General features: G+C 36.5%; 3 protein-coding genes and 1 long non-coding RNA gene across 4 annotated transcripts; 1 reads left to right on the plus strand and 3 right to left on the minus strand.

The window, feature by feature from the left end:
- The first annotated feature begins 10,924 nt into the window (after positions 1 to 10,924).
- LOC125648460 (uncharacterized) lies at positions 10,925 to 11,739 on the plus strand. The gene is made up of 2 exons (XR_007360308.2): positions 10,925 to 11,042; positions 11,284 to 11,739. It is a non-coding gene; the product is annotated as an uncharacterized LOC125648460 (long non-coding RNA).
- Positions 11,740 to 32,091: 20,352 nt separating this feature from the next.
- On the minus strand, positions 32,092 to 34,833 carry LOC125656767 (E3 SUMO-protein ligase ZBED1-like). The gene is made up of 2 exons (XM_056139822.1): positions 34,520 to 34,833; positions 32,092 to 34,105 (listed from the first exon to the last, which is right to left on the minus strand). The coding sequence occupies exon 2, from the start codon at positions 33,649 to 33,651 to the stop codon at positions 32,347 to 32,349; it is 1,305 nt and encodes a 434-aa protein (XP_055995797.1). The 5' UTR covers positions 33,652 to 34,105; positions 34,520 to 34,833; the 3' UTR covers positions 32,092 to 32,346.
- Positions 34,834 to 34,976: 143 nt separating this feature from the next.
- LOC125648456 (uncharacterized) lies at positions 34,977 to 51,304 on the minus strand. The gene is made up of 2 exons (XM_048875567.2): positions 51,176 to 51,304; positions 34,977 to 36,036 (listed from the first exon to the last, which is right to left on the minus strand). Exons 1-2 carry the CDS (start codon positions 51,263 to 51,265, stop codon positions 35,068 to 35,070), a joined length of 1,059 nt encoding a protein of 352 aa, XP_048731524.2. The 5' UTR covers positions 51,266 to 51,304; the 3' UTR covers positions 34,977 to 35,067.
- On the minus strand, positions 38,393 to 44,288 carry LOC130046821 (uncharacterized). The gene is made up of 2 exons (XM_056139821.1): positions 43,186 to 44,288; positions 38,393 to 42,808 (listed from the first exon to the last, which is right to left on the minus strand). Exon 2 carries the CDS (start codon positions 42,639 to 42,641, stop codon positions 39,660 to 39,662), a length of 2,982 nt encoding a protein of 993 aa, XP_055995796.1. The 5' UTR covers positions 42,642 to 42,808; positions 43,186 to 44,288; the 3' UTR covers positions 38,393 to 39,659.
- Positions 51,305 to 72,089: the final 20,785 nt, after the last annotated feature.

The following is a 72,089-nucleotide window of genomic DNA, read 5'->3' on the forward strand; positions in this document are numbered from 1 at the left end:
ATATTTTGTAATTTTGAGCAAAGCATATTGTTTTAAAATGTGATTTTATTTGTTTCGCATTTCCCTGTATATTACTATCGGAGATGTGCACTGGTCGAGTCCACCTAGAAAAATCACTCAGGTGTGACAATCACATTTGGGGTATATACGGGTAGAGTAAATTAGGCTACCTGAGAGAAATATGGCGGATAAGATGAAAAAGGTGTACGTATTTATTAATTCATGTCAGCTTTAAGGTCCTCTAAATCCCACACCGAGAGGCTCATAGAACTTAACGCGAAAACACTACTAACTCAAATACCGAATGGAGAACAATTCCGTATCACTTCGAATGGACGGATAGTAAAGAAAGATTCTGACCGTCAACACAGCAATTTCTCCGCGGACAGCAACAACCGCGATCAGGATCATCAATAGCAACCTCCCCGGCCCATAGACACTATAAAACTAGGTCACATTAATGTCTGTGGATGGACCGACGAAAATGCAGAACTTAGAAGCCAAATTATCAATGCCATGAATTGTGACATCATTTCAATAAGTGAAACACACTTATATAAAGAAAAAGAAATACATATTAAAGGGTACAAGTGGATAGGATTCAATAGACAACAAATTCACGTAAATGCACCTAAAGCATCAGGGGGAGTTGGAATTCTTGTAAAAATCTGGTTAACTGAACTTTTTAGCATTTCTGTGATCGACAAATGTTATGATGGCATTTTAGGAATTAAGTTTACTAAACACAACTCTGATTTTGAATTCATTGTATTTACTTGTTACCTCCCACCAGAAAATTCAAACAGAGGACGGGATGCTCAGGGTTTTTTTGCACATCTGTTGTCCCAGATTTATTTGCACAATGAAAATAATGGTATTTTTTTATTGGGTGACATGAATTGTAGAATAGGCAACCTACAAGAGGTAATACAAGATGTTGATGAAATTACTACTCGTAAACCTATAGACAACACTATAAACCAGCATGGTCATGAATTTATTGAGTTTCTCAATGAAACAAACTTTCGTGTTCTGAATGGCAGATTTCCAGATGACAAGTTTACGTGTATTTCACGAAAAGGTAAATCTGTAGTTGACTATATATGTATACCTGTAGATATATTTAGATATGTTACAAATTTTAATGTGTTTACAGTACAGTCTATTGTAGATGATTTCAAGTTTCATGATTTCTTAGGTATGAAATCAAAACTCCCGGATCACTCGGCTATTACTTGTGATTTCAGTGTTACTGAATATGGCTTAATACATGAATCTGAAAAGGTCGAAAGCACTAAACCACGATTTAATCTGAATAGGATCCCACGGGATTTTATGTCCAATGAATTGACTAGAACTGGTTTATTAATAGCAATAGATCAAATTGAAAAAAGCAGAAAATCGCAGGAAAATATAGATGGCATTTATGACAATTTATGTAAAATAATTTTAAAAGAAATGGAAACTATCCCAAAGATTGTACACAAAAACTCAAGTAAACGTCTGAAAAATAAAAAGCCTTTTTGGAATAATGAATTACGTGATTTATGGAACAATACACGAGAAAAAGAAAATATGTTTGTGAAATATAAAGGTAAACAAGATGTTAAATCGGCCCTAAGACGAGAATACATTGAAGCACGGGATATTTTTGACAAGGCGCTTAGGCGCACCGAACGCTCTTACAAGAAAACTGTAGCTAGAGACATTGAAAATATGAGTTCATCAAACCCAAATGAATTTTGGAATAAAATCAAAAAGCTTGGACCAAGAAATACAATATATATTCCAATGGAGGTCATAGATACAGATGGAAATATCATTACTAATGAACGAGAAGTTTTAAATAGATGGCAAATTGATTTCCAAAATTTGTATAACGGTAGCGTGAATACTGATTTTTTTCAAGATCATTACGATAGTTCAAGGCTAGAAAAAACAAGGTTGGAAAATAATATGAAACTTCAATCATTCATCTGCAATGAAGAATTAAATTATGATATATCGCTGGAAGAAATTTCTGATATTGTACTGCACTCTAAATCTAAATCTGCTAGTGGGTATGATGAAATTCCATATAGTGTTCTAAAATTCCCAATGATAATTAAAACATTACGTAATCTCTTTCAACTTATATTTGATTCAAGTATCACCCCTTCCATCTGGAGGAAAGCTATCATACGTCCTATTCTTAAGGATTCCTCCTCGGACAAACGCCTGCCAATGAATTACCAAGGTATCAGTCTCCTATCCTGTATCAGTAAGCTTTATAGTGCATTTATTAATAAAAGGCTTGTTACTTACTTGGAGAATAATGATATTTTGGCAGATGAACAAAATGGTTTTAGAAGAGGGAGATCCTGTGAAGATCACGTATTTACTTTGAACAGTCTAATTCAGAATAATAAAAATCTGTATGTTGCATTTATTGATCTAAAGAAGTGTTTTGATTTTGTAGATAGAGACATGATGCTGTATAAACTTCTGTTGAATGATATAAATGGTAAAATGTATAACTCGATCAAGAATATTTACCAAAGTTCAGAGTCATGCGTTCGAGTAAATGGAAAACTTACAAACTGGTTTAGCTGTAAAACTGGTGTTAAACAGGGGGATAACTTCTCTCCAACTCTATTTTCGATTTTTGCAAATGACCTTGTTCATGAAATAAACTCTTTAGATGTGGGTGTAAATATCGCAGATGAAAAGCTGTCCGTTTTATTATATGCAGACGATATAGCCTTAATAGCTAAGACACCGGAAGAATTACAATGTATGTTACAAAAACTGCACAACTGGTGCAGGCGTTGGAGAGTCCTTATAAATACTGAAAAATCCAAATGTATGCACTTTCGTAAAACTAGAACAAAAGGAACAGAGTTTGAATTCACTATTGGAACAAATACATTAGAAATAGTAGATAGCTATAAATATCTTGGAATCATATTTACTTACACTGGAAATTTTACAAAAAATGCAGAAAATCTTGCTAAAGCTGGAGGACGGGCACTTGGAAAAATTATTTCTACAATACACAATAATAAAGAATTTGGATGCACTGCTTACGAAAAATTATTTTACTCTTACGTTTTACCTATATTAGACTATTCGTCCAGTGTTTGGGGGTTCAGAAAATTCCAGTCAATAGATAATGTTCAAAATCGAGCCATTAGATATTTTTTGGGAGTACATCGTTTTGCGCCTTTATTGGCAATCTATGGAGATACGGGGTGGATACCCAGTCAATATCGTCGATGGATTAATATGATAAGATTTTGGAATAGAGTATTGTTATTTGACAGTGAACGCATTACTAGAAAAGTGTTTGAAATGGATTATGATATATGTAGAAACAACTGGTGTAGTGCTCTGAAAGAAATTTTGCAAAATTTGGAACTGGAAAGTTATTTTGACTCAAAATTGTTAATAGACATGAATGTTCTTCAAACAAATATGCATTACTATTACTCAAATATCTGGAAAAATGAAATATTTAAAGTACCCAAATTGCGAACTTATGTGTCTATAAAATCAACCTTTGGTCGAGAAAATTATGTAACATTGGATATGCCAAAATACTTTAGGTCAATTATGTCGCAGTTTAGATGTGGTATTTTACCTTTAAGAATAGAGACGGGAAGATATTATGGGGAACCTGCTGTTGAAAGAATATGCTCATTGTGTTCATTAAATTGTGTGGAAGACGAAATTCATTTTTTACTCTATTGTCCACTTTATTCTAAACTCAGAACAACTTTGTTTGAAAACACGGGATTTGATCAAATGTCAATGTCAGATGTAGAGGTTCTTCGAATGTTAATAACAAACTACCCAAGACAATTAGCAAAATACTTGTACTCTTCCTTTTCTCTTAGACAATCTATTATATTTGGAAAAATCAACAACTGAGCTATTTATACATTATATACTTATTATACATGTATACACATGTATGTATATATAATTATAGAAAATGTTATTATGCGCAATTATTTGCATTATATATTATTATATCAATGTTTAAAGTGGCATATAGGCCCGACGGGCGGGGTGTTTATTGATTTGTGTATTGTGATAAAATTGGATATATGAATATATGTACACATGCCACTATAATAAATAAAATTACTTACTTACTTACTTACTTATTATTATAAAGATATATTTTACCATATTCCCAAAACATTCAATTTTATAGAGGTCTGATGTAATTCTGTCGAAAATCGGTGTTAATATTTCTACGCACTCTTTAATTGTTGGTATTCGATCTCCTCATATGATAAATAGTGTGACAGTTCAATAGTATGTACAGCGTATGTATACAGGTATTTCAATTTCGTTAGTAGGAATATGTTGTTTCAGGAAAGAGTTTTTCGTAATACGAAATCAAGGCGCTTATAGCATACATGTATCAATAATATTTGTTACATCATTTTCCACATTAGATATCTTACCTATACTGTTTCGTGACTGATATTCATTGTCTTACCATAAAAAAATATTCTTTCTCATTCATCAATCCATTATGGTATAGATCTAATCATAACTTTTTTTGAGATTTTAAGATTTTTATTCGTATAAATCGTTTAAGTTTTTTTTCTAACTTATGTTTATAAGTCATATCAATTTCTTGATTCTTTAAGATTTTATTTTTTAGAGAAGCTTATTTGTAACTTTGTCACTATAGTGATTTTTTTTACGGGGTATGAAATGAAATTTTAAAGTCCAAAGTAATATCTAAGGACACTTTATACAAAAGAGAAATGGATGTATGGGTCAATATATATTTTTGCCTTAGTTTGTAATAAATTCCCCAAAGCGACTAAAAAAAAAAAACCAAAAAAAAAAAAAAAAAAAAAAAACCCAGGGAAATAGGGGCTTATAAATTTTTTGTAATGTTCAAAACTTTAAATACATGACCCCTTCCTTATGTAACTTTATGGAAATTTTCCCCAAATGTTATGGACTTAATTAAGAAATTTAAGAAATCATGGAATGAATTATATTCTATACACTGCTGCATTCATTTTATTTTATAAAAACATAAACTTAGTTTTTATTTTCATCATATCATTTTAAAGTTTTTTGTAGCAAATGACGTAAATATGTAAAGGCCTCATTTATTTTGTGTTTTCGTGACCAAATAATATTTTGATATCGTTAAAATCCGAGGTTTTTAGACACATAATGTCGAGTCTGCTGTTGTTCAGAAAGACAATGCTCGCCTTTTATTACTGTGCAAAAATTCAACAGATATTCGTCATACGTTTATAAGACATCAACTACATATGTAAATATAAAGTTGATGTGCCACTAGGAAAAGAATATATCGGAAGCAGATAGAAAGATGATTGCTTTATATAAGCATTACAATTTATAAATTACATTACATAAATGTGAAAACTTACCAAAAAATATCTATATGTAATTAAACTCCCAAAAATAACAATAAAGAGAAAAGCCGCCAAAAAGTTAACTTTCCTCCTTCTCATTGTCCGCTATGAAATACTTCAGGTACAATGTACATTGTGTATAACTGTCGATCGATGTCATGCGCGCGACATTTCATATTCAAACATGGTACATGTACATCTATGGTGTCCGGATAGGGCCATTTGCAAAAGCGTGACTGCGCGTTAGTCACAACACGCCGTCACGCCAACAAGCAACGCGCCTTCGCGCTCTCACGCCAACAAGCAACGCGCCTTCGCGCAGACAAGCAACACGCCTTCGCGCTCTCACGCCAACAAGCAACGCGCCTTCGCGCAGACAAGCAACACGCCTTCGCGCTCTCACGACAACAATCAACGCGCCTTCGCGCTCTCACGCCAACAAGCATTACGCCTTCGCGCAGCGTTGCTTGTCTGCGCGAAGGCGCGTTGCTTGTTGTCGTGAGAGTGCGAAGTCGCGTTGCTTGTCTGCACGAAGGCGCGTTGCTTGTTAGCGTGAGAGCGCGAAGGCGCGTTGCTTGTTGTCGTGAGAGCGCGAAGGCGCGTTGCTTGTTGGCGTGACGGCGTGTTGTGACTAACGCGCAGTCACGCTTTCGCAAATGGCCCTATCCGGACACCATATACATCACATTCAACGCTAGCTGTCATTTAAGAATCACACACTTTTCGATGCGTCATATATTTGTTAGTAGATTGACAAGGCTGAACAGAAAGCTTTTTCTTTTTTAAATAAAACAATATACATTATGTACATGTACAATGACAATGTATTGAGAAATAGTTCTTTACACCATGTCAGTTACGATGATGAGAAATCAATGATTTTTCTACAGATGATTTCAGTGATAAATATGTTTCATACGAATGGATGCATCATAACATTTTAGATCTTGAAATTAACTAAATTGTCTTCTATACAAAATGCAGCATTATCCATTAATTGTAGGTTTGATGTTATTTGAAAATACATGTATTAGATTAATATGTTTTCAGTATAATGAATTCAATATCAACTTTTCACGGTTGAATTCATAATATAGTGATGTAAAACTTTTCCTTGTTTCATGCGAAAATTGAGTGTAAATCAATTTGTCTTTTTTCTTTGCTGATATAAAGAAACTCCATACCAATCTAATTTAGTTATATCAAATATTTACAGACTGGGTATACTTGTTAATATATATATATATAGTCACGTACTCAGAATCTCAGAATTAATTGGATGTTAATAATTATATAACGTGAGTAAGCTGTAGTTGAATACACACAGAAAGACATGTACGGCGGTGAATAGTTCGACATGCATTCCCATGTATCAATTGTAATGAGGAGAGTCATTTGTGATTTAACTAATCTAATACGTAATCTATATTTACAAGAAAACAGAATATGACTTTAAGGTCTACCGGGAATCATCATTAATCGCTTATGAAAACTTTCCAGATACACTGTAAACAGATGATGAGAAATGCCAGGTCGATGGTCAGCAAGTAGTATTTAGCGTACTCAAATAGTGATTGATGGACCACTTCTCTCATTTCGCTGAAATGTTTCCAATCCACTTCAGTTCATTAATGATACAGCGTTTGTGCAAATGTTTGGCTATATGCAAATTGAAGTTTAAATCACATTCTGTAGACATGATGGCATCTTACGTGAACAGCGCCATCCTCACCTTGTAATACACAGCATGTTAAAACAACACCGCGCCCCTTAAAACTCCTCTCACCATGTCAACAAGGTCCCGATTAAAGGGCGCTACTTCCGTTCTTTCAGAACAATGTAACGTAATGACTTTGATAATATACATGTATATCGAGATAACGTATTTACCATGGAGCTAGATTTGACCAATTTGACAGTGGTGATGTATATCACATGAATTTAACTTCAACCTATACTAGTATTTTTAGATATATACAGAGGATGTACACTGTACATGTATGTACTCGAGAAGGGAAATAGAATCCTCACAATTTGATGCTGATTTCTTTTGTAGTTGATTTACGTGACTACTATAATTGTGCATGTGATTTAATGAAAGAATCAAGATATGATTGATTTTACATCACAAATAGCATGGAGAATTAATTATTTTGTCTGAAATCATTTCACCACTGCAGTAAACTGGCTTGGTTGGTAAAATGCTTGCCTTGAAAAGCTTTATTTATCAAAAATGTCTCGCCGTGGTATTCGTCTTCAGTCTTATCTATATACATGTATAGCTTACTTACAGGCAGTGACGGAAGAAAAAGGTTAAGACTGTCAACACCACTTCAGTAAACTGAACATAATGATATTCTGCAATGTGACCTTATCAGGTGTTCAAATATTGAGATATACTCGCGAATAAGATTCTTGGGAAGAGGGGCCACTTCAAAATTGATGCGATACGTAGACTTGTTTTTTGCTCATAAAAATGACCGTTGGTGATTGAATGGCATAACTAACTTCAGCCTTTGTATAAAATGCACTTAAATCTAATGAATATAGATTTGTTTTTTTGTTGTTGTTTTTTTTTGACGAAGCAGGTAAAAGGTGGCCTAGAAGATTTGTACTCTTTGGTATTTCATAAAAGTTTAGTGATATATACATGTGAATTCCAAAATTAACAAACTCTAACCCCAAGCTTTAATATCGTGGTTGCAAAGTTTCGTATTTTCAGACTGTTTCTTTTATTTCTCCATTTCATTGGCGGGTGGATGTTTGTTTTTGCCTACAAATGACTGAACACTTGATTAGAAGGACAGTTTCATATACATGTATAATATCCTAAATTACAAAAGGATGCATGTTACTTCTCCAGCTCACTCAATACTATATGCATTGTTTAAGCTCTTATTTTACAAATATGGCAGCACAATTTTGCTGTAACTACCTGTATTTCCAGAAAGTTTGAATGATAATTCAAAGTAGCAAAACTTGTTCCTTGCCCCCATTGTTCATTTAGAGTTCATAAAATTATATTTGAACTAACATATGTTCTGTCAACAATTTAGTTTTACTTATTATACATTGTATATTATTTTGCTGAAAGGGAGAATATCACGAATTATATATCTTTAGCTTATTGACTGAAGATTGAGAAATATATTTGGCCGGGGTCGATAAGAAGTACCGCGGACATAACTTTTAATTACATTTTTTTTTTTAAAATTCTATGCATTCTAAGTCTAAAAGCGCTCATTTGTTTAGATTTTCGGTTGCAAGCAATGGAATTTGGACGATAATTTTTTTTATCTGATTTAAAACAAACATTATTTTTGGTAAAATGCAAATAGTTACAATGAGGGTATTAATCGAACATGCATTTATCGTCTGATACAACACTGAAAGATACACTGTAATTTGAATTACAAAAAACGAAAAAATAAAGACGTTCTCAAAATTTAGAAATCTAAAGGTCATTGGATCAAAACATGAATTAGCCAGAAGGGCATTTGAAGACCATCAGCTGAACCTAAGTCAAATTCTTACAATCGTTAAGGTGTCCGTTCAAGACACCAGCGATGAAACTGTAATACCGTCTATCACAGAATTGACAGAGGGCTGGTTCGGTGATTTTTCGGACATAATTAACCCACCCTTTACTAAACAATCTTGTTAAGAGTAGAAATTTAGAACATGTGACATTCAGAAAATGGCATGTTTTTGACTATATACAAGAACACAAGTTTTGTAAAGAAAAATGCATACACAAAATAATAGTCAATAAAATACCAGATGACCATCCGTGTGTTATCTGTATTCCCAATGGCATGCAGCCATGGAAAAAAATACGCACAGCGGGTCGTTCTGTCGAGGCAGGAATCATTGACGATCCACTCACCCAGCTGCACATGTCCTGCGGGGGATTCACAGGTACATAATATCGTTTCTCCAAGGGGCGGGCTCGGTACAAAAAATCTTGACAGTGGTATAAACAATTACCAAGTAAACAACAATCATTTCTCCCATCCACCCTTTCCCACCCTTGCCAGAAAAACGGGATCAGCCCCGTCCCTTGATACTATGTGCCTGATATAATAATCTACTAAATGAATACTGAATAGTTATATTTTTGTCATGCAGCTTGATATTTTTTATGTAAAATTATGAAAATATGCAAGACCGTAAAATTCAGAAGTTTATGACAAGAACGTATAAATTGACTTAAGGTTTTATTTATCAACGTAAATAAAACCGGATTTCCCATTCACAAAACTATTGTATTCGAGCCTCGGAGACACGCCCGCATCGCTGGTCTGTTGTTTTGTTTGGAAGAAATGGATGAAAGCCACAGTAATCAGCCATGCACATCAAAGCCACGTGTCTGGAATAGACTCTTTGATGGGTTGAGCACGCTGACAAACATTCGTTTATGTTGTATAAATAAATTTTTATTTACTGTTTACGAAGCAAAATTTAAAAATGTTTGCATCTTTTAGAGATGAAATTAAATTATAAGGAACGAATTCATTTTAAATTTTTTTTAATAAGATATAAATTGGTTTTGGGCAGTTTACGCTTTTTATAAACCGTTTCGTTATAAGCGTAAACTGCCCCAAACCAATTGATATCGTATACATTTTTAAAAAAAAAGTTAAATTCATTCCTTATGGCCACATCCAACCTCCGGGAGCCAAAAGTTGAACAAACTTGAGTCTGCACTACCTGAGGATGCTTGACTAATCATGGTCCGGTTGCTCTTCAGAAAAAATATTTTTTAAAGTTTCCCCATTACCGTATGATTTGAACTAACTTGAATCTGCACTACCTAAGGATACTTGCATAAATATGACTTATCAAGTCCCTGTTGTTCTTGAGATTTCAAAAGATATTTTTCCCTATTTACTAGTATCCCCATTTAAAACTGATTCGGTATCATGGCCCCATCCCATTCACAATTTCTTTAAGAAAATTCAAGTAAGTTTTGTCATTTTGTTTTGGTCCAGTAGTTCTCGAGAAGATTTAAAAAAAAAAAAAAGATCCACCATATTTCCACTATTTCTTAATCATCTTCCCTTTGAAACAGGTATGACCCTTTATGGAAAGAAATTTGGATTCTTTTCATTCAATGAAAGGCGAAGATAACGAACAGTGATCAATCTCATAACTCCTATAAGAAATACAAAATACAGAGTTGGGCAAACAAGGGCCCTTGGACACACCAGGGGTGGGATTAGGTGCCAAGAAGGAGTAAACATCAATGATGCTTGATGACAACTTTGGTGGAATTTGACCCAATGGTTCTGGAGAAGATTAAAAGTTTACGGACACATGGACAGCTAGCGCAGACACACAGGCGGACAACAGGTGATCACGAAAACTCACTTGAAATTACATCTTACGTGAGTTAATTCGAAAGATTCACATCCTACAAATAGGAAGTCCAGACATGTACTTGGACAAACTATTTTAGGTTTGTTTCAAACATCGATGAAGCAAACCATTTCACAATCTATCAAGTTTCTCAACTTTCACTATCTGACAATGATTTGACGCTAGAACAGAGAAGATAAGACTGCTAAAATGGAGTTGGCACATTGACCTTTGGTCACACTCAGACGGCTGGCATTGTTGTTCAGAAAGTGGATGAATTACACACGATAGGTAAGGTATATAGAGAAATTTAGCTATAAATCAATCATTTGTTTTCCAACCTTTCATATTTCACTATCATCTTAATAATCATTGTTATCTCAGTTGTAGAGATTCTAGTTTGAATTTACGGAAAACGGGTAATTTTTTCAATAATCAACAATAGCATACATAGGAAAATTGATAAAACATTGTACCTTGGATAAACCTTCCGTGAAGTTATATCATCAACATGGCAATATTTACACAACAGATATGAAGCTTCTGTTTCCTCTTGTGATGTTGATGATCATCCAGACAGCAGTGGGAAGTTCGATAAGTTTACAGATATGCCACTCCCACTGTAACATAGGCGAGGTGGACTGTATCCTTCAGTGTCCACATTTACTGTGCGAACAGGACTGTACGAGGGCTGAAGAACGCTGCGTCCACCTCTGTGATGCTAACTATACAACAACGCAAAGGGTGATTACAGCTGACCCCAATTTATGGATGACTAAACGTACAACTCCAGCCCCCACCACACAGGACACTCCGACACCATCAACAATAGCTATGGTCACAGAAGACATCAAACCAACACCAAAACCACATCACTCACCAACAACCCAAATCAGCTTCCCTTCACCAGAAACCTTCTTCACAACTGATGAACAGAATGGCGTTGTCGTAATAGGATAAATAAAACAATTTATTTGTTATTGTAAAACTTGTCTTTTTTCATCATTGGTTGACCATATACACGTAAATCTATGCATAATTTAAAGCATGTTCTAAGATTCTGACTCCCTTTACCGTTTACGTTTATAACTCCATTTACCTGATCAAGATATAGTGCTTACGGCGGGTGTGACCGATCGACAGGGGATATTTACACCTCTTAGGCACCTGATCCCACCTCTGGTATATCCAGGGGTCCGTGTTTACCCAACTCTCTATATTGTGATGCTTATAGGAGTTATGAGATTGATCACTGTTCGTTATCTTCACCTTTCATTCTGTTGGAGACCAATTTGCGGCATCTTTCTTAAAACTTCGTAAATGATTTAAGATGCACATATCGCACGGATTCTTGGATAATAGTAAGACTGTTGTCCCAAGGAAGGGGAGAAGATCTGGGAAACTGTTGGCAAAGGCCGAGGTCTTACTTGAGAATGTTTTACTCATATGGAAACGTCACCATTGCCGGTAAAGAGCTGCGAAATTTAGGTCTATGCTCGGCGCTTACAGCCTTTGATCAGGGAAAGATATTCATCGTCCAACATCTTCTGAGACATGGGCCCTCAGTTTTTGCGGTTCATCCGAAGGACCGCCCCATGTAGTCGCCTCTTATTAGTACGACAAGCGAGGGGTACTGGGGACCTATTCTAACCCGAATCCCCACGGGAAGACGTGCTTCGAATCCATCAAGTAGAGTTAATGAAGTGGTTCTCGGACAATGTTTAGTATAGCTTTGAAGACTCAGCAGACAATCTCTACCTGCCCAAAGGCCGTAATCGCCGAGCATACATGTAGGTCTAAATTTTGCAGCCCTTCATTGGCAATGGCGATGTCCCTATATGAGTGGAAAATTCTCGATGGGATGTAAAACAACATAACCAACCAACCAATCAATCCCATTTTCATCAACAGAAAAGTAAGTTTTCTTCAAATCCCTCGTATTTTCCCTGCTTTTGTTAGAGAAGTACATCATAAAGTCAACGAAGCCCAGTAGTTGATTCCATGTGGATGAAAGTGAATAATCTCTTGAGATCAGCTTTCAACAGCAGTTACTTGTGTACCACTCTAGATTTTTCGTTCCACTTAGCTTTACCAACATTGCAATGAAAATTGTTTGTAACTACATGTACTTATTGGAATCCGATGAATTTAATATATTAACATTCAATCTTTCTCAAAATGTTCTGCGATTTATAGGAAATTGATAAGTTTGTATACAACTCACTATTTTTTTTGCTGCTTTTTAGCTCACCTGGGCTATGCTGATCACCTTTTGCCTGTCTGTCTGTAAACTTTTCACATTTTTATCTTTTCCAGAACCACTGGACCAATTTCAACCAAACATAGTACAAATCATCCTTGGGTTAAGGGAATTCAAGTATGTTCACATGAAGGGCCATACCCCCTTCAATGGGGGAGATACTCATGAAAATGCAAAAATAGGGAGGGGTCATTTACATGTACAAATCTTCTCCTCAAGAACCAGGAAAGATAAAATTTACACGAAAGCCCCTGACATAATGCAGATTCAAGTTTGCTAAAATCATGACCCCTGTGGGTAGGATGGGGCCACAGTAGGGGGTCAAAGTTTTACATGGGAATATATAAGGGAAATCTTTTTATCTTTAAAAAAAAAACACTATAGGATTAAACATTCTTTTTGAAGAATTTATCGATGTGTAAACTCCGGACATTTTACTCACAAACTTTTTACATTTTTATCTTTTCCAAAAGCACTGGGCCAATTTCAACCAAACATAGTACAATAAGTTTGTGAGTAAAATGTCCGGAGTTTACACATCGATAAATTCTTCAAAAAGAATGTTTGATTCTTATAATTCCAATTCATTCACTTTATTAACAATTGCAAAAATTTGAATAGTTTCCCCGCACTATGTTATTTGTTTTCAGGTGTGTATGAATACATCGCGTTTTCGGATTTATTGATGTATAAACTCTTGTTCAGCTTTATTTTTGTCCAATCAAAACAATTGTAATAAATAACATTGGAATTATTGGACAATATACAGGGATAATCTTTAAATATTTTCTTCTCAAGAACCATTGGGCCAGAAAAGTTCAAATTTACATGACAACTCCCCCAAAGACGTGTAGATTCAAGTTTACTCAATCATGTTCTCCAGGCTTAGGTCTGAACTACAATATGGGATCAAAGTTTTTCATGGGAATATAATGGGGAAATCTTTAAAAAATATTCTACTCAAGAACCACTAGGCCAGAAAAATTTAAATTTGCATGAAGGTTTTCTGATATAATGCAAATTCAAGTTTGTAAAAATCATGGCCTTCGATGGTAGGGTGGGGTCACAATAGGGGATAGTTTTACAAACGAGTATGTACATGTAGGGGAAATCTTTACAAATCTTATTTTCAAAAGCCAGAAAAGTGGTTATGATATCGAGTATATCCAAGTTTGTGCAATTCATAGTCCCCGGAGGTAAAGGGGGGGGGGGGGGGGGGGGTAGGGAATCAAAGTGTTATGTGCTGATCTTTAGAAATGTTTCTAGAACTATTCGAGCTAGGGCTTTCATATTTCGTATATACGTTCTTTACAGAAAGACCTTTCATGTGATGCAATAGTGTGCGATCTTATGACCTTGATCTGGAAGTTTGACCTAATTCAATAAAGCTCTGACCTATTCAATATCTCCTCAACTATTCAATATAGAGCTTTGATATTTTGCAGATAGATTTCTTATGGCAGGCCTTTCGTATCATATCATGATCTATGACCTTGTGACCTTGGTCTTATCCAGAACAGCAAAATTATATTGGTCATATTGGTGTACATTTCTGTGTTACATGTATGTGAATTCATTTTCAATGATGTTGTAATCTTTTTGGGGGCTAAGTTTGGACCACAATATGGGATCACATTTTTCATGGGAAATCGAAATAAAGATTTATAAAAATGTCTTAATATAATCACAACAGCTGAACAATGGCAGGATCAACGTGATTCAGGTGAATGATGTGACCCATGGGCCTCTGTTTTTCCTCAGCAACTCGTTCAATTCCGTTTTGAGATTTATCTGTTCTCTGAAATTGACAACATTCACATTTACCCTATTTAATTAAAAATGCAGTTTTAGCAGAAGTCAATCAGAAAAATATAAAACCCCTGCTGGACTCGACCGAGAGATCAGCAGTCGACACGGTTTTTTAATCGTTGAGCAGTCCACACGTTTTACTCCTGAGCTATCCAGCTGGATAATTATATTTGATTTAGTTTGCCAGTACAACCTATCATTGGGTTAAATGCTGCCTGGCGTTTTCCATACTGAATTTTAGGCCGTTCTTGGCACGCTGATTTTGACTACTGATTACTCCGTTTTCCTGGTCGGAATGTGGGACTCACGATGGATGTGACCGGTCGACAGGAGTGCATAGTCCCCCTAGGCACTTGATTCCACCTCTGGTATATCCAGGGGCCCATGTTTGCCCAACTCTCTATGATATTGTATTCCTGAAAGGAGTTATGAAACTTATCACTGTTCGTTATATTATTCTTTCATTTAAAAAGAATACACTATTATTGCTGATATTTACAATTTCATTAACGTTTTAAAAGGAAGTCCGCCATAATGAAGATGTGTTATCCCTCCTTAAGTATATTCGCTGCTCTTTTAATCACGATTTTTGTACTTATTGGGTCTCCTTTCTTCTAATACTTTGAGCAATTCATCGTTAATGACATTACCGAACCTTACCATAATGAAAGTGTCATGTCATTTGATAAACTGTAGCTGTAGATCATAAAATATCGGGACAGACCAGAGAGCTACAGAGCCACCTCCATTAAATACTGTTTCAAAAAAGAGTATGAGTATGGAGATGAATTTAACGGGTTCGAATCGACTGGCTACCTATCATACATGTAGCTATGCAAATAAACCAAATCATCTGAAATTGCGACTTTCCAGATAGATGTCTGGACAAAATAAAGTGAGGAAATGTGTAAGGAATTTTTTGATATTAGATATGAGACAGCAACACAGTTTCCAATTCAGCGATATAAGGCCTCAAAAATGAGCAGATTTTTCTCCGCCGTAAATCGGAGGATTTAAAAGGGGTGGATCTGTAGCTCGACCTCTTGTCTGTTTCAATATTTTCGAAAACAGTTGCAAATCTGCAGCTATTGGTTAACCACATCTTGAACAAACCACGTGGCAGTTCATTATGTGACCAGGAAACAGTAAGAAAGGATTAATTACATTCTATATAATTATTAGTAGGTTTGGTGATAATCTTCACGTGTCCTTTTACACGCAAAACAGCGGGTTTCTAATACAAGTACTTCGTAATAGTGGTATCGTATTCAAAATTACACAATTCCCAAGTTACTCAATAGTTGTGTCCCTTTGTTGAACTCTTAGGACCGGTGAGACACAAAATACATTATTTATATCCACAACTATTTGAAAACTTAACTTATCTGACTTTGACGCAGCTTGTTTTTGCATCTTCCTATCAGATGAACTTCTATACAATAGACAAAATGAAATGTAGAGTGAGGTTTGGTCATTTATTCTTGAACAAATGACTTGAAAACAAAATAAAGACTGGGATAAGATTATTCAAGAATATGTAATATCACAAAATTTGCGTTACATAATTGCAAAATAGAGACGACTGGAAATGAAGTCTTTTCCCAGTCAATGACACAATTATTGTGTATATGTCATTATATTTACATAAATATGCAAAAGGTGCATAAACAGGCCACAAAACATGGCACTTACATGTACTTTGTATGTGTTGGCGCCGATATGATACTGTGTTTCATATCTTGTGGCCTTATTTGTTCTCCATCTTTTTGCTCTGGGTTTGTTTTGATGATTTTGTTTATTTGTAATCTTATAGCGTAGAATTATTTAAGTTATTTTGTCTTCTTTGTGGGAAATCAGACTTTGAGTAATTTAGCTTTGCAGGTACTTTGATGTAGAATGTATTAGCTGATTTCCCCCAGAATCTTCTATTGAAGATTTCTTTCATCATTTGGTATTGTAATAAATGACAATGTTGTATTCTCAATTACTCTTTTATTTTGTTTAGATTTTTAATGACAGCAAAAAACGAGCTACGGTGAGCAGAGAGTTTAGGTAATAGAAGCTGATAAACATAAAATACATTTTCGTACAAACGCATTGGATACAAATGTTTATCGCTTCACCTATATGTCTGCCAGTTGTCATGCAACCGTCCACTGCAGTAAAACACATATTTAGTAGGTTTGTCTGTATTTGAACATAAAATAGCTAAAACAAAAATGAAAATTATTCGCCAATCTTCTTTGTTGAAAGTGTCCGTTGTTTTGAAGAGATTATAATGACAAGAAGCCCAAGAGTTACATCGCTCAATTGAATAACCTCAACTCTGCTGTTGTTCAACAGTTGATTTTTAGGTTCCAACCTGACCCAAAGGTTCACAACATGAACAATATTGAATACACACCGTAAAAGAATGCTTCAATGCAAATATGACTGACATGACCTTGCTGTTCTGGAGAAGAATTTTTCCTATACATATGCATTAAGTTAAATATTATCCACTCTAACCCCAGCTGTAATGCTAAGGGTTCATAACTCAAATAAAACAGACTTGAATCCATACAACATAATTCATGAACTTTTGCACTTTCATATGATTTAACCAAGTACTCTTGAAAATAATTTGTTTGAATCAATTTCCTGTATATTCCCATATAAAACTCTCATCTCTTATTGTGGCCCCACCCTACCTTTGGGGAATTTACTTGCTGTGTATTAAAATCAATTTTTAATAAATGCATTTTGAGGAGGTCAAAGCATCAGGACTACCAGGAGCGGATCCAGAATTGCGGTTACGGGGGGCGCCACTTTATGAGGCAGGGGGTCTGGATTTTACATATTTTATAGGGCTTGAAATATGTCTCCTATTTAGTCATTTGTACTATTTTCTATCATTTTTATAAGGTGAAATTAATAAAATGACGCAAATTTTAAAGGGAAAGGCAACCCCAAATTTTTTTTTCAGGATGAATGATAGGATTAATTATATGATAAAGATTTGCCATACTATTCTGTTGATATACGGCCTAGATAAGCTTCAGTACTAAGGACAAGGTACGTTTGGGGCCAAATTTGGCCCCGCGTCCAAATTAAATGATATTCGTCAAAATTCTTTCATATGGTGTATACTTCCATAAAATGGTTATGATGTCTTCGTAAAAATCTTTACTTATGTATAATACATATGTAAGTATAGTATAGTTTACGATAACGTTGTGCCAAAAAAAAAAAAGATTTGCGCATGCGTTACTAGAGAGGTGGTGAAATTTCACTGTCCGACAATTTTCAGAATTATGTGAATTATAACAACATATAGTGTGAAGGTTTTGTGATCTGAATGTTCAGCAATAGAGGGTAAGTTTGTTTCTTGAAAATGAACTTGTAAATGTGTGCATAACTTTGTATTTTGTTGGTTTCGAACGGTGCTCCAATTCCTGGTGAGTTGTTTTCACTCTAGTCATTGTTCACTTTCATAACTTTGAAGATATACCGATAACGTATTGCACTTGTGAACTGTGTATTGTGATGTTTCTATCTGTGACTGTGTTATGCTAAAAAACAGTGAACTCTCTAAACGTAGACGTTCCCAAGAATCTACGGATACTGAACTCTCTCCTTCTTCAGTGCAACTATCCAAAAAAAATGGCTACGCAAAATTCAGTCGGTCCTTCAACTCCTAGTACGCACTCAACTCCGAGTCCAACACAGTACCATGTTCCTTATCCACCTATGGGATTTCCAGGATCATACCCTATGCCATCACCGGGGGCATGTACCGGGTCTCAACAGGCCTTCATCTCCGACGTAGACGTCCAACGCATTGCCGAGGCTGTCAGGGGCATCATAGTCAAGGACGTCCAAACCATCATATCACCACTACAGGAACAGATTTCTACTCTTCGGAAAGAGAATTCAAAACTCCGTAGGGAAGTAGACGAACTTGAAATGTATAGCCGCCGTGACTGCATTCGTGTAGCTGGGATTTCTGAGGATAGGACGGACACAGACGACGTCATATTGGATATTGCTGACAAACTTAATATTCCCATGAAAAGAGAGGAAATTGCTGTATCGCACAGAGTTGGTCCCAAAAGGAGGGATAAACCGAGGCAAATAATTGCCAGGATTACAAATTATGAACTGCGTTATCGAATGCTCAAATCCAGCAAACATCTGAGAAAAATCACGGGGATGAAAAATGTAGCTGTAAACCAGGATCTTACGAAAACCCGGAACAAACTTTCATACGATGCACGGAAGTTAGTAAAAATCAGGTAAAGCCAAATCTTCTTTAGTATGGGATGAGAAAATATTTGTGATCGATTACAGTGACAAAAAGCACAAAATCCTTTGTCCAGCTGACATCATTGAACTCCTCACTCAACTGGGTGTCCAACCTGAATCTGTGGGTTATTCGTCCGTAATGGGAATGTGAAATGTGTTTTCCAAATAAAGACACTCTTAACACTGCTTAATGAGCTCCAAAACAACATTTTTTCTACATGAACACTTATGAATTACTCATAAGTAACTGTCTTAAAATTCCAATAGTGTTATAATGTCAACACGTGTAAAAACAATCTACGTCAAACATATGCTTGACTATGATGTGTAAATGTTTGATCCCGATGTTTAATACCATTCTTCTTGTAAACGACCTATATTTCAAGAAGTCATTTTGTAAATTCAATAGATTTATTCATGAAATCTGAATGTTAGTTTATATATTTATTTAAGTCCCATACTTATAAACAATATACCTTTTCGAACATAAATTATTATAATTACTTTCTTCAATTTCAGGCCCTCTTAAAATCTATTTTTAGATATATTAGCGAGTGAAATAGATCACTTTCCTTTCACTATATAAAGACTGAATAATTTTCACAACGTATTTCATAACTGTATATATGTTTTTTCCCCTAACTATCATAATTATATTTGTTTTTCTGGGATACAACTCCCAATACAAAGCTGGAATTGAGTCCCTCCTAAAGTGAGGGGATGTTTTACTTATTTGTTTTTTGCATTTTACTTGTGTCCTTGAGCCTGATCCTTACTGTCTCTATTCTGCTTCTTATTTTCTTCCACAGACCCATCACATAATGCCAGTTAGTAGTACTATTCACAGGATCAGGACAGGTTTATACTATGATATGTCTCAAACCGTAAAACACAATTATACTCTTGATTTGTTGACAATATTGTTGGTTAATTTGCTTGTGTCATATGGAACAAATGCTTTATCCATTATTGTAATAATCTCTCTTAGCTATAATGCTACGAAGGTCAATACAACTTTTGTAAACGCAAATGACTGCTCAAATCCAACCCTGTGTAGAAATGATAGCGTATACCTTAAGCATGTACTAATCACGAATCTTAATGCATTCATCTGTATTTTTGTATATTTGATATGGATTTCATTAACCCTACTATTGTGTGGAGATATTGAAGAAAACCCTGGTCCATTCGAATATCAAACAGATTCAGAAGATTCGGTAGATAGCAATACTAATTCTCTTGATTTTTTAAATAGAAAATTCAACTTCATTAGTGCATCTTAATATCCAAAGTATAAATAATAAACTTGATATTATTCAAGCTGAGTTTGGTGGATTCGATATCATAACATTAAATGAAACCTGGTTAGATAAAAATATACTATCTCAGGATATACTGCTACAGGGCTTTCAGGAACCATTCAGGCGTGACAGAGTGGAAAACCGATACGGAGGGGTAATTGTTTATATTAAAAATCATATTCCATGCAAACGCAGACTGGATTTAGAAGTCGAACAAATAGAATGCATTTGGCTTGAATGTTGTATATACAAAATGAAATTCCTCATAGGAACGTTTTACCGACCACCTAATTCGGAGGTCAGTAAATGGGAATATATAGCTTATTCACTGGAAAAGGCCAAAGATGCACGCATTGATAAGATAATCATCACTGGGGACTTTAACTGTAATTTATTTAACACAACCAATTCCAAAATGGGTGATATTATAAGTGATCAGGGAATGTCACAACTTATTTCAGAATGTACACATTTTACCGAAAATTCCGCAACATTGTTGGACCTATTGATTGTTAATAATATAGATATTGTTGAATTTTCAGGTGTTGGGGATAATATTCTCCCGAACACAGTACGATACCGCTGTCTCATTTTTTGTGTATTAAAACTACCCAAATCACATACAAGAACTTATAAAAGAAAGATATGGTCTTTTTCTAAAACAGATTTCCGAGATTACCAAACTCACTTAAAGAATACAGATTGGGATGCTCTGATTTGTAAAGATATTGATCAAACATGCAATAACATATCAAACTGCATTATTGATTCAGCCACAAAAACAATTCCAAATAAAATCATTACATCACGCCCTAATGAACCTCCATGGATGCACAACGATATTCGGAAATTTATTAGAATTCGTAAACGTCACCATTCAACTGCTAAAAAAAACTGATTGTCTTTGTGATTGGGCACGGTAAAGAAAAACAAGAAATATATGTATCAACAAAATTAGAAATGCAAGACAAACTTATTACACAAAAGTAGCTGATACATTAAAATCAGGTATAGTAAATTCTAAACAATGGTGGACAAAACTAAAAAGAATCATTAGTACTAAAAACTCGAGTACTTATCCTCCAATTAAAATTGATGAACACAGCCCGCCGATAAGTGACACTAAAGGAAAATCAGATTTATTTAATATTTATTTTTGTTCCCAAGCAGTAGTAAACGATGAAAATATTGAGTTACCCTACGATGACAATCCTGGTGACATAAACACTCTTTCAAGCATAGTAATTTCTACTCAAGACGTTAAAGATGTCTTGGAAACACTCGATACAAACAAGGCCACTGGGCCGGATTGCATCAATCCTACTTTACTTAAACAAGCATCATCAACTATTGCTTTACCTTTAAGTAAGTTTTATAATTCATCGCTTCATAGGTCTAAAGTCCCAGACCAATGGAAAATAGCAAATGTTATCCCTGTATTTAAAAAAGGCGATAGTAGTATCGTCAGTAATTACAGGCCAATATCTCTATTAAGCATTCTTGGTAAATGCATGGAAAAGTGTGTCTTTAAATATTTATATAATTTTATTCATACCAATGCTATTCTTACGTCACATCAATCTGGCTTTAGGCCTAACGACTCTACAGTCAATCAATTATTAAGTATTACTAGTGACTTCTATAAGGCACTCGATCAGGGAAAAGAAGTTAGAGTTATATTTTTCGATATAAGTAAAGCCTTTGACAAAGTATGGCATAAGGGGTTATTATACAAGCTTGAAAAAATTGGAATTCGTGGTGAATTACTCGCTTGGTTTAGAAGTTACTTAAATGATAGGAAACAGTACGTCGTTATTAATGGTAGTAAATCAGACATAGGATACATTAGGTCTGGGGTGCCCCAAGGGAGTATACTTGGTCCTCTACTTTTTCTTATTTATATAAATGACTTGGTCATAGATATTGCATGTGTGGTCAAACTGTTTGTTGATGATACATCACTTTATATTGTTGTCAATAATACAGACACTTCAGCATCTTTGCTTAATGAAGATCTCGAAAAAATCAACAAATGGTCAAAACGATGGCTTGTATCTTTTAATCCCACTAAAACAGGATGTCTAACTATATCTAATAAGGTCAAGAAACCTTTCCATTCTTCATTGATATTTAACGATGTTCATCTAAAAGAAGTCGAATCTCATAAACATTTAGGGGTCATTTTCAGTAGTAATTTATCTTGGCAAGTCCATATAGACGAAATAGTGAAAAAAGCCTATTCACGCCTGAGTATATTACGAAGGGTCAAGTTTATCTTAGATAGAAAAACTCTGCAAAAAATATATTTTTCATTTGTAAGACCCGTCCTAGAATATGCTGACATTATATGGGACAATATACCAGAATATTTAGTTAATAAAATTGAAAACATACAGTTAGAAGCAGCCAGAATAGTTACGGGAGGTAATAGACTAGCATCCAGGCATCTTCTATATAAGGAAACGGGATGGGATCCATTGTCAAAGCGTAGAGAAAATCATCGACTTATTCAACTCCACAAGATTATACAATAACATGACTCCCAATTATCTAAACAATATAATTCAGTCTCTGAGAAATCAAGGTCACAACTACAACACAAGAGCAACTAATTCACTGCAAGAAATCAACTCTAGAACCAAGCTATACTTTTAATTCATTTTTTCCATCTACAATAAGGAAATGGAATGCACTTCCTCGAAATGTCCAATTAAATCCATCTCTAGCTAGCTTTAAGAAACATCTTAATATAAGTGTCATTAATATTCCAAACTATTTTTATTTAGGAACAAGAATCGGACAAACTCTTCATGCAAAATTGAGATTAGAATGCAGTGCTCTTAATCTTCATATGTTTCAAAGAAAATTATTTGATTCACCCCTTTACATTTGTGGAGAAGTAGAAAGTATTGATCATTTTCTTTTACGCTGTAATATGTACTCAAGAGTTAGGACCAATACAATTTTGACACTGCCATGTCCACTTAATGTAGAATTATTGTTATACGGTAATGAAAATTTATCTGAAAGTGAGAACAACAGCATTTTTTATTTAGCCCAAAAATTTCTTGTTGAAAGTAAAAGGTTCTGAAAGCTGTTCTACTACATCTACATGTAATACTGTCATATTGTATATAAAATATACTCATGTGCACCAAGGTTGTAATAAGTGAAAAACCTGTGTTTATTACTTATTGTTTATATGGCACAACTCTACAATTTATTATTTCAACTTTGTCTATAGTTTATATGCATTTGATCTGTATCGACACTTATCATACATATAAACGTGTGTTATTTTTTCTCCCAATACTCAATTCCAGCTTTTCTCTCTTATTCCTATTTCTTTTTGCATATATTGTAATAATTAGTATACGACTTATTTTACTTAGAATTTTCATTCACCTCTTACTTGTAAGATATTTAGAGCGAGATTAATATAAGCCTTTTGGCTTGTTTCTCAATTTATTTCATATATAAGACATTGTTTGTAAACATTATCGAATTATTTACGAATAAATATTGTTTAAACTAAACTAACGTTGTGCCATTTTGACGTTACTTTATGCGACGTCATGAACAAGAAAGCTATGTCATGAATTCAATATGAAAATAATCCAATTTATGTCGCCATATGCTCAAAGTTTTATTAAACAAATGTGCACTATGATTTTTATTTGAAAAGTTTAATTGATTTTTTCCGAAAGTTTTAATCAACTGTAGATTATTCGATGCGGCGGATGCTGTGATTTGAAGGACGATTAGTGTAATCGTATCTAAGAATTGTAGAGCAACCCATATATATTCATTCAATTTTAACATTGTACTTACATTTGCATCCAATTTGCATTGTTTTAATCTAAATTAAATGAATATCATATATGTACGTAGCGCGTGGTTACCTCAAGTTATTCTTGTGTGTATATGTACACTTTGTTCTTTTTTTTTTTTTTTTTTTTTTCACGCACTAAATGTTTTCAGCAAAGGAACACGCACTAACCGATGCTACATTGGACTGTACATGTAGTAAAAAGAACATGAAATTCATTCAGAATATATGTGAAAAGAAATATTATAAAACGAACTTTTTTTTAAATTCGAGAAGATCGTATATTTTTGACCCCCCCCCCCCCCCCCTCTACCTTTTGATACATGCCGATTTAGTCGGAGATATGAAAACAACTTTGGTTTCCCTATCTAATAAATCATTCAACAATTCCTTTTCAGCCAGTTTCTAATGATGAATGAAGCAGAGACTGTCTATTAACAGTACCAAAGTCAATCACTATGACAGTGCATCAGCATATATAATACCGTCGGTCAAAGATATTTATATTTTCCAGCAATTGTCAAAATGATGAAAGGTGTAAGATCTAATAAGTTTTTGACACTAAGTTTTTTCCACTATACTAGTGAAAAGGACTACTAGAATCTATAATTTACTAATCCTGCTGATTTGTGACTAGTCCGGCTGCTGAAAGTAGACGGCCGAGTCGCGATGCAACGAGGGGAAGAGTGCGCGAGGGGCTTGTCCCCTCTTAAAGAGGGTGGGGGTCCGGGGAAAAAATTCAAAATCTAGATGTAAATTGTTCATTTGAGACAAATAAATGAAAAATTTATGACCAAATCTCGCCTCTTTTTCCTGATTCTCCCACCAAACCATCATATTTATGCTTGAATATCATCGATGTGTAGCACAGTACTGTATTTTGTGGAATACGATATGCACTTTTTTTCAAGGATTTTTGGTGTGAGAAAGGGGTGCGCATTGTTTACCAAATAGTTTTTTTTTTTCAGGTGAAACTCGGCGGTTAAGTGATGTTTTACTCGGAGACATATCGTATGATTGTTCACGTTGTTCACCTAATCGATCTCAAGAAAATTACTACAAAACGTACAATTGTAGAAAATGTTATACTTAACAATATGTAAATAATTAAATTATTATAAAACAGCCAATTAAGTTTTCATTCGATCTTACATTCATATTAGATATTCATCATCGTGCAAAAGTGCCATAATATCATCAGATCGTGACCATGACCGGCACATGTTTTTCGAAGCCATTATTGTGTACAAGGACTTCGCCACTTGATTTTGTCTGACACCTATTCAGGGTACTTTCTCCATGCTGCACGATTTCCATGGATCTGGGATTATGCGATTTTCTTTTGTAGTAAATGACACGCGACTGACGTACTTCATCTATTTAAATGAGCGAAATTTCGGAGAGTTATGTTTGAATTCTTCATTTCACTACCTTCTCCATATAATGGTAGTGTACGATTACAACACATTGAACAATTGTTCAATATTTTTACTTTATTCCTATAACGTTTATTTGAATTATTTGAAGTTTGAACAAAGAAAATATCGAGTGTTCAAACTTTAATGCTACAAAATATTATGCTTTGCTAAAATTAATATATTATTACCGCGCTGTATCCAAATTACGGTGCTTTGTTGAGAACTTGCATTATTTCCACAAAGATTTCTAGTGAAGTTGAAATTGGAAAAAGCCAAGAATACTGCTTGGTTAGAATGTTTCCATTAATCATTGGTAATTATGTAAATTGGGAAAAGGGTATCAAACAATCGTTCCAGTTTTATACAAATGATAATATTATACTCTGGTTTGGTCCTCATCACTTTGCATACAAATTACATACAATTTTAATTCCAGAGGGGAGGGGGTGTCCGGACCTCCACCCTAGATCCACGGATGATTGGGATATAGGCATTAAGCGGTGTTTTGTGTACATGCCACTAAATGCTAAGTGACCGACGGTGAGTGCATGGGATGGTTAGAGTGTAAATATGTGAATATCGCGTTCTAATACTTCAACACCAGTTCCACGATTTAATGATGAAAATAGTAACCAATGACTAGCTATCATGTATTTTTAAATAAGACTACATGTATATCACAGAACACGTGCGCCAGTTATTGACAAATGTAAGGTGATTCTATAAACAAATAATTATTACAGCGACGTAGCAACATGGGAATTTGGCTTTGAGAATATAGTTTTTCCATAAATTTTACATGCGAATTTTGATTTACCCCCCCCCCCCCCTTTATGGTAGTACTGATTGCTTGCGAAAATTTCAGCATGAAACGATTAGAGTTGTAGATCTGTTGACATTGATTGCAAATGCAGTCAGAGTCGTTCGTTTCTGCTAATAATGTTTTCTTAAGAAATGTTTTTATCTATTTTTTACATGTAATGATGAGGTACACCGGGTTTTGTACTCTTGGAACACAATACAAGCGTATACTTTTTATCAAGCTTACAAATGAGTATTAATTTAGATATCTAGATACTACATCGTTCATCTATCAACTACCAACATTCACTCTTATAGCAGGGTATACATAGATGCGAATATTTCATTACCATATATATCATGGAGTAACATCTCCTAAATGAGTTCGACAACTTTGTAATATAAACGACAGATCGATGAAGTTGAATTGTTTTGATAGGAAACATGCATGCCATAAAACTACAGGTACTGTAGCATGTAAATAATGAATGATATATTGTAATGAATTGATTTTCAAGTGTATAAATTTAAAGCCTGTATGTTTGACTTGCTACTAATTCAATTTTTACGGGGGAAATATAACCGAATTTTGCATTCGAACTCTCGCACTATTATGCTCTGATATAAAGGTACCGATTAAGATATCGCGCTTTCATTTTAAATATTATTAAACTTTTTATTTCATAAACAAAGATTGCATTCGATTGCAGACGTGCACTTTTTTTTTTAAAAAAGCCACTTACTTAATAATATATATATTATGTATCATGAGTGGGTTTTTTATTCAGATGGACATTCATTAGATGTGTCTGACATATTGCTTAATACAATATTAAAATAACATTTGAAATTACACATGCAACATACCCAAAAGGTTATAATTAGTCTACATGTACGTTAGAATATTATGACTGGCAAGGCATATTTAGACATGTATTTAGATACGCATTGTAGCCGCCACAGTATATGCACACCAATTTAGAGGGATAATTCATATCATAAACTATCTATGATGAAAAAGAATATGTGATTGAACTTTGCCATGTGTTACATTAATTGCTTTGATATCATTGCGTATCTATATCAACCATAAAACGAGTAAAATTGAAATCGAAAATATCTATGTCGAAGATTCCAATTCTCTGATTACACACTATCTTCTTCAATGCAAACTACGTAGAGTCTTATAAAATTTAATATGCTGTACACATGCATATTGTTTATTCATTAAACTTGTATATATGAACACCATCAACGTTGAAATTTGTATTACAGATGAACGCGGGAAATGGTTAAACGTTCCATTTAATAGTCTGCCCATTTACCAACCAAGTTGAAATTTTGCTCAGTACTGACTTTCAACATGATTAAATTGTACACAAAACATCTTTGTGGTTGTTGCATGTGCTCAATCTTAAGAATGGTTTCAAAGACATAAAAAAAAAACACCGGCTAATTTCGGCGATTTCGGTAAATCATGTCAATCGGAGATAAGGAAAATGACGTCACAGAACATATTAAGTCACTAATTTGTGGCGAAATTTGGGCCTTAATGTACCTTGCTCTTTGGCATGCAAGTAGTTAAAACATTATTTTATGCAATGGAAACCGGCAAATTGCTCATAGCGCACCTACATGTAATTTAAGATTTTTAAGCATTTGAAGCGAGTGGTTAGATTTTTATCTGGATCAGAGTTAGACCCCTTTCTATATTTATGATATCACAGGGTTCGGGCCCAAAACGGGCTTAGCCCCTGTGCTCTATCACTGAACTACCGCGACCGCTCAATTCAATTGGAAATTGATCAGATACAAAGATCAGATGGAATTGTAGCCATCGCCCGAAAACTTCAAAATAAAATTTAAAAGGGCTATATCATTTCAGCTACATGTAAGTATAATGCGAATATACGTTTGGTTTGTATTGTTACTTCCGTTCGAGATCCGCTCATCTCACTTCCTTCAATCGAATATTCTCAGGCCTGTTTGTATGGAGCGTCAAATTAACATAAACTCAAATAATTGAAGATATCTTCAATCATTTGAAGATATCATCGATTCATTTGATGCGCGCTACAATTTCATTAAAGATTTCTTCAAATAATTAATGATATTTTCAATTCTGAATTATTGCGCGCATTAATTGAATTAATGATAGCATTAATTCTTCAGCTGAATTAATGCGCGCTTTAATTGAATTAATGATCTCTTCAAATGAATTAATGATATCAACAATTGAATTGATCCGCGCTACAATTCAATTGAGGAGAGTAATAATTGATATAATGAGCGCATTAAATCAATTGATAAGAACAACAATTGAATTGATGCGAGCATTAATTCATTGGACGGGATCAATAATTGAATTAATGCGCGCATTTATTCAATATTATTGCTCTCTTCAATTGAATTAATGAGATTTTTAATTCATTTGAAGAGATGAATAATTCTTTTAGAGAGAGCAACTACATAATTAAAGATATCTTCAATTCAACATAACCACAGTTGAATTAATGATTTCTTTAATTGAATTGTTGCTCTCGCTAAAAGAATCGATGCGTGCATTAATTCTTTAGGCAAAAGCACTGCGAATAATTAATTTAAAATATATCTTCAATTGAATTAAAGAGATCATTAAATTATTTACACCGAGCTCTAAATTATAATTATTGCGAGCAATATTTCTACGATTTATCCGCTCATCAATTGAAGAGAGCAATAATTGAATAAGTGTGCGCGTTCAATCTATAATTGGCAAGCTCTAGTTAATTCAATTGAATTGAAGAGAGTAATAATTGAATTAATGCGCGCATTAAATCAATTATTGCTCTCATTAATTCAATGGATGCGCGCATTATTTCAATTGATGAGAGCAATAATTGAATTGAAGCGCGGATAAATTCATTTGATGAGAGCAATTATTGATTTAATGCGCAATAATGCAATTAAAGAGAGCATGTAATAATTGAATTGATGATATCTTCAAATTATTGATGGTATCTTCAGTTGTTTGAGTTTATGTTAATTTAGCACTCCATATATCCGGCAAGCAGAAAAACAACCCCGAGGTGCCTTTCCTTAAGACCCGATTTGTTGTTGTTGTCATTTTCACCGATTTATTAATTGATATTCGTGATAAATAAAAAGATAAGCTTAAATAACTACAGTTAGGTACAATGTTTATTATATTTTATGCCAACAGATGATTACAATGATGTTGAAATTTTAATTTATTGATCAAATACATATTTATCAATAATCCAGTCACGTATAATAGAAACAAATATAAAATATCACGTGACTATTAAAAATGTACCTACAATTACCTGCAACTATCTAATACAAAAATGTACGAGCATTACAAACACACTTCAGAAATCGCATAATATTAAGAGTACTTAACCAAATATTCATATTTTACAGGGATTAAAAGGAAAATAAAGGTTACCTGTATGTATGTGTCTAGCCAATAAGAATAACATAAAATCATGTGCAAAGGTGGGGTTTATGCCTGCACATCATCCTTAGTCTTGTAACATAAACAAACTCTAAACAGGAGTTAAAGTGCCTTGTGCAGGTGAAAACAAGTATCGTGCCGAAATTAAACATCACATTTTCGCATGGTCTCTATACATATATATGCACGACACCCATTAACATGTCACCGGTCCAATTATATTTCATTATAAGCAAAATACATCCCTCTCCTGACTGGCCAGCATCAAAGGATAAAACATCGAGGTCATAATTATCATATACATATAGTATAAATACATGTATGAGGAAAGAGCTCGAGATCATGCAGGTTTCGAGATTGGAATAAAGCGATAATCAATTGATAAGTGCAGGGACGAAGCCGCGATGTTTGGGATTTGATGTTTATTCGCCTTTTCTAAACAAGCAAAACAGGTAAACTCCTTATATGTTAAAAAGGTGTTTATTTGGCAATGCCAATGGACTTGACGGAAAGTTTCCTACCTCGGACCCCTGCAATTTATTTCGGGTGGGAGGAAGTTCCCATTAATGACATCATCATGTTTACAAATATATAGTGTGCCGGATTGGGTCGTTATATTGACATGCAAACCTGTGTCAAAAACACAGTGCTCTCCAAATATCCACTTATTTTGTCCCGCCACACCACGGCTATTCCACGTGGTCTAATAAAGTATAATTCTGCGTAATTAAGCCTAATAACTCGCAATGCATGTCTCCTACCGGTGTCCCCATTAATTAGAACGAATATATATTTGGAAGACGAGTGGGTATTATTTTTCACTACCAGGAAATGTTAAAACTTCACTCTCTTGTAAATAGAAGCGGCAATTCAGAAGAACTTTATTACAAATTGGCATCCCTTCAATTATATAGATCTCACACAAAGTTTTATAGATCTAGAAACACATATCAGTAAATCACATACCATATTTATATTTCAAACTTTAGCATGCTGAAAAAAGTGCAGAAAACTAAAATTGAAGAAGTTCATTCATCCATGATACTAAGCCTCACAATATTTGTTAGAATATACAGTGTATCAGCTGTAACAAAAATAAAGCTTGATTTGCATCTTCTCATTAAGTAACCACACATCATATTTCAGAGTCCCAAGTTACATTATGTACAGCATCGTGGGAAAAGACAGGCAAACTATGTACAACACAATGTCCCATAAATCTCAGTTTTCACCTTCCTATCTTAACTCAAAGCATGATTATAAAAAATGTGGAAAAGCAAGTGGGACAGACAGACAGACAAACCAAGAAAACCCCTGTAGTCTCAGGTAGGAGACTATTGATTCATGGTCCACGATACATGTATATTCTCTAATGCCGATAACGTTTGCATTCAGCTAGTACATATATAGTTTGGTTGAAGTGGATAAATTAGTATCAGAGCTACATGTATATATAGAGTATAAACCACAGGTGCTTGAGGAGAGGACCCCCCCCCCTCCCCCGATATAGACCCCCGGGCCTTTTCGACTTTTTTTTCCATAAATCATCTTTTTATAACATATTTGTAATCTAACCTATACCATCGATCCGAAAAATTACCTAAAATAAACGTTTTATAAAAATTCGTAACCCACTCTATATATAAAAACAAGGTTTTTAGTGAGGGAAATATTCGGGCTACGGCGTGATGTCACCGTTTTTACTGGTAGGTACAGTTTTATAGGACATTTCAAAAAGAATTCCTTGGTAGTGCCTCTCAGTTGACAGACGAAGTTGGCAACCTTGTTGTTTTTATATATAGAGTGGGTTACGAATTTTTATAAAACGTTTATTTTAGGTAATTTTTCGGATGGATGGTATAGGTTAGATTACAAATATGTTTTAAAAAGATGATTTATGGGGGGGGGGGGGAGTCGAAAAGGTCAGGGGGTCTATATCGGGGGGGGGGGGGGGGTCCTGTCCTCAGGCACCTGTGGTATAAACGGGTTAGTTTATGATCAATTGCAAGGTCATTGAAAAGGGTTGGAGGTTAAAGGAGAAAGGTAGTGTTGTATAATCGGAAAAAAACCATAATCGATTATCGGATAATAATCGAATGTGTTCAATCGATCGATAATCAGATTAATCGAAATCTTTACTTTCCAATATTCTTTTAAATTTATTAATAGGAAATAAATGTAAACGGTTTCCATCTTTTATTTTAACATGTAAACAAAACTACAGAATGCAGATGGGTCTGTAAAGTTGCTACTTGCAACTATAATAGAAACATGTCAATAAATGACAATAAAAGTCTTCATTAAACAGATTTGTTGTGTACTTTCCTGGAAGAAAAATAAAGTCTCCATGTTCAAACTCAAAGACTACACAGTCTGTGACCAAACACATATTTTAGTGTTAACTAACTCCATTATCATTGCATTTGTTACATGCAACTACCAATATTTCAAATTTTTGTTCAAAAATATCAACAAGTCCACATGACTATGATGCAGCCTGTTTCGTTTCTTGTTTACAATTTCACCTGCAAGACTGAATACCCTCTCACTAGACACAGAGGAAGCAGGAACACACAGATATATTTTGGCGATTAGAGCTATTCTGGGGAAGAAGATTTCATTCTTCTTCCACCACTCTAAAACAGTAAGGTTTTGATCTTCATCAATAAGTTTGCTTCCAAAAAAACGCTCAACTTCCAAATATGCAGTATTCTCTGTGGGTTCCTTCGTTTCTCCTGTAATTACAATATCATCTAGCCAATCGTCAGTATCTGCAGATTTTAGTTTTTTTGTCTTCGGTGGCTGAGTGTCTGGCTCACTTCCTCCATCAGGGGATACTTGTTCTTCAGGCTGAGAATTCATTGAGGGTAGAGAGGGTAGTGCAGGAACAATTTTGTCATCAACTTTCTCTTGTTTCACCTGGACTGGATTCACATCAAGAACTGACACCATCTCTCTCAATAACATTCGAGCCCGATCCCTATCGTTTGGTGCAAAATTCAAATCTTTCGTGAATGGATTCATCATGCATACGATAACTGAAATGTCCTCTGAAACAGCCCTCTTGTCCATTTCCAGTTGCATTTGCTGTTTTATATGTTTTATGACTGGCAGGTCTTCATCATTTAACTCTACGATCCGTAACAATTTGGTTATAACTGGCAGTACTTTATGCATGGTTGGGTACTTGTCAGCACACAGAATAGTTGTGGCTTTCTCAAATGGTGAAAGAAGTTCAACAAGTTTTTCAACAATGCTTAGTTCTTGAAAACTGAACACACAATTCTTCAACGTGTTGGATGCTGTTTTTGAGAGATCTGGATCATTTGCAAGTGCCATGAGAACTGGTGTCTGTTCCACAAGGCGTTGGAGCATATACAAAGTAGAATTCCATCGAGTTGCGACATCAATAATGAATTTATGCCCAACTTGCTCCTGATTCAGTAATAGTTTCTGCTTTGAAAGAAGCATTTCTGTGACACTGCTTGATTTGTGAAAAAAGGTTACCAACTTGCGCGACTTCCCCAAGATTCTATCAACTTCCTTCACCAAGAGCGAGTGCTTCACAATTAAGTTAATACGGTGCCCATAACACCCGAACCTGCTCCAGCCTAGAATTTCATATGCTTTTACTTCATTTGCTGCATTGTCACTTGTAGCAATTGGCTGTGGAAGTTTCCATTGTAGTTGTGTTTTTTGCAGATTGTTTGCTATGTTTTCTGAAGTATGACTTAATTCCATTTTCACAGTACCTAACACAGCACTCTACAGTTCCAATGACCTGTCGATGTAGTGTATTGTTGTGGTAAAATACGACTCCGTGTTCATGTGTGATGGAAATGTCTTTGACCGATTCTAAATCATTATTTAATTTTGCTCCAATTTCTTCCTTCTTTTTTTTCTAATCTATATATCACTGTAAATCTTGATGGTATTTTGTACCTCGGTTCCAGAAGGGCAACAAAGTCTCTAAAGTACACATTCTCTACAATGCTAATTGGTATGACCTTTCCAACTATAAGTTTGTTGAGGGAATCATCAATTTTATGTTGTCTGTCAACATTCAGTTTTCCTTTCTGTGTATTAGAATTCACAAATGTGTCAATGGATGGCTGATGTTGCTTGGTTGGCATATTTTTGGGCAAACTACCACCATGTTCGCTATCAATGTGATTTTTGAAGTTTGTAGTATTACCTGAAGAAGATATAATAAAACAAAATAAATGTCGTGTTTCCCAACATTTAACACTACATGCAATCAGTTTTTGCACAGAATTTTCTAATTGAATATTGTTATGTTTCAAAATTGAGGGTTAAAAAAGTAAAGCCAGTGCCCTGGTTGCCCTCCTCAAATTTTCCGTTGGATATGTCATGAAATAATTTTCATACATGTACGTTAAACATAAAACATATCAGATACAACTGCATTATAGTACGTGTATCGGAGAAAATTCGCACTATATGCAATATATATAAACACGCATTTTTTTCTCAGTAAAGAATAGTAGAGTTTCAATAAATCGATTGATAAATATTGCATACTGCCATTATCATATCATTCACTTTCAATTAGAATAACGTCTCTTAAATTAAAGCCTGATATATGTACCTTTGTTGGCGTAAGTCTTCCTGCACACTTTGCATACAGCAAACGACATGTCGAGATTTTCTTTAATGGGCGGACCATCTTTTTTCTTATAAAATCCAAAAAAACTTCCAAACATCTGACTTTGCTTTTCCAGGATATTCGTATATTATCTTCTCCAAGTTGTTATTTGCATCGGCTGCCATTTTTAAATTTTCTAGCGAATGGTATTAATTAATTCGTACATGTTTTATTCGCGTAATTCGTTCCTAACCTAATAGCGACAATCGATTATGAAATCGATAATCGAAATCGATCACCTCTTAACGATCGACAATCGATTGTCGGCGATAATCGTTACATCACTAGAGAAAGGGCGAGAAAAATCAAAATAACAGGCATATATTCCATTCCATTATGAAATATATTTGTAGTCATTTATCATAAAATATAAAACCCCACCGCACTTCTCAAGACAAAAATCTGAAACATATTTTTATTTATCATACATGTACGTATGATTAATACATGCGATATGAAGTATTTTGTAATATACCATCACTTTTTCCTCCTCATATAAATTCGATCACGTTTGCTCTGTTAACAATTTCCCGGCACAGATACCCCAGGTAAAACCATGGATTTCCGTTTCCTTTCGGGGTATATAACTTAAGTTCAGTCTGTGGTTTAAGTGCTTTTCGACCCTGATTTGAATACATTGCAAAAAGCACCTGCTGATCAGAATTCATCAGGTGCTGATCTAGGAAATATAGCAATGCTTTACGATACAATTCTTCGAATTTGATGAAAATATGTTTTGTACCTATAAACATCCCACCGCCTACCCACACCTTGTTATGTCGAAATATCTCATATGGATTAATTTCCATATGTCGACGAAATATTAGATTAACTGATATCCGTCCTGGATCTTGATCATTCGGAATTTTTAATTCGAAAAATTGTTCGCTTCCGACTAAATCTCGAAAATATCCTACGTCCAACCACGCGTAGTACGGTGTGTTGTATATATTCTTCCGCGCTGCATCCGCTACAACTGCAAATTTTGTATGCTGTGCTGCAGCATACAATGCATTGACAGTGTTGGGATGGTGTGCTGGATACCCAGGCTGTTTATATACACTCTGTATCCTGTCCACCAGCCCGAAGGGCCAAAACGACTTCCTTTCCTCATAGAAAATTTCTGTTTGGTAATTCAATTTTCCTTCAGATCTCAGTTTCTTCATCAAATCTCCGAATTCTTTACTATCTGTGTAAACTACAAGAGGATTCATTAAATACTGGAAAGTTTTCATCCAGGAGAAATATGTATTTTTGGTTAATAGAGCACTTGGCCCTTTTTTGAAGGTTCCGATGTTCCAATAAGCTGTCACAATCGTTAGGTTTGATGACGATATTTTCCCGTAAGTCCAATCACCGCTAGTTCTAGAAAACATCCACGAAAGAAAATTTTGCGGACTTATATTATTTGGATGGGTTGATGTTATACGCAGAGGAATAGATTTTGGTATGTTCCATGCCTGAAAGAAAAACATAAGAGTTTATAAGATTTATATACATTTAACTTGTTTCAAAAGCAAGAAACTTGATTGGTGTAGTAGAACCGATCTGGAGAGAGAGAGAGAGAGAGAGAGAGAGAGAGAGAGAGCGTCCTACTTCGATGTACAATATATCATTGCACAGAAGGAAAGAAAATTGATCACTGATTTAAATGTAAGCTTACAAGCTATTTTAAAATTTGTGATTGACAAAATATTGGAAATTTACAGGAGTTGATGCTTAAAATTGAATTCATTACAAATCTAAAAAAAAAAAAAAAAAATAGTTTGAACTGGGCATGTAGAAAATACTGACTTTGTATGTTAGAATAACGGAAAAAAGTAAATTATCAAAATTAAGGGGAGAGCAGACCAGCCTCCCTGCCCATCCCTCCCCCAAATTATGCAGCTTTGTTTTTATTGATATCTAAATCAGTATTTGAATCCGGATATGAATTACATGATGGTTTTTCATGATCATATAGATATTGTTTGCGTCGAGTTCAACGTACAATGTAATAACGTAAAATGGTAATTTAGATCTATTGAGCGCCAAATTAGCATAAAATGAAGAAATTGTAAACAACATTATTTAATGATATGTTTAATTTTTAATTATTGCGTCCTTTAAATGAATCAAATAAATCGGTACTATCAATTAATGACAGCAATATTGAGTTACTGTTCTCTTTTATTGAATTAACGATATCATTTGTTGATAAGAGCGCGATTATTACAAGATCACCGTGCTCTCTCTCTCTCTCTCTCTCTCTCTCTCTCTCTCTCTCTCTCCATACACTCGTACAACATGGACAATTTATGTACCTAAATGATTTCCTGATTTACAAATCTGCAATATTCTGACCAGTAAATCATACGGTATAAGTATTCATGCACAATACAGGGTAAATATTATACTATGATACTTCCCCTGATTGAAGACAGCTGATCGGCACGGGCTAAGTGTGTCGCAGTCTGTACAATAGTGTTTACTGTTGGAATATGAATGGAGTTTATCGTTTTGTTTCATGGATTATGCAAATAAAGGGAGTTTTACTACTAATTAGGATATTCTCGACAAGTGTACACGTACATCTGCGGCCCTTTACAGATATACTAGTCCCAGGTAAAATAGTCGTCCGTATTCGATGCGTTTTCATGGCGAGCATACATGTCATGTTTATAAGTACAGTAGTATTTAATATGTATTTGCATTTTGCTTGAAGTAAGCATAGATTTGATACCCTTTGATTATTTCATTTTATCAATAGACAATATATGAAATATTTCTCCGCGTTTTTGTATAGTTTTGACATATTTACTGCAAATATACGTACATTCACGTAAAGAAAAGTCATTCTATATTTATTTACCCAAAGCTTTTAGAATGATTTACTACTGTACGATATGTTTATTATAATTTTGAGCACTGCGTGGTGTTCCAAAACGTGATTTCATTTCTTCTTCATGTCCTATAAAATAGTATCGGAAATGTCGAAGCTACCCGCACAGGTAAATCGAAGACACTGATGTGAAGTGAAGCGTAGCAAAACTCGTCCCCTTATTTACCATGCGAACCCTGATACATACATGTATAACAATAGAACATCCCACTAATATGGCGAGTAAGCAGAGAAATATGACTAACACATAGAATTCTACTATATTTATTAATTCATGTTAGCTAATGAACCTTGTTCGTAATACTACTCATTATCAAATGTTCGAAGGCCGATTTGAAATACCCGCGATTTCAAAGGTGAAATTGATGAAGTTATTATTTACACAATCAACACCCCAATTCATATGTCCTACTTCACGAATCCTAGTCTTAGTTTTAGTCTGGACCTAAAATATATACAATCAAACGCATTGAAGTGGTAAAAATTTTCTATCGTATGAAACGCTTGGAGCCCTGGAATGACACGCCATCTTTTCCGATTGAAACCACAGGTAGCACGTGAGTTTTGCTGCTAAGGAAGATGTTCGAAAAGAGTATAAATAAACACAATGAAAATAAGTCTAGTTTTAATGTAAATGTATTTATATGTATATATATTTCCATGCAAATATATATATATAACACTGCGCATACAGAATTGTCAAGTAACGTTGAGATATCCGGTGTTACGGTAAAACCCTCTGATATCGCTTTCTGAAAGGGATATAGCGCATTTGCTGACGAAAAGGCCGACTCAGAAATCTAAATGGAAAACACCGGTTTCGAATAATAGACTGGCGTGTTATATTTAAATATAAGGCCAACGTTTTTTATGTTTCGTTAACCAAGATAAATAACTGCCGCAGTTTATATTCTGCCTCAATAAGGACTCTCAGATCAGCGTTTGAAAGTTTATTTTAACAGACAATTAACCATCAATGTGACATGTGCACACAATTACACGTGGTGCTCGTTCACCGTTGTGTGGAGTCATACACAGTTTGTCAGCGTAAATGTGGTAAAAAGCTACAATGAATTAAAAAAAAAAACAAATTAAGTTTTTGACAAATACTGCTTTCCATACAAAAATTTCTCAAACCTGAATCCGTGTACTACAATACTTGACATACAACAAATCCCATTTCCACATCACTAATCAAATGGCTCATGAACATGAATTACCAATTCAATTCACTAAATTCATATATCAAGACAATTACAGTTAATAATCATCGGCTACAGAAGATGACATGAACAGCGCACCATACTATATGAATGTCAAGGTGTTCAAGGACGAATTGGGCAATCTCTACTGCTAACACAGATGCACACAATTCCAGTCGTGGGATAGTGTGTCCACTAATGGGTGCAACTTTGGCCTTGCCCAGAACAAATCCAAGCTTACACCGTCCTTCGCTATCTGTTGTATGCAAATAAATGACAGCTGCTATGGCTTTTTCAGAGGCGTCGCTAAACACCTGAAGTTCCTTCGTCACAGCTCTACTGAGATCTGTCACATATGTGCGTTGAATCCTCAAGTCTTCAAGTGAGCCTAGAGTGTCTTTCCAGGAATTCCATATTGATTCCATTTCGTCTGAGAGTGGCTCATCCCAGTTTTGAGTCTGTGCTATGAGTTTCCTTAGCAATAATTTACCATAAATAGTTACTGGGGCTAAAAAGCCTAGAGGGTCGTAGATGCCATTAACAGTTGAAAGTAAACCTCTTCGTGTGGCAGGTTTATTGTCTTTTGAAAGTTGGAACAGAAAGGTGTCGCTGTTGACATCCCAGCTAAGACCAAGGCTACGTTGAAGTGGCTTCTCCTCACCATGTAAATCCAAGTCTTTCAGATTAGTCGCTAGGTCTTCACTTGGAAAGGCTGACATAACCTCAAGACTGTTGGAGGCAAATTTATGAAGACGGAGATTACCAAATTCTTTCAAGGCACTCTGAGTGTCCTTGAGAGTATGAATGGCTTCCTCAGGGGTAGGACAGGATATTAGCCCATCATCCACATAAAAGTTATTTCTTACAAAATTGGTAACATGGTCTGCATACTTTGATTCTGCTAACTCAACCGCCTTTCTGAGTCCCATGGTTGCTACAGCAGGCGAAGGGCTGTTGCCAAAGACATGAACCCTCATCCTAAACTCGATGATCTCTTTGTCTAGGTCATTATCCTTATGCCACAGAAATCGTAGAAAGTTTCTATGATCCTCCCTAACCAAAAAGCAGTGAAACATGTGTTGCACATCAGCGGTGACAGCCACCATCTCCTTACGAAATCGTATGAGTACACCAAGAAGACTGTTAGATAAGTCAGGTCCTGAGAGTAGAATGTCGTTAAGGGAAACTCCATTAAATCTGGCGGACGAATCAAACACCCCCCGAATCTGATCTGGTTTTTTGGGGTGGTAAACACCAAACAATGGCAGGTACCAACATTCTTCTCCATCAGACAATTCCGGTGCAACTTCAGCATGATTATTGTCCAAGATTTTCCCATAAATGTAAGAAAGTGTTCTTTTTTCATAGCATTCTTTCTCAGGCTCGCATCGAGTAGTCTCGCACGTTGGATCGCTTGCTCCCTGTTGTTTGGTAAACGCTGTCTATTCTCACGAAATGGTAGTGGGGCAACCCAACTTCCTGTGGAATCTCTGAGAAATTCACTGTCCATTTGTTTCAAAAACATTCTGTCTTCAATCGACATGCCTAATGTATCATCGTCCTTAGTTCTGATGAATAACTTTGACTCATCCCATATAGATTGATCCACTAGTTCTCGGACCTCGAACTTGTTGCTACATGGTTTCAATATTGTAGGCTGACCTGTTGGTAGCAGGTATGTTTTCTTGACACTTATATCCTGTGAGGCATGTTGTGTATCAAGACAAGTTTCACCAATGACAGCCCATCCCAATTTTAGTTGTTGTGCGTATGGAGCTTTTGGTGGTCCAAAGATTTGATGTAGGATGTGATGTGCTTCTATCAGATCTCGTCCAATCAACAGAAGAATATGGCACTGTTCATCTAGTGGTTGGATGTGCTTGGCGATATCTAAGAGATGTGCGTGATGGAATGCGACTTCAGGTGTAGGTATCTCATCTCTGTTATTTGGTATATGATCACATTCAATCAGGGTTGGCAGTTCAAAGTCTACATCACCTTCCATTGATCTGATAACAAATCCTTTTCCTCTTCTTCCTGAAGTGACGACTCTGCCAGAACATGTTGAAATAGTATAGTTCTGTGGTTTATCCTTCACAGTGAAGAAGTCGAAAAATTCAGGTGCTGCTAAAGAGCGGTTACTCTGATCGTCGATTACTGCGTACATCTTTGCCAGTTTACTTGGATTGTCACGATGAAACACATTGACCGGCAATATTTTTGCACATGATTTCCCACTGTAAGGTCCTCTGCATATCTCGGTGCAGCTTGAGCTAACCTCTGAAACAGGTTTGATCTTGTTCCTAGACTCCCCGCCATTCTCCTTTGAGGATGAGTATAGACTGTGGTTCTTTGCCTCTGTATCTTTATCTTGCTGAGGTGCGGAATGATCCACTGCTGCTATTTGGTCGTTCCTGCTGATGTGGAGTGCTGTAGTGTGAAACTTGCTTCCACATTCCTTGCACGAAACACTAGCACTGCAATCACGACTTTTATGAGTGTTTGACGCACAACATCTGAAGCATATGTTGTTTTGCTTTAAAAGTCTCTTCCTTTCCTCTAATGATTTGGATCGAAATCCTCTGCAGTCGTCTAGAGTGTGTTTGGTTTTGTGAATGATACAATGTTCTATTGGAACAGTCACTTCAACACCTGTCTTTTTCACACTGACTCTGTTTCTGGCAGAACTTGTTTGTTTTGAAGCAGCGAACCTATCATTGTTGTTTGTGTCCAGTTCATAATTGAATCCTGGTTCGTTTTTCACCTTGCTTATATCTTTTATAAAGTCCACAAACACTGAAAATGGGGGGAAAATAGCACAGTGTTCCTTCTTGTACTTCACTGCTCGATTTGTCCATTTCTCCTGTAGACCGTACGGCAATTTGGAAATGATTGGTCTTATCCCAGACGACGAGTCCAGATATGCTAACATAGCACTGTACTTTGGATCTTCCTTCAGAAACTGCATTTCCATGAGAATGTCTGAAAGGTCATACAGCTTCTGATGGTCTCTGTTGCCAAGTTTTGGAAAGTCTAAAAGTTTGGTTCTTATTGATGCTTCCACATGCTCTGGTGCACCATAACGCTCATCTAACCGTTCCCAAAGTCTCTGTAGTCCCCTTGGAATGTTGAAGATGTTAGATGTTCTGATGCTGATAGCGTGCTTCTTTGATTCAGGCCCCAAGTTCTTGATTAGAAGGTCCATCTGCTCAGAATCCATGACTTGAAGCTCATTCACTACACACACAAAACTGTGCTTCCATGCACTGTAGGATTCAGGTCTATCATTGAAATTGGTGATTCTGGAGAACAGTAGATCCTTCCTCAGAAGGAATCGAGTGACGTCGGTCACATGCGCTCCATGTCCAGTCGCGTAAGGTGATGAAGGATATGCGTTAGGTACGTATGGTTGTGCATACGGATTTAGGATAGGCGAATCGGAAGGAATGTGAGCTTGTGTAGAACCAGCAGGAATATGACCTGGTGGAGGCTGACTAGAAGCGATGTGATGATTTGGATTAGAGTAGCTGTGCTTCGGTTTCAGGTTGTTGGCGTCAACCGGCGAATCTGGTCGACACAGTACAGATGAAATATGGCTGATAGTTGATTCAAATGCCTGACAATCTGCTTCAGCTTCTGCAGCTTGCCTTTCCAGATTTAACATTTCTAGTTCCGCATCGAGTTCCATTTGCTGTTTACGGAGAGTTATTTCTTTAGCTGTATAAAACATCCTGGCTTTCGCTTTACTCACTTCAGCCCTCTTCCTTGCAAGGATATCTGATGTCGGCACACAAGAATCAATAGATTGTGAATAAGTGCTTTGATGTTCATCTTCCAGGTCCTCCTCTTGCCCTTGAATAACACTAAGTTCAACATCTTCCCTTTCACTGTCATCAGGTGGTAATTCCTTTTCAGCAGACTGGATGTCCACGGTGGAATCTGGAATGGATGATGCCACGGCCTGCTCTGTTGTTGTAGACATGGTCTTTTTACTATTCTGCCTCAATAAGGACTCTCAGATCAGCGTTTGAAAGTTTATTTTAACAGACAATTAACCATCAATGTGACATGTGCACACAATTACACGTGGTGCTCGTTCACCGTTGTGTGGAGTCATACACAGTTTGTCAGCGTAAATGTGGTAAAAAGCTACAATGAATAAAAAAAAAAAAACAAATTAAGTTTTTGACAAATACTGCTTTCCATACAAAATTTTCTCAAACCTGAATCCGTGTACTACAATACTTGACATACAACAAATCCCATTTCCACATCACTAATCAAATGGCTCATGAACATGAATTACCAATTCAATTCACTAAATTCATATATCAAGACAATTACAGTTAATAATCATCGGCTACAGAAGATGACATGAACAGCGCACCATACTTTAAGCACATGGCAAAAATATAAACTCAGATTATGCACAATTGCATTCATGAGCATAGCTGACAGTATAGATACAGGTAATTGACAATGTAATTAACAGAATAATCAAGTGTAAAATGATCATAACTACTTACACCGTGGATTACAAACGTTCAGACCGGTTTAGTTTCCGAGAACTTTTGCCTGACAGTATGGCGGCACAAACATACCAAGATAAGTCGTACGTATAAACATTCATATTCAATTCAAGTCTAATTGACGTAAATGTAAAACAATAATATTCTTGACATGGAAATTAGCAAACAACAGACAGAATTGTTTATCATTACTGACATTTATATGAGTCATTCATTTATCAATAAACCATTTTCCTATTTGGAATGATGAACAGTAGAATATTTTCATAGGTGCATTCATATTACACAACCCTTTTACATATGGCATTACTTAACTGACTGTCTTTTTCTGACATGACTGCAGCACCTTTAATATATTTCATCAGTTTATTTGCCGTTGGTTGATAATTCGAGTGTTTAGCTTTGCCTAATTATCATAATGACAGTTGCTACATGAGTTTTTATATTTACTCTTGAGAAGTCAAACTGTATAACAGTTCTTTTCCTCCCTTGACCTATTTTTACTTATTACATGCTGTGCATTTTTGCCCTTTTTCTTGTAGTATTTGATTAGCTTTTCGTCAGCCATATTACGTTTGAAAATCCTGTGCACACAGGAACATGTTAGTGTAAACAAACGGAACTACAATGACCCCCCCTCCCCTCAAGAAAACAACCCAAAAAATGAAAAGCAAAAAAAAAAAAAAAAAAAAAATAGATTGGGAAAATATTGGACTTGAACTCGGAATGTATGGTTTAAGTGTTAGATTACCGAGCACCTAAACCAGTAGGCCACCCAGGCATGTAAGTTTAAAGGTTTAAGGTTTGACAGGCTGCTATATCTCAAGGTAAATTTTGAGAACGTGATTTTCATATTTTATCCATTTTCAACAAGAGGACCACCTTAAACCAAATTTTCTCAAATGGACTTGTGTACAGTCATACTCAAGTAAAACAATTTCAGTGTTTTATTTCTGGTTTAGGATGGCCTTTTGCAACAGTTTGCAATTTTTTTTAGGTCCATTACGTTACATCGAACGCGTTATATTTCCCGCGTTAAATGAAGAGGCGGATAAAAGTCGTGTTGCAAGATGTTAATGAACTTCGCTCGTCTCAACGGTCACACCGTACAACATATTAAACTGAGAGAGAGAGAGAGAGAGAGAGAGAGAGAGAGAGAGAGAGAGAGAGAGAGAGAGAGAGAGAGAGAGAGAACTATTTAACATTACTGTATATTCTGGCTTAAATAACCTAATTTATTGTACAGCAATAAATTGTATTATCATCATGCGATAACAAGGTGGGAGGAGCTCGTTTTATCACATATGCGATAACAAAACCCTATTGATGATAATACAATTTATTGCTGTACAATAAATTAGGTTATTTAAGCCAGAATAAATATTGACAGATGTTTATTCCGGAATTTTATTCCGGAGAATTTGTAGTTGCAACGAGGTTTTATTTTTACTGATATAAACTTCTACTTCCTTTTCAATATTTTCGGGTAGAAGCGAAGGTTTGAAATTCTGGACAAATAATTTTTGAGTTAATGTAGTTCATCGGATTAATCTGGATACATTGATGTAGTGAAATTTAAGCCTTTAGGTTTTATTGCATATATTTGACTTAATATTTTGTCGATTAATCGTTAATGTTATTCGATGTTGATGGATTTTAATTTTATTCTGCATGCATACAGGATACGTGATGCACCATTGATGGGGTTACCACATGCTCGAATATAATCAGAAAGTCATTTTTAAATCCTAAGTTGTAGACTAAGCAAAACGGGGAAAATGCCGAAATCAAAACAAGTCTCAACGGGAAGAGTGGCGACTCGCAGGAGAGGAGAGAAGAGAAAAAGGGAACGAGTGCGGGCAAAGAAAACCGTCACAGAATCCCATTCGGAAGTAACAGAAATTACTTAAGTTGTTTACGCTGAGCCATCTGTTCAACAAACGGGTCCCACATCTATAAAAGAAGGGAACATAGGTTGGTCAGGGAGGAGGTGATAGAGAGGAGATAGGTATGTGTTCTATGTCGGATAGTCTACCCTCTCTAGGCTCTGGTGGGGCTAACTTTATAAGCTCAATTGTCAGCTATAAAAATAGTTTAGGCCTCAATGTGTACCAAGAATTGAAAAATAAAATTATAAGGGTGGGGGGGGGGGGGGGGTATGTTGAGTTAGACAAGATCCTCATAAATTACAATGAGCCTCAGAAACAAACCCTAGTTCTTGTTAATGGCGAATTACAGGCAGCTGAAAAATCTAGTAAGAAGATCAATAATATTGAGCAATGGACTGATGCCTTTCTCATGTTCTCTAGTGTTTATTTGGAAGCACACCCAGCAAAAAAATTGGAACTGTTGAAATATATGAAAGATGTTAGATTGGCAGCTAGTAGGTGTTCAAATCAGGGTTTTAAGGAATATGACCAACAGTTTAGGGTGAAAATGGCTAGGCATCCTACAGGTTCTTGGAGTGAAGTGGACTCTGAACTCTGACTTTTGTATGTTGTGAATATTAACACAAAGGACATGACTGCTTTTCCAACTAACCAGGGTCAGTTTAGAAAGTGTTACACATACAATTATCAGGGGTCCTGTTTCCAAACTCCCTGTGGTTATCTTCATTCTTCCATCAAATGCAATGATAGTCATCATTATGCACTCTGTTCTAATAAGGAACGGGTCCTTCTCAAAGGAGATTTGGGGGTCCTCATAATTTTCGTGCCCAAGGAAGATCAAAGACAGTTCATCATTACAGCTCGAGAGGAAGGGGGATGCATCAAAGTAGGGGAAATAAGGGATACTTCTAATGTTTGGTGTTTAGGTAAAACACCTATCAAAGTTGGCAAATTAATTAGTTTGTTCAAAAACTATGCTGACCAAAGTATTGCAAAGGAGCTGGCTGATGGTTTTCAGTTTGGTTTTCGATTAGGTTATGAGGGTCCCCGAATAGGGCGAGAAGCAAGAAATCTCAAGTCTGTCAGTGATCATTTTGAGGAAACAAAAAATAAAATACTAAGTGAAGTAGGAATAGGTCGTATATCTGGACCATTTGACAGTAAACCTATCACTAATTTAAAAGTTTCACCTATTGGGCTAGTACCAAAAGCAGATGGAAAATGGAGACTAATCACTCATTTGTCTTTTCCAGAAAATCAGGGTGTTAATCATTTTATTGATCCGGATAGGTGTTCTGTAGCATATGCATCATTAGATCAGGCTCTAGAGGTAGTAGGTAAAATGGGGAAAGGAACACAGTTGGCAAAAATGGATATAAAGTCAGAATTTAGATTATTAATCATTCATCCTGGAGACTTTGATTTGTTAGGATTTAAGTTTGAGGCAAAATATTACATCGACAAGTGTTTGCCAATGGGCTGTGCTATTTCATGTTGTTTATTTGAAAAGTTTTCTACTTTCCTCCATTGGGAGTTGAAAAGGCGGACTGGGCTTGACACAATATTTCATTATTTAGATGATTTTCTATTTTTGGGTCATGTACATGTAGGTTCAGATGAATGTTTAAGGTTAATGGAGGGCTTTTCAAACTTGAGTGATCACATTGGTTTACCACTTGCACATGACAAAACTGTAGGCCCAGCAACAGAAATTGTATTTTTAGGTTTGGAAATAGATACTTTTGATATGGTGGTTAGGATTCCTTCAGACAAGGTTGTACAATTAAAAAGTTTATCAAATTTTACCTTGTTGAAAAGGTCTCTTCAGCTTAAGGAAATTCAGAGCTTGGTAGGTAGTCTTAATTTTTTTTTAGTGAAGGGGTACCTAATGCTAGGGCATTTAATAGGAGGTTTTATGATGCAACAAGCGGCATTAAAAAATCCCACCATCATATTAAGATTACTGAGGAATTTAAGGAAGATGTCAGAATGTGGCTTTATTTCTTAGAAAATTTCAATGGGGTCAGACTGATACATGACAAAGAATGGATAAGCAATCAGAACATACATTTGTATACAGATAGTTCAGGGAATAGTTCTCTACGTTGTGGGGCTTATTGTAATGGTCATTGGTGTTTTTGGCCATGGCCCACAGATTGGGGAGAGGAAATATTTAAAGAAATGTCATTCTTGGAATTGGTGCCTATTTTGCTGTCTATTTCTTTGTGGGGTCACAAGTTGTTTCAAAACCAAAAAATAATTATGCATACTGACAATCGTGCTTTAGTGTCTATCATTAATAAACAAACTTCAAAATCCAAGAGGATAATTATATTGGTCAGAAAAATGGTTCTTCTGTTGTTGGAGAATAATATCATGTTCAAAGCACAACGCATTTTTGGTAAGGTAAACAGCATAGCTGATGCTTTATCTCGGAAACAATTTCAGAAATTCCGCACCTTGGCACCACAAGCAGACCAGGACCCAGAGCTTATACCTGTAGAATTTCACATAGCGATATTAGGAGTGAAGTAGATCTTTTGCTAAAATGTGCCATTGCTCAAAGTACACAAGCATCATATAGTCAGGGAATGACGTGTTTTGAAGATTTTCTTTCTTATTTTGAGCTAGAAAAGACATGTCCACCAACATTAGATTACACTGTCCAGTTTATAGCTTTTATGTCAGTTAGAAATCTTGCACTAAAGACAGGAAAATCATACGTTGCTGGAATATTATACCATTTAAAGCTATGCAATCATTTTGATCTAACACAAAATGTCTTGGTTAGAAAAATGTTGGAAGGTTATAGGAGAAAGGCTAGCACCCATGATTCAAGATTGCCAATTACTTTAGATTTATTGGACAAAATATTGCACATTTTACCGGTTGTTTGTTTCAATCACTGTGAAGTTAAGCTTTTTGCGGCTATATATTCCATGGCCATTTTTGGGTTTTATAGAGTGGGGGAGTTAACAGGGGGTAGTTCTCATAATATCAACCATGCAGTCAGCTTTCAGGACTTAGAATTCTTACCAAAACAAAGCAAATTAAGACTATTGCTAAAGCATTCTAAAACAGATCAAGATGGCGAAATTATCATTATTGAAAACAACAAGTTCCACTCTAATATCAAGCCAGTCAGCATTATATCAGATTATTTGAGTGTTAAGTTCCTGGCATTTTATTTTGTCATTTTGGCGGTCGGCCCCTTACCAGGGTGCAGTTTACAGCAGTATTGCAGAAAGCTACTAGAGCTTTAGGTCTTGATTCCAGCAGGAATCAAGAATTGGGGCAGCAACCTATGCTGCTATGTTGGGTTTGTCAGAAGATGAAATATGTCGAGCTGGCAGATGGAAGTCCAAATCATACCAAACATACATTAGGAAATATTTCTATTACATCCTGTTAAAATATGCTTTCATGCAACTTAATTCAATTTTACCAGGTATAATCTAACATAAACCAAGTCATTTCAGATTGTCTGATATGGTGTGTAGGATCATCAATTGTAAATGGGGCTTTCATTGCTGCTAGAGGTAGACCAGATGGTGTCAACTTGGGTCTGGAAAGAATTGGATGTCGCATATGGTGGCAGGGTAAAGGTGGCATGATGTGGGGGGGGGGAAATATACAGCAAAATCAAGTCGCTTATGAAGGTTAATGATGTGCCACGTTATTTGATTTTACACTGTGGGGCTAATGATATTTGGAATGTGCCATTAAAGGACTTGATTCAGCAAATGAAAAGGACTCTTGGTCGTATTCAGTTGTTACTACTTAAGACAAAGTTGATCTGGTCACAGTTACTACCTAGAAATAAATGGAAGTATTCTGTTCATATGGAATCAATGAACAAGGCTCTAAAGAGGTTGAACAACTCTATAGCATCAGAAGTAATTAAAAATGGTGGTTGTTACATTAAATATACTGACATAAAGGCTGGAAATTAGTTGCTTTTCCTATCAGATGGAGTGCATTTGACAGATATAGGAAATAATATATTTCTAAATACGATTTCTGCAGCAATGGAACAGTTTGTTTCCTCAGGAACTCAAGTTTATCCTAAATTGTATTAAAAGTGGCGAGGTCTTGGCACCAGGAACTGGCGCTACCCCCACGTGGTGGCGGTGGCTTCATTGTTCTCTTGAAGTATTCATTTGACCATTTTCGCCATGTGGAGGAATGTGCGTCCAGTTCCTATTAACTGGTATTTTGTAATGTCCAGTTGACATTGACAGTGAATTTTAATTTCAAGTCTGGTCTTGGGTTGCCGCTAACCGGGATCCAAGTTACCAACATTTTTGTAATTGATATATTTTTGAATGCATATCCATATGATTGATTTATTTACAAGTGTTGTGGTTGAATTGTGATCTTGCAATGAGTTAATACAGTTACTGCATTTTAAGGGGAATTGGACTTATACGCAAATTGAATCATTGCCGTCAACCGGAATGTTTAAATTTGCTTGAATTTCTATTTCATGGATTTTTCAATTCAGTAAGGCAATGATGTGTTTTTGGCCTATACCTATTTTGGTGTCAATGCACATATGGCATTTCCATTGTAAATTAGTTGTAATATTGAATCTACAACAATTATACACATTGCTTAATTGCCAAGACCAAGAATCGCCACAAGCGGGGTTGGGGGTAAGCACATCATTTATCTGTATACATAAGGCAAATAAAGTGTTAAACTTGTTACGGTGTCTTTATTTAAGAAAGAGGGAAGTAAAGTATTTGGTAAGGTAAAGGTCATGAAGTTTGTTTGAATTTATGAAGGTTTTAAAATAACCAGATACAATACCTGAACAACAAAAGCTTATTCAAATGCTTATTCAAACACCAAGAGTTAAGACCAAAACGTATGGCGACAGAAGGTTTGACAAAGCAACCGCCACACTCTGGAATAACCTTCCAAGTTACATCCGCAACGAAAATTCTTTCGAACTTTTCAAGAAAAATTTAAAAACTTACTTCTTCAGACTTGCATATCACGATTTTATGTAAGCCATTTCAAGTGACAGTATTAATATTCTTTTTTATGTAAACTGTTTGTATGTATTTTTTGTAGTTTAATCACGAGTTTGTGTAAGCCAGTGCTAGAATTCATATTTTTTTTAATGAAACGAATATATTTTTTTACACTGTTTTAGATATGTTCAATTTTTAATTGTAGTTTAATGTTGTTTTAATGTAAAGCGCTTAGAGTGATTCTTTTTATTATATAATGCGCTATATAAATACTGTAAATAATAGTAATAAAAGAAAATCACTGTAAATATGTGACAAGTGTACATATTTCCTCGTTGACTTGAATGTTCATAAAATTTCACGTGGTCTTTGGTGATATAAGGGGTGTATCCGAATATTGTTTACCAATAGTTCTGTGAAAGTGGGCGTGTCATTACTTAACATGAAACGTCCAAGAGAAAGCTCGTAACATTCCATATACACGGAAAATTTTACCACTTCAATGCGTTTGATTGTACGTGTTACACATAAATCGGAAAAAAAGAACTGATGTGAAATGAAGCGTACAAAACTCGTCCCCTAATATACCATGCAAACCCCCGATACATATTTTAATAGAATATTCATTTAATAATGCGGATAAGTTCTACTATATATAAGAATTCGTGTCAGCTTTAAATTCTGAGAAGTGAGAGCCCTACATTATAATGTAACAATTAGGCTATCGTGATCCATCAGGGAGAAAAGCATTGATCATATAACACACTTCAAAATGAGTTGACTAGCGTGATGATTAAAATGAAAATTTCCTTTCCTCTTAGAACAGGAAACATTCCTTCCGATAACTTATGTGTTAAATATACTGATATATAATAAAGTGATACGAGATCGAAAGTCCTTAAAATAACTTCGAGTATATTTAGAGAGTTTCTATTAAAGACATTTGAAAGAATAATACTGACACATGTACAAAACAACAACAAAACAAATAAATAAGTGGATAATGAATATGAAAAGGTCCACTACTTGATTAATATTTCAGTTTGATCGTACGTTTTCTCTCAATACGCGAAAAATGCCGACATATTATATTACTATATCTACAAAATCGGTACTTACTGACGAATTACTCCAAATAGATATCATCAAAAGAAATATCATGAAAGCAAAGAAGAATAAAGGAACATCTCTATGTCTCCACCTCCTCATGATAATAACGTGAGCATGCGTGTTACAACACACGCCTTTTTAAAAGTAGAACACGTACATGTCAATAAAAAGTAGTCCGCACAAGTTTTAAGTAGAGGGGGGTTGTTATAGTGTTCGTCATTGCTGTCTCAAGTTTTCCCCTCAGGCTGGGAGGGAGGTCATTCTTTGCTCCAGGGCTTCAATCTATAACTTTCAAGCTTACATGCATTAATATCTTCTCATTCACTACTACATAGTACTATCAAAAATAGTGGAGGGGCCATTCTCGCAATATATCTTCATTTGCATGCATGAAAATAACAGTTAATGTTCATTGTCAATTAAAAAGGTTGGCCAGTCGCCTCCGAAAAACATTGATATGTGCCTGCAGCGTTCTTGGTACTTATGGTGGGTTTCATAAAACTTCAATGTAACAACAGTTACTTGTCGCATCAATACATACCACAAAGTCAATAACACATCACTAAAAAACTTTCCTTGCTCTATTTTTGCATTCTTCCAAATAATCTTTTATCTGTATTTTCTCTGATTTTCCATAGATCTGCATGAAACATGCAATTGGCAGAAATATTTCTCATACTAGTTTTTACAGTAAGTCATAATTTCATTATTATCTTCATCAGAAATGATTCCGACACGAAAATATTTTTAAATCTCCACTCGGAAAGTCTTAGCTTCTATCTTCTGACGACATGTAAAATCCCGTACAGCGTCTTCAATTCAAAATTTTTATTTTGTTAACAAAGCAATATTTTCAAGATTTGTTGGTAATAAACATCGTATCAATTCATTGTGATAATAAAAAAAATGAGACTTTATTTTTTAACACAACGAATATATAATTTTCATTCTGTGCGGTATCGGTACATAGCACTTCGTGGTATAAAACGGAAAATCGAGCTGTAGACCCATGATTTGTTGCAGTTTTCGGAGATAATAGGCAATAAATGCAGTCATGCCATACATGGTTTTTTAGTTGAATGATTGTACAAGAGAACGGTAGTAAGTACATTTACATAGCATATTCCCTGGAAGCTCAAAAGGCCAATATTCTCAGGGGGTGTCATTTGAAGTTAGGTACCTTGTGTTGTTATTAGTATACAGAGGTTGCAAGTGTTTTACAGAAAAAAGTGCCTATGGACAGAAACCAACTGGAATACTTGCCAACCAGACAAACTATCGGAAAAAGATTTGAGCATATTTTTAGATGATTCTTCACCAAATCAAAGTCAGATCTCTACAAAAACCTTAAGTCCTGCAGAGTATGCACTTTGGACCAAACTAGACCATGAATCAAAAAATATTAAAATACATGACTCTCTTTCTTTAAATATCAGTGAATTCCATGCTATAGTTAGTGAAGCTTTGGCGAATTGTGAGAGGAGAAACTCGTCAGTCCAGTGAATGGTCTCGTGTCATATATACAGTGTTACACAGCGGTTTTGTTTTCTGATGATAGTTTTCCCATGGTTTATCAGTCTGTCGGATGTCTGTAAACTTATCACTTTTTAGTTCAAGTGAGCTTTTCTGATCTCCTGTTGTCCGTCGTCTGTCTGTCTGTAAACCTTTCACATTTTGTACTTCTTCTCCAGAACCACTTGCCCAATTTCAACCAAACTTGGCACAAAACATCCTTGGGTGAAGGGTTCAAAGGGTAGATAATTACAAAAATAGGGTGGTGTCATTTAAAAATCGTCTTCTCAAGAACCATTAAGCCAAAATGAAATTTACTTGAAAGCTTCCTGACATAGTGCAGATTCAAGTTTGTTCAAATCTCCCCCCCCCCCCCCCGGGGGGGGGGGGTGGTTAGGAAGTTTGATTCTTATAATTCCAATTCATTCACTTTATTGAAAATTGCAAAAATTTGAATAGTTTCCCCGCACTATGTTATTTGTTTTCAGGCGTGTACGAATACATCGCGTTTTCGGATTTATTGATGTATAAACTCTTGTTCAGCTTTATTTTTGTCCAATCAAAACAATTGTAATAAATAACATTGGAATTATACTAAAGGGTTATTGAACTTATATTGGTGAATATTGGCACGAGTTAGCTGTGAAAATGCACGAGCTTGCGAGTGCATTTTGACAGCCAACGAGTGCCAATATTCACCTATATAAGTTCAATAACCCTTTTATTATATAGCTAAAGTATTTAGTTGTTAAATTATATCCCTTTTCACTCAAACTACTCCAAAATAGACGAGAATTCATCAATATTGGCAGTGTGCAATAACAGCATGCATTTCTTAACTGTTCAATATTTAACCCGTCATTAATGCATGAAGCAAACTGATTTTGTAAATGGGGACATCATAATTTATGTACAGTAAAACATATTGCTTAAGTAAATATCAAATACCGGCTCTGTCAGATTCGGAGGACCATCGTCTGCCAGTTTGACTTGTTTACGTCGTTACGGTAACGTCAATATTGAACGCTCATACTCGGAATGTTTCGGGCGCATACAATTTACGCAATGCAAAGTTAGCGTTCAATAAATTCTCAGGATATTGAACACTAACATTCTCTAGATTTTACGCAGATTTTATATTAGACTATTTATTAGCTATATAATAAATATATATATTACATGTACATGTGACGTCAAAGTGTATGTCTGTAATTTACATGTAGTATTGCACATAACATTAGTGGTATAGCTATATAAAACTGCATTAAATCATAAGTTCAGCTTTCCCAAAACATAAGCTTATATTGGGAATTAATTATACGATACACTTCCTCATGGATTCTTAAGATGAAACGCAATATATAAGAGTTTAACAATTTATTGTTTGGCAGATAATGGCCACCGTGGTCAGAAACAACATTTACAACCAACAACGGTGGGGCCGCCGAACAACAGGGCTCACCCCCAACAACAACATTTTCGTGTCGTCGGAATTGGCAAGTAGCCTGCTGGGTAATCACAGTCAAGCTACCGACACAATTAACATACATTGTTTTCAATACTGTATTTAACTTGTATTGAACCTTATTGAAATTGTCAATATCAAATAATTCATAAATCAACATCCACATATCAACTGTCAACATCACAATATACATGCAACATCCAATTTGAAGGTGACAATTTCTCCCCGAACAACTAAGACTCCAATTGAATGTCACTGACGAGTTGTGCAAGATCCCAGAATGCTGACAGTAAGTGATATCTGAAACAAAAAATATAAACAGCAGAAAAACAAACTTAATCAAAGACAAGGGTGGGTTGAATGGGTATTTCAAATTTCTTCGCTCTAAAAATTTATCGACTTTCTCGAATGCTGCAGAAAGGAAAAGGGAAAAAGTTAGAATGGTGCCTGTTTAAACATACCTGGTATTGATGCTTAAATTCACAACATGAGCTGCCTTAGATTGAACAACATATACAATCATCAAATGACACAATAACACTCATCTACTTCAGTGCAATATTACCCATAGAAGTAAGGGGGGGGGCGCTTAGATAACGACACATATTTACAGACAGGCTGAAATATGTGGAATTATAACACTCTACGTTTATTGCGCAATTTTCAAAACATTCATGTAAAAATTATGAATGTAAAAAAACCCATGCACATACATGTAACCTAGTATGAACTTTATTGACAGGGATGCATATTACTTTGTCATGGGTTTCCTTTGATTTAAATTGTAGATGTTTAAAAGGTAGTACTTCTTTTTTATATCGTTATGCATAAAGCAGTTATATAAAAAAAAAAATGCAACTCATTTTCAACAGTAATTTTACAGTAATTTTACAAAAGTGACAATAATGACATCTTTTGGAATACATGGTTTTGAATATCTACCAGTTTCAATTTCTAAAGGTTGGTAAGGTATTCTTAACTTTGACAATTGGAAATGTCAAATAATCTTGTAATTCATATTAGTTCTTCCTAATTTTACTGTAACATAGTAATTTTCCAAGTTTAGAGAATTCAGTGTTTTATAGTTGCATGTCAACATTGGGACAGGGGGCGCTAAAATATGTTTTCATTGATATCTGATGATGCAATATTTAGTTTATTTTTAAAATTTTTAATTTGTCCTTGCCAATTTCCCTGTATCATAAATGTTACCATCTTCCTATTTAGCGGCCATAAGTATTGGATTTTTAATACCATTTTCATCATCAGCTTTTTAGGTTTTTGTAATATTTTAACATAGAGAGAAAAACTTAAAAGCTCATGGGGAATTAATGCTCCTAGTTCATATTTAATGGTTAAAATTAAACATTATAAGCTGTATTTTTTCATAGGGTAGTTGGTCAGAATTGTTAATGATGGAGTCTGAAATCCAAATTTCAGAACCATATAGAATGATAGGTTCAATAAGAGCAGAATGAAGTTTTGATGGCGTTTTTATTGATAATTAGAGTGAACGCCTTATGGGTTAACTCCCGTTATGGAGACCATCAATTCACTGTTATGTGTATATGTACAACGAACGATAACTCGCGCGGGATGCGTGATATTTGGTACCTAGTTTTACCTCATCACCAGAGCATGCACACTACAGGTGCTTTCTTTTGGAATATGTAGCTGCTGCAGACGACATCGAGAAAAACTGACACTAGACAATCCCATTTTATATCCTTTTTATTCTAGTTATCAGTATACCGTCGTGTGCCATAAATGAGTTCGCAAAATGGCCGCCTTAGAATTTTCTATACAACTATACCGTGAATAAAAATGTTTTTACTTGCTAACTACACCGCAATCGCTTAATATTTCCAGTATGAATACTTGTACAACTTAATGACTTTATGACATGCAAATAAAGTTTAATTATGCCCCTTTGGTAAACAGTTATCGTCTGCTTAGCGAGATGGCGCCTTACGGAAAAAGAAATAATGACAGAGCAAAAAGGAAATCATTCTACAGATGTCAAATGTGGGTTATTCCAGTTACAAAATACAAGATGTAATAGGAATACAGGCAAGAACCGTCCAGCAATTTCTGAAACGTGTTCGAGAAAAGGGAAGTGCAGAAAACATACTATGAAGTGGAAGGAGGAAGACAACAGTACGCGATGACCGGTACCTCTTGCGGAGCATACAAATGAATAGAAGACAGACTCTAAAAGATGTTACGAACATATTGAATCCTAGAACTGGGTGTGATGTTCCATGTAGGACCATAAAAAGACGATTGAATGAAGACGGATAAAAACGTTGTGTGGTTTCAAAGAAAACAATAGTCTCTCAAATAAATCGTGAGAAAAGGAGCCGTTTTGCCGACAAAGAATACAAATCAGTGGTCATCCTCATATTTAGTGATCAGGGAATAGAGTCACACCGTTATAATGATTGAGAAATTCTGATTTTTTTTATTTGAACATATTTTATTGTATGAATATACAAAAGGATTGGTTACAAGTTCTAGCAACTTAGACAACCTCTCCCGTATACAAACTATATTATGCTATACATGTACAAATAAAGATTGTCGTACCACAGAAAATATAATATTAGTTATAATGTACAATTATGATAATATACAATGAATGTTTAGGTTCATGTAAGTACATAATCAGGCATAAAATGCAAAATATATTTTAAAATTATGATATATAAGTCCGATTAAAATCTGTTAGGGTTCTTAATAAACTTCTGAACTGTTCTGAAAATATAAAAATGTACATCATTTGAAAAATATTCATTTCCCCATAATAAAAGGTGGGTCTCGACAACAGCAATATCATTTAGCTGAAGCAGTTCATTAAAAAAACAATTTCTTGCTTGAGTGTATCTTTTGCATGCAAAAAAGAAATGATGAGCATCTTCAATAAATGTGAGAAATTCTAGACTAAATCTAATTTCATACTAGAAGTTACTCTTATTTTGTAATTAGCTTTCTTAACACCTATTGTGGCGTCAATGAGTCTTTTAATAAAAGCCCTACCTGATGTAACCACCTGACTAGCAAAGTTTAATATAACCCAATTATGGACTGCAAATCTCGTAAAGTAATCTTTTTGACATACAGGCTGTCCTGAATTCTAATACGTAGCTCAGTCAATTTAGCTTGAGGTAAACGCATAAGCATAGCAACCGTATCAATTCTATCCCTAAGAAAGTCAAACATGTAGTGGGCTCCACCGTCTTGTCATTAGCAATGGGAACAGACACAATGGAAGGTAACCAGTGTATGTTTACAACTCGAATCATTAGATTTTCCTCCGAATAAAACAACATCCAGATAATGTATGACATTTTGATTGTCTGATCTTTTGCATATCAACAAATGTTTGTTTTTGTTTGTTTGTTTTTATGTTTTCTGTCACACTCAACAATGTTTCAGTTATATGGTGGCGCCCAGTTTTTTATTGGTGGAAGAGAGAACCCAGATACAATGTACCTGGGAAGAGACCACCGACCTTCCGAAAGTAAACTGGGAAACTTTCTCACTTACCGGCACGAGCGGGATTCGAACCCGCGCCGACAGAGGTGAGAGGCCGTATGATTTTGAGCGCAATGATCTAACCACTCGGCCACGGAGGCCCCCATTATCAACCAATGTAAAAATGTACTAAATTGGTTGAATAGTGCACAAGAAAGTTTTGAACCAAAAGGCAAACATTTGACTAGATAGTATTTATCTTTAAATTTAATGCCTAGCAGGTCAAAGTCTCCTGAGTAGATAGGTAACAAACGGAAGGCACTCTTAGGGTCAGTTTTGGCGAGTAGCGCCCCCTGTCCCAATAACTGTACCATTGATACAACTTCATCTATATTGCTATATTTAACTGTACAGATGTCTGGGCCGATAAAATGATTAACAGATTCGAAGTCTGGGTAAGACAAGTGATGAATTAACCGAAAATCCCCGTCTTTCTTGGGCATACGGCCTACTAGGGAAACCAGGAGTGTGGAGAAAGGAATTATGTCGAAAGGACCGGCCATTCTACCAAAGGTGACTTCTTTGCTCAACGACTTGCGGGGCCTCGCTAACAGATTTAAGATTTTTAGCTTCCCTGTGTGTCCTGGGTCCAGCGTAATGTAATGAAACACCAAACCTGAAACCATATAGAAGTTGGAGTCTGTCAGACTCAAAAGGATAAGAATCTAATTCAGGACACAATTGATGGTATTTAATGGGTGTCAATGCGAGCGAGGTCATACAAGGTAGTGTCCGTCCTATTTCTGACTTGAAGAGCAGTTGGTTTGGGGGTGGGGGCCCCACAATTTGCATATCTATGTCTGAACTTGCAGGGATTCAATGAGCAGGAGCCTTTATTAAAGGCAAAGCAGTTGCCCACTGACCTTGGTAATTGACCAATGTTTAGGCTTGACCCGATTCCAGATCCACCACCCTGTCCCTGAATATGAGGAGTGGTTACGGGCCCCTTAAGTGTTTCGAAGGTAGTTGGTTTACCGCATTACCTATGTGTAATTCCTTTTCGGATGGTAATGGGGTAGGTTGCTCACACTGCGCTGGTGATATCAAAATAAGCCATAGCTCGAAATCGACCCCCCCCCCCTATGACGATGTAGAGTACCGCTCCTTTTTTAAGCGGAATTGTTCGGCATACTTGGACCAACCCAAATGCCCTCGTCTACTGGCAGCTTATGTAATATTATGCATGTATTTGATCAGTTCTTGAGCTTTCGCCGTGTATATAGACATGTAGACAATGAATGCAGTTGTCCAAGTGTTAATGTTGTTTATATGTTTCAATAACAATGCCATATCAATGTAAGCTCCTGTCCATATCTTTTCTCGTATAGCTACATGTATGGGCACGTGACTGCCTACGGGGTCGCAAATACTCAATGCAACTGATGGGCGATTAACCCCAATCGAGACCCCCAATACATTGACTTTCAACATTACTTTATAAGCCCGACTGATGAATGTAGTTACTTACCATCGCATGCAAATTACTGCCAAAATCAATGTTCGTAACTGCCTGTCGTAACTGATCCTGACTGACCAAACCCTGTCCACCAGCATCTCCACCATCCGCTGAAGATATGTAAACTTGCGGGACCGCTTGTTCCGCGCCCTTTACCGGAGCTTGGTGGTTTGGCGCGTTCGGCCTGTGTTACTGTCAGACATGTGTGCTTGCTGTGTCCCTTCGCTGACTGCCTCAATGAAACGCCTTGGTAGTCTAGTTTTGCGTTTCGGCCTGTTCCCCTCGTTACTAGAGTTACCCTTTTTTCTTGCTTTGGGTGGAATAGTGTTCGATGACGGCAGATAGATTTATGTCGTCTGATTTTCTTCTGAAATCTCTTCAAGATGTCTGCATCTGGGAACTTTGATCTATAAATCAGCGTCTCTGACGGGCTTAATTATACTGTGCAATGTATATGAAATTCGTGGTCTCAAGAATGTTTTGACTGCGAACAAGGATACAAGGGTTATCGCACTTGCCCTGGAATCAAAAGCATTTATCACAATATGGTGATAAATGCCATAAAAGACATCATACTTTATTAGAACACTTCAACAGTAACAGACAACAGTGTCGCAGAAACGCATGCAACTTCTCACATAATGGGCTGGCCCATAAACATTGAAAATTTTCTGCACTTATATGACCTTTGACTCTTGCTAAAAGTAATATGTTGGATCTGCTCTAAAATTGCACTTGCAGTACCATATTGATTAAATCCACCATCTAAAAACCTTTTTATAACATACAGTTTCTCCCTACGATTCTAGTTTATGCTTTGTAACTGTACACATGCGCAATGGAATGTAAAGTTACAAATAATATAACTACATGTAGATGGGATGAGATAGAGAGAAACAGGTTTTCAATTAAGTTGATTGTTTGTGTTTCAGCTACATGTATATTGTCTTTCATGAGATGAGTTCTGTCTCTTGAAATATCATTATGAAAGTATTATCGCATATGTGGTATATCAAAGCAGGAAAGCAAACTCCCCGTCGAGGCCTCATTACGTCACCTACGAATAGACCTCTCCTATGTGACGCAGCACAATATACAGATTTGTATATTGTGAGTCCGCGATTATCACGCAGGCAAATAACACTAAAGAAGTAGTTCGCAGTTAAAAGTTTGAAAATATTGATATTAAGAGCATTAATATAAAAGTATGGATTTTATTTTAAACATAAAATGATCAAAAGATCATTAAAAAGTAGGGAGACTCTGTTCAAATTATTGTGTAAAGTAATGAACTTGATGTTTACGTTCTTGTTTTGAAAGTTGTTTACGTTTGACGTTATGTTTTTTCGTCATTGTACAGTGACGTCACAGTATACGCGGCCTAAGAAATCGCTATCCCATAATGCCTAAGTGGAAGAGTTTGGTTTGTGAGCAAACAAACTCTGGTGGAAGTTTGAGCAGGAAAGATGAAAGAAAAATAACCGATAAGATAATGTGACAATGCAGACATATGATTCTTCTCTTGTTAGGATCGGGGTTAGAGTAGGTCAGGGCCGTAAATTAACCTTCAATTTGGAGGAGGCAGGAAATTCAGCGGGGGTCTGGGGGCCGCCCAGGCCCCCAGACGCTGAGCACATTTTGTGCACACTGAACAAGTTTCGTGCAAAATCCTTGATTCTAGGGCCTTCTAAGATGTTACTTGACTAACTCATTCTAAAAGAAATATTTGGAATGCTTTTTAAGGGAGGTATCATGTTCTTAGTTATTGGAAACAACATAAATTCTAATGAACTTTAAATTTTAATTTTTTTTGGCTCAAAAGTTGGAGGAGGCAGCTGCCTCCTCCGCCTCCATGTAATTTACGGCCCTGTAGGTCCTCATTACCCCTTGCGTGTTGTAAGAAGCGACTAAATGGGGAGAGGGGGTTCGTTGGATGAGGCCCAATGTCCCAGCAGGTGTGGAACGATAAAGATCTTTCCCTGCTCAAAGGCCATACGCGTCAGGCGTGGGCCTAAATTTTGCAGTCCTTCACCGGCATTGTTAACATCTCCATGTGAGAAAATTACTAATCACAGTACAATGATAACATCCATTGCCCTGTTATGTACATGATCCAAATAACGAAAAGTGCCGGATCGATTGGTTTCAAGAGATTATCAAATTGGATTAATATGAATACTCCTAATAAAATAATATTATTCTAGTTGGGGATTTTAATGCTGTCTCAATAAAGACGACAGCCAGAACAGATACATCACAACTTCACAAAAGATCAAAAACTTTTCTTAAATCAATTCAACCTTTAAACAAAAAAGGTTATACGTGATTGATTACGTTTTGAGATCAAACATTTTAGATTATTTATCTTAGAAAAGCACCCTAAGACATTTAACTCTTCTCTTCTAAATCTAATAAAGGAAGATTAATCGACTGGAATGGGAAAAAGAATAAAAACAATGATTAAAAGCTTCTCCATATCCTTTTCCAAAGAGAACTAGAAGTCTGTCATATAAATGATTAAAAACATGTGAAAGAAAAATAGAAGAGGTAGAAAACATGGACTCTGGTCAAATATACATAAGGAGAGAAATAAAAGATGAATTAGAAATTAAGATTTACGAAAATAAAACCAAAAAGGCTTACATCAGATCAAAAGCAAAAGAGATCAAAATGTGAAAAAAGTACACCATTTCTCCATAGATAAGAAAGGGAACGTATTAAAATTCATGTACCATAGCAGCGGTGATTTTCATTTGATCTTAGCTGTGGGTATCTGTTCATAACCATTGATACCCAATAGGCGTGGCATAACTGCTGTAACAAAATCATGACGTAAATCATTTGCATAAATTCCCAACTTTAATATTCATTGCAAAAATTACATTTGGTTCCTTTTCCTCAATTTTAATCAACAAATTGACATACATTTTAGTGCATGTTTTGCCACCTACGCAAAAAATAAAAATGTCCACACACTGTTGGAAACGGAATGAAAAATACTTCACAACGAACACGCTTTTCAAAAGTTGAAATATACTTAACAATTGGTGAATGTGTTTTTACACTCGCAATCTCCATGCTTTGGATTTTCAATTTCGTCCAAGGTTTTTGCCTTTTTACTCATCGTCGCCATCGGTTCAATTGGTTCCAATGCGTTGGAAATATCATAAAGCATCTCCTCACTCGGACGTTTATATTTACGGACACTCTCTATAGATCTGTGGCCTGTACGTTCCATGATTTTCTGTTCTGGTACCCCGACTTGGTAGAGAGCGGTTGCGCAAGTGCACTTACCGGAATGATTAGAGAAGAATCCGGGAATTCCGGCTTTAGCGCACATATTTTTCATAATTGTAGATAATTTGTTGACTCCAATGAGTAGTACACTGAAACGGACTTCATTGGTTTCTCCGTTAGCCAATGGTCGCCGGTAAAATCGGTTATTTTCTGAATTAACCACCACCAGATTGAAGTATTCTTTGTAGATATTGTATACTTTTTCACCCTTGAAGTGATGTCGTATAGATTTCGGGCTCACATGTCTTTGATACAATCCACCTTAAAAAAATCAATGACCTTGTACATTTAATTTATAACTTTTCCAATAGGCCTACACACTGCACAATTTACTATTATCACTAGGTTGTTTTGTTTTTGTTTTGTTTTTTGCAATAATGTCTGTGATTATTGATATAAAATCGACATCAGGTCAAAAGTAAATTGGATTTCCAATTTTTCAGCATTTTGCGCGCTATGCCTTTACAAACTCGATTTATAATATTATATTTGTGTTATGCTCAAATTAGTAAATCAATTTACCTTTGCATGTCTTGTTTGCCTGTCCTGTGAAATTTATAAACTTGCCCTTTTGGTTTTGACCCAGCTCAAACTGGTCTATGGATAATGTTTTGTGTTCGTCAACAGCTCTGAAACCAAAAAGTTAGCAATTGTAGAAAAAAGATAGTGTTTAGCATAGATTCTCCTGTACTGTTGCCGAGGAGACCCTTCTCCCAAAGAACTTTCTTTGCCTCTTCAGAAATCGGATCGACCTGCTTAGTAGACGCCCCTACGCCGTTTGCGGTAAGTTCTGGCATTCGAGCGCTAAGAATCTTCCGGAATTCGTAAAATTGGGAATTCTTCTCATAAAAAAAAATCAATACACACCCTTTTCTCGCAGATGTCTTAAAAGTCCAGTACAAAACATGTAAATTGTTTTGGGAGGGTAAGCCTTGCCATCCTTGCGTCGCATTTCAACAACAAATCTTTACAGCCAAAAATTAGTTCCCCTACCGAAACGACAGAATATCAGGAATCTGGTCGCCTGTTGTCGCCATCCGAGCGGAGCGCCAGTCGTTAAACGTAGTAACCGAACAATTTGTGGTCTTGCGGGTGCTCTTGCTATCTGCCGAATTAAGCAACTCTTTTAAATCACTGTCATTTACAAAATGTTCATAACGATAAAGACCCACTGGCATGTTAGATCCTTCGTCCTTTTTTGCGAGGAACTCAAAATCCACCTTGTAGTCAGATTCCATGCCATCAGGTCCGGGATTATACAAGTTGATTGCCTGAGATAAGGTGATGTTCTCTAACAAATTTTCGCACTCAAACTCCTTCTCTATCCACTCTGTTGCTTGCGAAAGAGTGATTTCGTCAATTGTAGTGTCCCATAGGCACCCCAAATCAAATAAACCCTCGCAGGTATCATCTACGTCCATTTTTATGACTTATCAACCGTCCACATTCAATTCTAAGCGGGAAATGAGGAGCCAAAATTTCTTTTTGCACGTGCAAGATACCTTGTGTGGCTCTGACACATGTGACTTACACAATAGGTTTTAGTTGGTAATGTACAGAAGGACGAGGGCGGTTCAAAAATGTCACTCGGACGCTGCGCGTCCTCGTAACATTTTTCCTCCGCCCTCTTCCTTCTGTACATTACCAACTAAAACCTATTGTGTAACTACTGCAAATGTTATTTATTGCATAGAAGATGACGGAAATACATATGATGATTATGAGGATATTTTGAAAAGCAGAATGGCTTTTGTCAAAGATTTCTATAAAATAGATGATATTGCAATGAACAATAAAGAACAATATCTCAATTGTTTAATCATTACCTTATTAGATGAAGTCGATAAAAAAAACCCTCTTTTCCAGCAATGGCAGAATTTTCAGATACATGAAATCTGAAAAAGGTATTGTTTATCATAAACACGTTCCCCAATGACTATTTACGATGTCGATGATATTGTTCCATAATTCACCACATACAAGACTATTTCCATGGGCCATATGGTTACGATAATGATATACATGTAATGTTAGGTCTGAGTTAAATTTAGGTTCAGACGGTATAGTGTATATTCATGGGGACCTTCTTACCCTAAATAATGGTGCAACATTCATGGGGAACGTATAGTAAAAATAGTCCATTATATGGCACCAGTCCATGCATTTTAATCACCCCTCGTACAGTGTGAAATCATAATTATATTCTATTCACAACATAGGGGGGGGGGGAGGGGGGGGAGGGGGGGGGGGGGGGGCTACCTCAAACTTAAAACTGCATAACAAGCATGATGGTGATAGCCAAAACAATCTTGATTCCGTATCGACAGGAAAAATATCTCAAACCAAAAATTACACACAGGATCGTTATAGTCAACATCATCATGATTTGATATCGACACGATGTCATCTATATCGATGATATCGATATGATGGAAGATTATAAGACTCTTTTATGAGTAGCCATGAAATATAAGGTGATTCCAACCGAGGGTTGCAAAAAAGCTGTGAAACCCGAGGCTTTGCCGAGGGTTTTACCGCTTTTTTGCAACCCCGAGGGCGGAATCACCTTAATATTTCATGGCAACTCATAAGAGAGTATTTTTCTCTCATATTTCTTGAGTTTTCCGTTTCCCTTGTGCCCAGCGACGCCATTTTGAGAATTTTCCAATTAATTAATTTTTCGCTGTACATTAAAAATAACACCAGAATCGAATTCTACGACCTTCATTTTGGCAACTACGTTGCCGACAAAAAATCGGCCGACGAGTGTATTTAAGTTAATTGTATTAGAGTTATTCCTCTTTGAATAAATCAATAATCAGGGTGATGCGTGACGTAACTCGACAGTCCATCAACGCGAAACATTTTGACAGACCTAATCAGAATATGAAGCCACAACTGCACGGTTTTTTTCTTCTTAGAGGAGCATTGATATTGATATTAATTGAGCAGTTATTTAATGACGAGTGTGTGAAGAGAGATTTCAAGTGGTTTTTGTTGGTGAATATGAGCATGACTAGACTTTCGTTTTCCACGCGTGCAAGGACTCGAGTCTCATGAACATTGAAGGCACTTATTTCACCTGAGACACGGACAGTAGACGTTGACAGAGTGAATGTGGAGGTAGGCCTAGAACTAATAGACCGTGTGGGCTGGGTTTCTGTGAACTGGCATAATGCACCGGATGACATAGGTGTACGAGGAATTTGTGACTGTTGTTGAATGTCACTGTGCAGTAATTGTTCAAGGAATGTGTATATTTGTGTCCGGTCACATACACCTGGAGATTATCAGGGACATTACAATCTGTCATTTTTTGTACAAGAGCTTTGCAGACGCTAGTGTTTGTCAATCGAGGCGAGGTAAGTTGCAAGCTAGTTGTGTATTGATTATGACGTCACGGGATATGTAAGATAAACGTCACGTGGTATGAAAGATAGAAATATCTTGCATACCTTTCTTTCATAGAATATCTATATCTTACATACGTAGATATGAGAGAAAGAAATATCTTACAATCCTTTCTTTCATAGAATATCTGCATCTTACATACGTAGATATGAGAGAAAACATTGGTCAAGATTTGACCTCGATAAGATATCGTCAATATCGACAAAAGGATTGACTAATACTAACGGTGACTACTCCTGATCAAGATATAGGGCTCAGGGCGGATGTGACCTGTCGCCAGGAGATGTTTACTTCCCCTAGACACCTGATCCCACCTCTGGTATATCCAGGTGTCAGTTTTTGCCCAACTCTCTATTTTGTATTGCTTATAGGAGTTATGAGATTGACCACTTTTCGTTATCTTCACCTTTCATGCCCCAGATGATGGTCAGCACAATAATGATTCGATATTGATATGATATCGTTGATATCGAAAAGACAGAAAACATCAAGGATCATGGGACAGATCTGGGTTTTTACTATATCAACTATAGGAAGTCTCATAATTGTTCATGAAAAAGTGAAGATAATGAACAATCTTATAATGATTACACAATTGAGAGTAGGGTAAACACGGATCCTTGTTAAAGTAAATATGAGTGGTGGCAACTGCGGTGCCAGTAGTCGTGTTCATGAGAATGTGAGGGGTGGTATGTGGTGTATAGGTGGTGGTATATGGTGTTAGTGAACATTTTGTTGGTAGTGTGTGGTGTTAATGAAAATGTGAGCGGTGTTATGGTGGTGAAACATGCAAACTAATAAAACTAAATCAATCTCTTTAATTAATATTATGGAAAGAAATGCAAAATTAAGGACCTATATAGATAATAGTGTGAGTAGTGTTAAAGAAACCCAAAGTCAAGGGAACTGGTGTGCCGATAGTGGGGAGTAGGTGTTATTTAGCGTATAAGCGGTAGTGTGTGGTGGTATGTGGTGTTTATAAAATGTGGGTGGTAGTATGGTGGTGACACACAATCTAATATTGGTAGATCAATCTCTTTCATTAATATTGTTATGCTAAGAAATACATAACTTGGGACCTAAATGGGTAGTGGTGTGAGTTATGTTAAAGACGATGTAAGTGATGGCATGTGGTGTGCCAGTAGTGGTATACAGTTGGTGGTATGGGGTGTATAGGTGTTGGTATGTGGTGTTTGAGTATTGGTATGTGGTGTTTGAGTGGTGGTATGTGGTGTATAGATGGTGTATGAGTGGTGGTATGTGGTGTATAGGTGATGGTATGTGGTGTTAATGGAAATGCGAGTGGTGGTATGGTGGTGTTAATGGAAATATGCATGGTAGTATGTAAGTGATGGCATCTGGTGTGCCAGTAGTGGTGTACAGGTGGTGGTATGGGTTGTATAGGTGGTGGTAAGTGGTGTATGAGTGGTGGTATGTGGTGTATAGGTGGTGGTATGGTAGTGTTAATGGAAATAAGCATGGTAGTATGGTGGTAATACATGCAAACTAATAACGGTAGATCTATCTCTTTCGTTGATATTGATATGTAAAACTATCAATTCTCAGATCTGTATAGGTAGTGGTGTGAGTAATGTTAAAGAAGATGTAAGTGATGGCATCTGATGTGCCAGTAGTGGTGTACAGGTGGTGGTATGTGGTGTATAGGTGGTGGTAAGTGGTGTATGAGTGGTGGTATGTGGTGTATAGGTGGTGTTAATGCAAATGTGAGTGGTAGTATGGTGGTGTTAATGGAAATGTGTGTGTGGTAGTATGATGGTGATACATGCAAAGTAATAACGGTAGATCTATCTCTTTCGTTGATATTGATATGTAAAACTATCAATTCTCAAACCTGTATAGGTAGTGGTGTGATTGGTGTAGAGAAAAAAAACGGTGTTAAAACACAAGTGTTAGCATCTGATGTGCCATTAGCTGTGTGTAAATGGTGTTTATGGAAATGTGAATGGTGGTACGTGGTGTATAAGTGGTGGTATGTGATGTTAATGAAAATAATGGTTGTGGTATGTGGTGTTAACGAAAGTGTAGGTAGGGTGTATGTGTGATGTTAACGAAAGTGTGGATTGTAGTAGTTGGCTGGTTATTTCACGTTTTCCGAGAAATTTTCACCCTTATTATACACCACTTGTGGATGAAGTCCTATGCTTGGTGGTTATTACCCCTAGTAGTGAGGGTTCTTTAGCGTGCAAACGCCTACCGCCATACGGTCTTTTGAAAGACCCGTAAATGCGGTGCATTTGGAGGACCAATCACTACCAATGTTTACGTCTTAGGTGGGCGATGGCATGAGGATTCGAATTCATGAACTTCCGGTTAGGAAGCTTTTAAGCGAACGCTCTACCATTGAGCAATGCGACCGGTAATTGCGTGGTGGTGGTGGTGGAAGTATATAAAGAACCTAAAAGCCAGGAATTATTCATTCACTTTTATGCATTCGAGCAGTTAACATGATTGAGTGCTCAGAGTGTCATGCTTTATTTCCCCGCAAAGATGCCATGGTGCGTCATAAAAGACTAAAACACGGGGACAGCGATCAGGAAGAGGATATTGACATGAGTGACGTCTCTCCAACACAGAGTGATACTGACAGTGACGCAGAGTAAGAGAATATCGTCTTTCGCCAAATGGCACATAAAGCGCGAAAACATATTGCCGGAGAGTGGCAGAAGAAATACGAGAAATACTTGAACCAAAATATGTCAGAAAAGAAAGCTAGTAAGAAAGCAGACGAAAAGACCAAAGGAGAAACTTACCAACAGTTTAGAAAACTGTATGAGCGGTTCCTTTACGATCAGTATCAGTTGCAAGAAGACACAACGCATGAACAGGTGACGGACGCCATCGATGAATTTGTGTCCGACAATCATGGATTAAAGAAATCCATTAAGATGGCTCTTCGCAAACACAAATATTTACTTGAATCTTACCTAGATAAGTATGACAATGATGAAAACGAGGAGGAGGAAGATGAGGAGGAAGAGGAAGACCAACCGATGCGATAGAATCACACCTCTGTATAACGAGAAACACTGTCTTTAAAAACTGAATTCATTCAAATATTGACCTGCATCTACTTGAAAGAAAAAGCTACATCAAATGACATTTTTCATCTGAAATATGCAATAAATAAAAGTTGTAAACCTTCAAAAATGTGTGATTTTTTATAACATGGGTATTACGAAGCGGCAAAAACCGAGGTTCCGTGTCACACCAGGTGTGGGACGATAAAGATCCCCTCCCTGCTCAATGGCCATAAGAGCCGAGCATAGGCCTAAATTTTGCAACCCTTCACCGGCAGTGATGACGTCTCCATATGAGTGAAATATTCAATATTAAATTCGGTCGCCATCTTGGCTTCGTCTCCGAAACGAGGGATGTTTTCGAGGAGGTCCGCGCTCTGTCGTTATATAACGACGTTCTCGCCAGTTCGCTTCACTGGTAATCCAGGACCAACAACACGATTTTAAGAACAAGAATAACAATGTCGAGAAGTAGAATGATTTTTGACACCGTGGCGGGGATCAGATACCGGCTACAACTCGGTAGCGAGCGGAACGATGGTGGGGAGTGGGCAATCACGAACACCCGGGAATTGGCGCAGTTTAGCCCCCTGGATACCTCGGGGGTTGTGGAGCTCGTCAACCAAGTGCGGCGACGTTACGAGCGCCCTGGACGGGGCCGCACCCGCCGTAGGACAGCTCGTATGTCCACTACCCCCAGACGTCGCCCCCAGCCAACAGACACCTCACCGCAACCCGGACCCTCGGAACAGCGCTCGCCATCGATACTGGAGGAGTACTCGCCCTCATCGATGTCCCCACAGCCGCCCACTAGCCCGAGGGCGAGCCTGGACGAAGTGGTGCCCCAAACACCGACACCCCCGTCAACGCCGGCGAGACCACGGGCACGACGTCGCGGTGCCGTTCGTCTGCTGCCACTCCACACAACACCGGCATCACCAGGACCGCCGACAGAACACGAGACCGTCGTCCCGGGGTGGGCAGATCGAGTCCCATCGATCTGGTTTACCTGCCCCATCTGTCTGCAAGACGCCAAACACTCACAGCTAGAGTGTAGCCACTGCAAACAACGAGCAGTGTGCTGCGAGTGTGTGGTCCAGCTGGAGGGAGGTCGATACAGGCGGTGCCCCCTCTGCCGATTCATCGGCGTCTAGAAAGGCACAGAGTATAAACCCCACGGCCCTTTTAAGGGCCACCCACATCTTTTGAAAAGATGCTGTTTATCACAATGATTGAGAAACGTACACAAATTAACACCAGTTGCACTTTATTTACTACCAAACACATGATTATGTTTTAATGACAATATACACTTGTTTATCATACCTATAAGCAAAGTCTTGAATAAATTGTCTGTAACGGGTGGAATTTCCCGCTAAGCCACACCCAATCTTATAAGGGAAGGCTAAAGTCTTGTACGACAAACTGCCCAATTCACGTAAACATTGTTGAAACCATAGTTCTTTGTCGGCAATACTTTTGACTTAACCCATGAGGTTTTACCGTTAAACAATTACAATGGTGTACAATCGCATTCACGGATATACTCAGTAAACCACCCTGCACATAAGTCACACTATACATATTATTTTGGAATGACAATATACACTTTTTTTATTCTTTTTTTTTTTTTATTAATCGTATCTAGGAGGCCAGGAACTCCCCGATCGAGGGTCGTTTTAGGAATTGCTAGTCTTTGCGCCAGGGCCAAATTATTACGGCGAGCAATATTTGCATTTGTCAATAAATTATATTGTTGCACAATAGCATCCACCGACATAGAAAAAATATCTTCTTCCACATAAGTCACGCTCATGATGTGTTTTTGTTGAGTGTTGATGCTACAGCTTTCGTTTTTATAAGTCACACTTACGAGGTGTGTTTGATGAGTGTCAATCACGAGGGTTTCTTTGTCAAAGGTTCGGGGGCCTATCGAAAGTGGCATTAACATATGATAAAATGGGTTTTTCTCTATCGATCTAACTATCATTGGGGTTTTTACTGCCTCACAGACGTGAGAAATGAATCATTAAAGAGGTCGAGAAGAAACATCGAGCCTCGACTCGAACTCTTTGACCTCTGTTTCTTTGAAAACTATGCGACCTAGCACAATAAAATTAAGTTTAATCAATTTCGCGTCTCGGAATCGATCAGATAGAATCTCCAATTCAGAGAAATTGAATGTGTAGAAAAAGAAAATGAGAAAAAACTCTCTTCTCGAAAGCACAAATTCAGCATTTCTCGGTCGCCATCTTGCCTTCGTTTCCGAAGCGCAGGATGTTTTCGAGGAGGTCCGCGCTCTCTCGTTATATACCGGCGCTCTCGCCAGTTCGCTTCACTGGTAATTCAGCAAGGTTTAAGAAGATTTTAAGAAGTTTGAAGAAGATGAGCTATTCCCGCCTAGCGAGAATTCCGCTGCGCCCCATGCCTGGGCTGAGGACCCCCATGACCCCGCCCATTACTAACAACAACGTGGTCCCACCAGAGGACTGGGAGGCGGAGGTTGAGTTGGACCAGCGGCCCCCGGGGACCACCATGCCGGTAATGAGGACCCCCATGACCCCGCCCATTACTAACCACAACGTGGTGCCTGAACACCTCCGGGAGGACTGGGAGGCGGAGCTCCGTCTAGTGGAGCGGCCCCCGGGTAGAATTGTTTTCAGACCAGATGGGGAGTACGAGTGGCACTTCTTCCACGAAGGAGTGCCAGACGCCCCTAAGCAGCCTCTCAAGAAGAGGCACCGCCTCCGCCAGAACAAGCCCGCCACCCAGTAAGAGGGGTAAACAACCTCATAGACAGTGTGGGGGACTTTGATAGTCCCCCCCCCGGCCCTTTTAAGGGCCACCCACATCTTTTGAAAAGATGCTGTATATCACAATGCTTGAGAAACGTACAAAAACTAAGTGGTAGTGTGTGGTGTATCAGTGATGGTATGTGATGTTAATGGAAAGGTGAGTGGTAGTATGGTGTTGTTAATGGAAATGTGCGTAAAATGCATCTAATGCAGGATACTCTTTTTTTTTTCCATTTTCAAGAGTATGCTAGAAATAATCAGATGCGGAAAGGGGGGTTTCTTTATGCGTCAGAATTGTGTCCTAACTCTTCCTTTGGTAAAAGGAATATAAATATATATATACACTTTATACACCACCATACACCGTATATCGTTACCCCTTTACACGCTGCTCGCAATAATTATGTAGAATTAG

The sequence above is a fragment of the Ostrea edulis genome, chromosome 6, assembly GCF_947568905.1.
Source record: "Ostrea edulis chromosome 6, xbOstEdul1.1, whole genome shotgun sequence".
NCBI lineage: Eukaryota > Metazoa > Mollusca > Bivalvia > Ostreida > Ostreidae > Ostrea > Ostrea edulis.

Coding starts and splice junctions, on each gene's coding strand:
- LOC125656767 (XM_056139822.1), bottom strand. CDS start 33,651: ATGGAATTAAGTCATACTTCAGAAAACATAGCAAACAATCTGCAAAAA.
- LOC130046821 (XM_056139821.1), bottom strand. CDS start 42,641: ATGTCTACAACAACAGAGCAGGCCGTGGCATCATCCATTCCAGATTCC.
- LOC125648456 (XM_048875567.2), bottom strand. CDS start 51,265: ATGAGGAGGTGGAGACATAGAGATGTTCCTTTATTCTTCTTTGCTTTC. Junction 36,037..51,175: donor CTATTTGGAGTAATTCGTCA/GTAAGTACCGAT, acceptor TTTTTCTTTCAG/GCATGGAACATACCAAAATC.